This window comes from Pinus tabuliformis, chromosome X, assembly GCF_031772625.1.
Source record: "Pinus tabuliformis cultivar Carrire ecotype Pingquan chromosome X, CPIR1, whole genome shotgun sequence".
Lineage (NCBI taxonomy): Eukaryota > Viridiplantae > Streptophyta > Pinopsida > Pinales > Pinaceae > Pinus > Pinus tabuliformis.
This window is the reverse complement of record NC_142308.1, coordinates 1,088,101,436-1,088,173,524: the sequence shown is the minus strand read 5'-3', so window position 1 is coordinate 1,088,173,524 and position 72,089 is coordinate 1,088,101,436. Positions and strand designations below refer to the sequence as shown.

At 34.2% G+C, this 72,089-nt stretch overlaps 1 pseudogene; it reads left to right on the top strand.

Annotated features, from left to right (window-relative positions):
* The first annotated feature begins 44,560 nt into the window (after window positions 1-44,560).
* LOC149143601 (phospholipase A1-Igamma1, chloroplastic pseudogene) lies at window positions 44,561-45,784 on the top strand (annotated as a pseudogene).
* Window positions 45,785-72,089: the final 26,305 nt, after the last annotated feature.

The window sequence follows — 72,089 nt, the reverse complement described above, 5'->3', positions numbered from 1 at the left end:
GAAAACATTTGAAAGGTAGCTTACCTTTGAACCGTCCAGTTCCCCGTTCAAGATTCTTGACAAAATTTACCTCATCTTCTTCCTCTGACACTTCGAATGCGGCTTCTGGTGGTACCTCTTGTCGCATTTCAAAAGCAGTTAAGATCCCGTGAAGCTGTGACATGGTGATTTTCTGCACATTCTCCTTTTCTTCTATGGCAGATACTTTAGAATCAAATTTAGCAGACAGAGATCTCAAAACCTTTTCAACTAAGACAACTTCCTCAAATTCTTCACCCAGATCCCTCATACAATTCACAATCTCATCCATACGCAGGAAATAATTAGCTATGCTTTCATTACTATGCATCTTAAGAGTTTCATACCGGATTCTGAGAGTTTGAAGCTTTGCTCTTTTTACCTGATCATCTCCTTCGTAGCTTGTGATGATTTTGTCCCATATTTCCTTAGCTGATTTGAAATGCATGATCTTCATAAATTTTGATTATGTCAAACTACTCAATAGGACAGTAACAGCTTTGGCATTGAGCTCATATTGCTTTTTCTCTGCTGGATCTGTAGGAGTTGCTGATGGGAATTTGTATCCTCCTTCTACGATTCCCCAAATTTCTGCTCCAAGTGATTGTAGATATGCAGTGGTTCTTATCTTCCAGTGAGTAAAATTGTTCCCGTCAAAGACTGGTGGCCTGATGTGTGCCTCTCTTTCTGGATTAGCCATTCTGATGGATCTTTTCCTTCAAGCGATCAAGCTTCCTCTGAAGGACCCGCTCTGATACCAATTGTTGGAAATAATACTGAGAGGGGGGGGTGAATCAGTATTATCAGACCAGTAAAACCTTTCCAATTTCATACTCAGAAACATATACGCTACTTCAATTAAGTGAACCCGCGTGTACACGCTACTGTGTCTAATGCAACTAGCGTATATCCAGAGATCTTATGATTCAGTTAGCTTAATCTTCAGTAAATGCATCAGAACATTATTAAGCATATTAACAGTAAACAGGTGCAGTATAACAGAACAGAACATCACACAAGAGCCACACACATGAACACCATGATCTAAGGTGGAAACCCAATGTGGGTGAAAACCACCCGCTGCAATTCGTCTCTTTCTTCTTTAATAAGAAACTTCTTTTACAATGTACTGGTGCAGTCCTTTACCAGTATGCAGGCTACAACTTGCAGAGGGCTACAACCCTCTCTCGTTTTCCAACTACTTCTGGAAGGGAGCTACAACCCCCTCAGCTCTTGTACTAGCCGATCCATTTACTAGTACGTAGGTGCTGACCCTACAACCTTCTTTCCTTCAGGGACCATGTTTCATCAATTTTCAAACTAGATCCAAGAGTACAAAACAAACATTACTGCAATACAATCATCAACTTATACTTGCATCATAATTCATTAAACAACCCAATACTGAATCACTGAAACCCTGTCATCAAGAACACAGAACCCAAACCAGAGCCCAGAACTCTGCAACAACCACCAGAATCAACAGCAACCTGAAATATCAAATATTATTATGCATACGCTACTTCACTGTACCAAAACCGCGTGTATACGCAATTTCTCCAAAGGCAACCCGCGTGCAGATCTAGAGATAATTACTTATGCCTTCGCTGTCAGATCCGACCCTTGCCAAGTGTCCCGAACAGATAAACAGTAATACCAGATCTTCTCACTTCATCAGACACACAATGCTTGCTATCACTTGCCTAATGATCTTCTCCTTATATAGCCTTAGGCCCTTTACAATACCACGGTCCAAAACCATAGTAACACAATACCATTAGCTTCAAAACTAGGGATCAACACGTCCGTCGAGACACCATGGTCCAAAACTATAGGCACAACTTCCAAGGAATAACCGCCACGGACCAAAGATAAGTTTTCCAGATACACGCTCTTTTACTGAAGCCAACCTGCATGTACACGCGACTTGGTATATAGCGAACCTGCGTATACACGACTTGGTATATAGTGAACCTACTTGTATACGCGACTTGGGCTTAATGAACCTACGTGTATGAACTCTCTTGGCCTGCTGTACTAAGATATGTCCTCTGATTAAGTTTCCATCACCTGTACCAACCTCTGAGTGAGTTGCCATCAAGGACAACACTTGTATCATAATGCCAACATCCTTTGGGATGGCAATCTTTCGTTTTTTTCCTTTTCCTGCATAAGAAAATGGCAATCACTAGTAGTTTTGTGTTTCATATAAATCCCTTACATTTTGTCATCATTTTGTATTATCTGCCTAGTTCATGCTGCAAAGAGGTTATGAGTTTTAAAGTAAAGATGACAAAATAAGCGATAAAAACATACCTTTTTTAGTACTCCACACACTCCGCTACTTACCCTTTTTCATGGCCTCATGAAAACATTGTAGTTGACATGTAAGGCGGTGAGAGAGTAGGCCGGAGATGGAATCTCATGTGGTGGTCTACAACCATGATGTCTAGCTAGGTGTTAAAAGAGATGGCCTGTCTGACCCTCAGACATCTCATACAGGGCTTGGTATCCAGGTGCATGGGTGCCAAATAATCAGACTCTGGAATCTATATCCTAACCAAGATGGCCCTGCCCTCAAGATAAGATCACCATAGAGGCTCAAGCGATCAACGACTAACTTAAAGTTCTCATAATTAAATGGTTCCCTGAGTGGGATATTCGGATTAGAGGTCTGATATCGAAATTTAGCAGCTGCAATGGCAAGGTCCTTGATGGTAAAGAAGTATGCTATCCCTTGTTGATTGATTGTTGTATGAATGGGTCCTAATGCTTCAATCATGCCCGGAGTCCTCATGAGGTTCCTATGTTTATTCCACAACTATAATGGATCTCTAGGCTCAGCCCTTACCCATAAGTCTACTTTGTTTTCTTGTCTTTGGAAGCCATTATAGGCCTTAAGCCATTTTATTTGATTAACTCCAAATGAAATAAATGCCTGCAGTTGGATGTCCCCAATGAAAGGGCCAAGGTTCCGCTCTGTCTCCTGATCTAGCACAAGGTTATGCAGATAGAATTCAAACAATAATATTTGGACCTTTATTCCATAGTGCTTACAATAATTTATGAAATCATCAATACTATTAATTTGTATAGGGGCTCCTGCTTTGATAGCCTTAATTTTCAATTGCAAATATCATTCCATTAAAAACAAGGCATAATTCTTATTAGGGGCTCTACATGCTAGGACGTCAATGTACAAAGAGCATAAGGTATCCATCTATCTGATAACTACATCTAACCTATGAGTTACCTTGGCGACTCTTTCTTCTTCCTTTCGCCATCATTCAAAAGCCTGGCCTTCAGATAAATTGACATCCCTTAGATGTTGTTGTAATTCTTCATACTTCTCTCGAGAAACCATTTGTTCTGAAAGTTTTCCTACTGCTTGTTGAGCTTGCATCAAACCCTCTCATAGGGTTACTGTCCTCGGATCACTATCCCACATGGTAGTGGTAAGTGGAAGATTTACTTGAATCTTCTTATTAGATCGCCTTGTGTTTATGGTTCGCATTTCTTCAGAGGGTTGTGCATGTGTCTGAACTTCCTTGTCATAGGCCGATATATCATCTGTTTGCACTTCAACATGGGCAATAGCTGAATGCTATTCCTTTTGGTTTTGAATGGCATTCTAGACTTGAGTCCTCCTAACCTTTTCCTTGAGGGGTCTCGCCCGGGTGGTTGCATGTCTGACCCCTGAGGTTCTTTTTGCTATCTTTCCCATTTTCAAAACCCTGATTTGTCGTCGAAGTCGTGCTATCACATTCAACAGTCTTTGTTATTCTTTTCGCAATCTTTTAATTTCTTCTATTTTCTTAGAAGGAATAGTTGTCTATTTACTCGGGCTTGGACTGTCATCTTGGAAAATTCCCTAGTTTTCTTCTTGGGGTGCCCCTTCGTTTTTCTGACCGGGTTGCTCAGGAGTAAGAGCTCTAGGTGGTTCTGTTATTTCCTGGGTAACTTATTTTTCCACCCCTTCTTCTCCATGAAATTCTTCCAGTGTAGTCTGGCTGGGAACAAATTGTTCCGCTTCCACATCTTCATCACTTTTCTCTCCAGTCATAATTTCATCATGAATGGAATGATTCTCTTCTTCTTCTTCCTCGTTGGAAAACTCTTCCGGTGTATTTTTGTCCTCAACAGAATGCTCCTTTGGTTCTTCTTCAATATGGAGGCCTAGCAGGCTGAGAGGTTGGGCATATTTGCCCATATTGGCCAGAATTTGGGCCAATTCATCCTCTTGCAATGGATTTTGCAATGGGCTCTCTTCACATTTCTTTGTCTCTTCCTTCGCCTGCCCATACTGCTCAGTCTCTTCCTCTGTTTCTCCTTCCTTATTTTCCTCCATCTCTTTCTCATTCTCCTCTCCTTCTAATTGCGGGGGTTGCTCATCCCCTGAATCATCTATCTCCACTGGTTGGCTGGTATTCCCTCGGGAATTTTCTAGCCTCCCTCTGATCCATGCCAATCTAACTGATTTCCTCCATTTCAACAGTCTATTCGATGTACTGGTAGAATGTTTTCGTTTTGGGGCTGGCAGAGTCAGTCCCCCATCTATCGTGGGAATTAATTCTTCCCAACTACTCCGTTGCTAAGCAAGACTGTGGCTAACTATTAGTCGTATCAGCCCATGGTGACTTACTGTCGATTCTATGTGTTGTGATTTTTTCATGCTTCAGGCGACATCATGTAGTAAGGAATTTAAAAATGCAGGTAATTTCACAGAGAATTTATGTTTAATACAGCTCAAATTTTAAGGTGTCGTGGTCTTACCATGTCTTTTTGGCCTTCACAAGTGATGTAGCTCTAGATGATCTTCACCAATTCTGCCCATGACTCTCCTAATGCTGCTGGTAGAACTCCCTTTCCTCTTATGGTTAGGTTCAGGCCTTCATCTTGAAATTTTTTTATGATTTTTCATAGTCTCTCCTTCTTTAGAGTCCACACAGGTCCAGTGGTTGGTAGTCCCGAGACCTCTGCAATTATGTCATCGGTGACTACTATATGTCTCCCTCTTATTGTGGAGTGATATTCTTGCGAGTTCTGCAAGAATTCTATTGCTATAGTCTTATTGGATTCTTGTAGCCGATTGAGATAGACTATCCATCCTGCCCTCGTTAAGATTTCCCATGCAGCATCAAAAACTGTCAATACTTGTGGTTCTCTCTGAATTGATATTCCTCCTATGTTTTAGCACACTGTAACAATGCAGGGACAACAATGGAACATCAGGCTGTTCAAACTGTTAGAAATATAGAGAAAATAATGAAACAGCAAGCTTGTTCAAATCCTGAGTCACTTACTAATAGCTACAAAGCATAATACGGAAATAGCTTAGGAACATAAGGCCATGCAGATTGAAAAACAATATACCGTTAAGCCTTGTTATTCCCAAGTGAAAGTTTTCCAAATAATAGTCTAACATGTATACTAGCAAATTATGAGGTCACTTGCCTCCCCCCTGCAATTTGATAGGCTGTCCTCGGCCGTCAAATGAGAGAGTGACGTCCCAAACTGCCATGGTACAGAGTCATAAAGGAACAGTGTATACTGAAATGCCATGTTTACAAAAGGAATAGATTTCCGAAATCGAGGTGTATAGTAGGATCGCTTAACAAATAAGAGAATGTTGTGATATGTTGCGAGGCTAGGAGGATAGGACAGTTGATGTGCACAAAAAGTCTGATGCAGTCATTATCAACTTTTCCGTCATGATTGGTTGTAATAGATTTTCATGTGCTTAAAGGTTCGGCAAAGTGATATACATAATCTCATTTGACCCATTACAAAGGTATAAGACCAAGAAGGGTGTTGATGATTGCTATTGGTGTATAAGGAATGTGACTTCAATACCGTCAATAGAGCTCTATTGCCCACAGGTGTCCATAACCTTGAAAAAGTTTTTTTTTTCACCCATGGAACCATAATCCTTTGTGTAGGCTTTAGGAAGTGTTGTGCAATGTCAAAATGGAGGTCATTATGCTAGCTTGGTAACCAGTTAAACCATAATGCCATTTACCAAGAAGGAGCGAAAGCTGGGCAGGCCATCTCGTGATGAGACCTCCTGTTCCAAGGACTCTTTATTTTTTGTGATGTGTCTCTTGGATCATATCCCTGGTGTGGTGGCCATAGTGGGAATGCCACTTCACTTTCTTCGTTATGATCATGTTAGGATGGATCTTGATGAGACCCCCTATCCTTCATTTGACAATTGATATCATATAAACATTTTTCTCTTTTTTCTCTTTTACAAAGTACTTTCCTATTTATACACAAAGGGTGGTTCAACACTCCTTAAGATTAGGAATGGTGTAAGAAGTCTTAACATCTCAACAGAAAAATATACCCTTTGTTCTTATTCCTTAATAATGATGAAAGAAGATTATGGGAATTCAAAAAGAACCATCATGATAAAGATAACCAATCATATTAGTATTAGTAGAATAATGACAGCAAAGTGATGAATAATTGTGTCCTTTCCTCTTCCCTCCTATCAATTCAAAGCAATTTCTTGTAAAAATAGTGATTTTATGTAATTTACTAATTTCAGTGTGTTCTAGTTTTGTATGCATTGCATAAGTGTATAGTTGTGCTCCAATAGACTTGAAACATTAGGAACAACAGGTGTCTTTGAATTGGAATGGCAAGGAGAACAAGCATAAGTAAAAGGAATACGAAAATGTTGGCATTTCAAAGGGGAACAACAAAAAAACGCAAGCGTTGTTCCTTTGGAAAAGGAACAATAGAAAAATACAAGTGCGGAAAAGGAACAACAAAAAAATGCAAGTGTCGTTCCTTTGGAAAAGGAACAACAAAAAAATACAAGTGTTGTTCCTTCAGAAAAAAGGAACAACAGAAAAATCGAAGTGTCATTCCTTTGGAAAAGGAACAGCAGAAAATACAAGTGTTGTTCCTTCGGGAAAAAGGAACAACAAAAAAATGCTAGTGCCATTCCTTTGGAAAAGGAACAACAGAAAATACAAGTGTTGTTCCTTCAAGGAAAAGGAACAGCAGAAACCAAAAGTGTTGTTACTTTGGAAAAGGAACAGAAAAATGAAAGTGTTGTTCCTTTAGAAAAGGAACAACAGAAAAAAAAAAGTGCACACAAGTGTTGTTCCTTCAGAAAAGGAACAACAAAAACGACAGTTTCGTTTCTTCGGAAAAAGGAACAACAGAAAAATGCAAGTGCTATTCCTTTGGGAAAAGGAACAGAAAAACGATGGAACTGCTGAGCCTACAAAAAGGAACAGCAAAATGCAGAGTTCCTTGAAAAAGGAACTACAAAGTGGTGAGAATGCTATTTCTTCCTAAAAGGAACAACAAAGTGCATATATAAAAAATAATTTATGCTAACAAAACAAAAGAATTATGTACATAATGTAAGAACAGTTGAATCACTTAATGAACTAGAGGTGAGGAAGACTTCTCTTCGTCCTCCAAAATTTTCATGTCGGATTCTTCGCAGAGTTGCAGGTAGAAGGATTCCTGAGTAAGTGGTTTGTGGTATAGTCGAACTCTGTGGCCGTTTTCCTTGAAGGTATGTCCAGATCCATCAATGGTGATTAGAGTAAGGGTGCCATTATCATGTACCTTCTGGATTTTGTATGGCCCCAGCCAATGAGTCTGAAGCTTTCCAGGAAAATCCTGAAAACTAGAATCATATAGGAGAGCCCAATATCCTTCGCGGAAGACTTTCTTTTTAATGAGGGCATGATGCCATTTAGCTTGCTACTGTTGGATCAATATAGTGTATTGAAGGGCAGAGAGCCTGATTTCATCTAGATCATTTATTTGCTGTAATCTATTAATCTGTGCCTCATTTAGATCTAGACCGACTTCTTGTGTTATTCGTAGTGTTTGTATTTCAAATTCTATTGAAAAGATGGGTTCCTTTCAAAATACTAGTTGGTATGGTGAAAATCCGGTAGTGCTTCTCCATGTTGTTCTTTGAGCCCACAAGGCTTCTGGTAATCTTGCAGCCCAATCACGTCTATGTGATGCAATGGTTTTTGTTAGGATTGCTTCTATTATTTTATTGTTGCTTTCTACTTGACCATTTTCCTCTGGGTGGTATGGAGAAGTAATTTTATGCTGGATATGATATTTTTTTTAGTGTTACAACAATCTTGTTACAAGGAAACTGTGGTCCACCATCTGTAATTATATCTCTTGGAAGCCCATATCAGACAAATATACAGAACAAGAACTGTATGACGGAATCCTCTGTAGCTCTTGGTAATGCCTCTACTTCAAGCCATTTGGTGACACATTCTGTTGCTACCAAAATATATGTTTTTTTGTTCGAGGATGGGTTAATTAGACCAACAAAATCGAGGGCCCATCGCTCGAATGGTTCAATAACTAGCTATGGATTCAAGGGCATTTCGTCGGACTGACCAGGGCATCCTACTCTTTGGCAATTTTCACAAGCTTGAACGAACTTATTTGCATCTTTGAAGATCGTGGGCCAATAATACCCTGTTTGCAGCACCTTATGTCCGGTTCTTCGATCGGAAAAATTTCTGCCACATGTTCGTCGTGACAAGCTTTCAAAATGTTAAAAATTTCATCTTCGCGGATGCGTCTCCTCATGTGCATATCTGCCCCTGTATGGAACAGGTAGCCCCCAATCCAAGAAAATCAAGTACTTCACTGGATAATCTATTTTCGTTCATTGGGGGTCAGATGTTTTGGTAATTTGCATACTGCTAAGTAATTTGCAACATCATCATACCAGGGTGTTTTAACAGTGGCAACAAACAAATGCTCATTTGGAAATTGATATTTGACTATTGCTGTGTCCATTAGATTTGGCACTCGCGAGAGAAAGTTAGTTACAAGATTTTCTTTTCTAGGTCGGTCCTTGATTGTGATATCGAATTCAGGCAATAAAATCGGCCATCTGGTTATTCTAGCATTTGTTATTGGTTTATTTGCTAAGTATTTTATGGCAGAGTGATTTGTATATCAGGTAACAGGATATCCAGTAATGTAATGCCTAAACTTATTGACATCATGTATTACAGCTAAAAATTCCTTTTCGGTAATAGTATATTTCAATTCAGTAGGAGATAAATTCTTGCGAATATAATAAATTGCATATGGTTTTTTATCTTCTTCTTCCCAACCACTGCTCCAATAGCTGTATCTGAAGCATCTGATGAAATTTGAAATGGCAGGTCCCAATTTGGACCTCTAAGGACTGGGGCCGTTGAGAGAAGCTTTTTCAGATCCTGGAAAGCACGGTCACATTTTTCTATCCAAAGAAAGTCAACATTACCTGTCAGTGCATATAGAGGTGCAACAATGTGAGAAAAATGTTCTATAATTATTCTATAATAACGAGAAAATCCGAGAAGACTGTGTACCTCTGTTTGAGTAGCATGAGTGGGAATTAGCAAAATTATTTGAATTTTGGCTGGGTCTACCTGTATTCTAGCTGCTGAAATATAATGGCCTAGAATAAGTCCTTCCGTCATCATCATATAGCATTTTTCATGGCTCAAACAGAGCCTAGTGGCAATGCAACGCTGCAACACTTTTTCCAGTGTGTCCAATGCTGGGTCAAAATCATCCCTGTATGGTGTAAAATCATCCATGTATACTTCAAGCCCTTCATTTATTAAATCTGAAAAAATGCTAAGGATAGCCCTTTGAAATGTGGCAGGGGCATTGCATAAGCCAAAAGGTAGAACTTTGTAGGCAAATGTTCCCCAAGGACAAGTAAAAGTAGTTTTGTCTTGGTCTTCAGGGACAATCTGAATCTGATTATATCCATTGAAGCCATCTAAGAAAGAAAAGAATTTATTTGCTGCCAAAGTGTCTAATACTTGGTCAATGAATGGAAGGGGAAGTGGTCTTTTTGTGTTGCTTTATTTAGCTCTCTATAATCTACACAAATCCTCCACTTTCCATTCTTCTTTGGTACCACAACAAGCAGAAAGACCCATTTACTATTGGAGATAGGGCAGATGAAGTTCACATCTAAAAGTGTTTTAAGTTCAGCCTTCACAATGTCTTTTAGATGAGGATTAAGTCTCGTTTGTGGTTGGCGAACAGGTCTCGCATCTTTTTCTATGTAAATGTGGTGCGTACATAACTGGGGATATATTCCTTTCATGTCAGGATAGTCCCATGCAAATGCTTCTTTATATTTCCTCAGTAGTTGGATGAGATTCTCTTCTTGTTCAGAAGTTAGGTTGGCATTAATGTTTAAAGTCTTTACTAGCTCAATTTCTATAACTTTTCTATTTGAGACAGAGGTAGTAGGTATTGTTTGATCGTGTGCATTTTTAAGATGATCTTCTTCTAATTCATTATCAAATGCTGCTTCTATCATGTGACATTGTATGTGGGATGTGGATTCAACTTGACTAATAAAATTGTTAATGGCATCATCTTCTGTTTGGTCTTTGAAATAAAGGCCCTCTTCTATGGTTAATGGAGATCTAATATTTTCGGTGAGGTATGATCTAGGATGTTTTTCAGCTTTTATTATTGTGACGCTTGGCTGTGCCGGAGGGTATAAAGCTAGATTCTTGATATTAGCCCCCCTAGTTATGGTCATGCTGCCTTATCGGTAGCCAATATAAGCATCGGCAGTTGCAAGCCAAGGTCTACCTAGAATCAATGGATGTCCATCAAGTCAGTTTTTGCGGTTTATTATCAGAAAATCGGCAGGATACTCCCAAGAGTCAACGGACACCATGACATCATGTAGTGTGCCTTCTGGCCTAACCACAGATCGGTCAGCCAGTTCTAACAAAGTGGAGGTCGGTTCTACTGATGTAATGCCCAGTTTTTGGCAAGTGGTAGTTGTTAAGATATTGATTACAACTCCTAGATCAACTAAGCCATTTGAGAAGGTTTGTCCATTGATTTGTACGGTTACTATTGGATTTCCTGGGTCTTCATATTTAACGGGTGTTTCTTTTCCTGATAACAGGTCGAATAGAGTGCCAATTACATGGACTTTTGGGTTATTTGTTATTTCCTCCTTGGTTTCTTTATACATAGCTCTTTGATAGTCTTTGCATATATTGGGATGTCTTGAATGGCTTAGAGGAGTGGGATTTTTATGTACAGATTTTTTAGTTCTCCCAAAATATTAAAATTAGGATATTGTATAGGTCGAGGTATAATTAATCATTCTGGGAATGGGGGAGAAGATGTGGTTGCTTGATCATGAATTTTTGTCTTGTCACATCCTCTTCTTATGGCGGTTGTTCTATAGGTAACTGATTTTCAACTTGAGCGGTTTTAACTCCCTCTCTTTCAATGATGTGCCTAGATCTTAATTGAAGGTCATTACACTCCCTTAGATCGGTTCCTATCTCTGATGTTTCAATTATTTGAATAGATTGGACTGGTGTGTAATTTGGATTGGGGTTGGGTTGGGCTGGGAGTTGCGGTCTTAAGTTAGACTGGGGATTTTGTTGTAATATTGGCAGTGTAGGTTGAGGGAGCAGAATGGTTCCTACTGGCTAATTCATTGGTCTTTGCCAGTTTGTCTGCCAGGCTTGACTCTGTGAAGTAGGAGGGGACCATTGCGCTAGATATACGTTGTTTTGCTAATATGGTGGAGTGTAGGGAAAATTTGGGCAATTGGGTTGGCTTGCTTGATTCAGCCATGGAGATGATGAAGGAAATGGTTGTTGTGACCAATTCAGGAAGGGAGGTTGATTTTTCCACATTCTATTATATTGTTGAGCATGATATTGTGGAGGCTGAAAAGAAGAAGTTGGGTCTGAGAACATACCTGATTGCCGTGGCTACCATTGATGGTGCTAATTGAGTAGATACACCGGCTCTGGCTCTTCTTCTGCTTCCTTGTATACTGCTTTCAATCCAGGAAGTGAGGGATAGCTCTCTGTAGAGTGGTCTTTTGTACAAATGGCACAAACTTGGACTGCATCTAATGGACACTCCTTGTGACTGTGTTTCTTTCTGCATCTGGGACAGAAGATTGCCAAATTTTGTTCTGCCTCTGCTTGCTTTTGTTTAGCCTGCATAATATCAAGTTGTGTTGTCAGTGTCCCTAATATGTCAGTTTTAAAATTTTCTAATAAATTTCCAATTTCTGCACGAGTTACTCCTTCTGCCGAAATTCTGTTATCTCTTGCAAATCGATCATGTTCTGCTGGTTTCAGTCTTGTGCTGCCTCTCGAGCTCCTGATACATAGATTAATAATGTCAGCAAAATTTTCCTGATAAATATCTCCTTTTGCCATAATATTTAGTGTTTCGATCCATTTTTCCTTCATTCCCCTAATTAATGTTGTTTTTAATACATTATTAGGTAAGGGTAATGATGCATAAGGAGATCTTTGAAGATTACACTGAAAACGTTCAACATACTTTTCTAATGTTTCATTTGGTCTAGCTACCATTTGAAATATTTCATCTTTTAACTCTCTAGACCTATAGTAATCCTGATATTTTTTTAGAAAAGACTCTTTCATTTGATCCCAATTATTTATAACACCACCACCCAATCCCATAAACCATCTTAAATAAGCCCCTTTTAATGTAGAGGGAAATAATTTAAGTTTCTGGGGATCGGTGGTATAGTCATATCCTCTACACAGCACATCAAATTCAAATAAGAATGCATCTGGATCTTTTGATGTAAGGCCATGGAATGTAGGGATATGCTGGAGAGGAATTGCTCTCATACGTGCGTTAGTTGCAGTATCCACAATGGGGTATTGCAGTGTAGAGGTTTGGGTGTTTGGCTGGTTCTGGGCCATTTGGTCAAATATATTCCAATAACCTTCTGGGATATCTAGGAGGGTATTCCTAGGTTGTCGAGGGGGAATGGCTCTAACCGGAATGGCCTTAACAACACTTCCTTTATCTGGGATTCTTGAGTTTCTTCAACTTCGTTATAAATGATTTTTGCAGCGCTTCCCTTATTTGGGCTACTTAATGGCTGAATTATCCGAAGAGGAGATATTGGTTGTTTAGTTTCCCTGGTTTCTCCCCTTTCTTCATAGAGGTTGCTAATGTTCCCTTCTTGCAATGATTTTGGGCTAGAATTTTCAATTTATTGAAAATCTTGCTCTTCGGTTTGACTGTGCACCTTAGCAAATGCTACAGATGATGATCCTGTGGCCTAAAGGGAACTAGTAGGCTGTCTAGAAGTAACTTTTCTAGGCCCTACTGAAGGCTGAGATTTTGCTTTCTTAAGGATTTCATCTATAAAGGTTGATCGGCCAAGGGTCACCGACCCCTTAGCTTTGTCAGGCTTGGGTAGAGGTTTCAGATTCTTTTCAGGTTTTTTCTGCTTAGTCATGCACACAAATCAAATGCTAATTTCTACCCAAATAAGACAACAACAAGTCTGCAGGAAAGCGGGTAGGGGAGTAGGGCTATTACATGCTCCGTAAGCATATTCTTACCTTCCATTTTTAAAACCCACTTCTCTCCTAGCATGTTCCTACATCACTCTGGAAAAGAAACAAATGGCTACACTCTTCCCTGACAATGGCACCAAAATGTCAAGTAGTAAAAAAGGGTCTTTCTCACCTCTATTTACCTCACATTAACTTGTCAATCTAGGAACGATTTGTTATCTAAAAGAGTGTACTCAATTTGAGGTGGTCATTTGTCAGAGTAATGCTAGTAGTATAGTGCTCTAAATACAAGAGTAAATAGATGCTTGAAATAAGATCTACTTACAGGAAATAACCTTAAGACTCAAGTCATGCACTTAGAAAACTATAGAAATTTATCAGTCAAGGGTACAGTAATGGTAACTCATCCCTCTGTAAACTGATGTAATTAAAGATAATCAAGGAAAAGATCATCAACCTGGGAACTAGACAACAAATGTCAACGTTCACTACAGTATTAAATTGTTCCACACACCAAAGTAATGATAATACAAATAACAGGAAATGAAACAACAACTAGAAAATGGAACAACTAGGAAATGGAACAGCAACTAGAAAATGGAACAACTAGGAAATGGAACACCAACTAGAAAATGGAACAACAACTAGTTCTTACAGATAAGGTTGAACAACAAACCTCAGTCTAAGGAAATAAATGAAGCAATCGTATCCTACAGAAATCAGATTGCACTCTTTACTTTGAGGAAAAATCGGATAGCAAATAGAAATAGAACGTCAACTAATCGGTAATGAAATATAGAACAACAACTAGAGTTAAATGTAAATGTACAATGAACCAAGATAAATAACACACGCGACACAGTTAATATTAAGAGAAACAGTAATCTCAATTATAAAGAATAACGATTGTAATTCATAATGGAATAGAAACATCAATTGAACAACAATCGCGATTAATTGTAAACCATAGATGAATACAGTAATACCAACTTATGAATGTTACAACACAGTTGCTCTATAATTGAACAGCAATAGCATTCTGTAAGTAACATCAATGTTATATCAATGATTAAAGGAACAACAATTCATTACAAAGTCAAAATGAATAATACAACATTCCTGTCACAGAGAGCAACATTACTCAATTGAACATAAATCAAATATAACAGAACCGTGATGTAAAATAACAAAACACATCAAATTACCGAACATAGCTGATAATGAAAACCACACACGAATTAGAGATAATGGTACAGGAGCAAGTGTTCCACCAAGGTCGGGCCCTTAGCCTCTAGGGACAGACTGCTTGAGATTACTCCAGAATTAGAGATGAAACGACAACCAAATTTATATTAAAACATCAAAGCATAGTTACAGTGGATCACTTCTGAATGAGAGTCGATGATCAAGGGTTCAAATACAAAGGAGAATTACATAAAAACAGCAACAAGTCGTCCCCCGGGCTAGCAGTGCTGCCCTTCTTATAACAACTGAGTGGAGATATCAATGATGCAAAAATAGTTAAGATAGAGATCGCTCAGGATCAAAGGATCGTGAGGGATTCGCTAGACTGTTAATTTCTAGTTATGTATTTGTTCTCTTGCTTCGATTCAATATCTCCTTTTCCCTTTATTGGATGATACACTCCAATTTGAATTGTCTTGTTTGCATGCAGTTTCCTACTAGACAGACAACAATTAACTTTGCCCTGTCTTTTCCTTTGGGATGAAAATCTTTATTTTTTTCCTTTCCCTGCATAAGAAAATGGCAATTATTAGTAGTTTTGTGTTGCATATAAATCCCTTATATTTTGTCATCATTTCTTATTATCTGCCTAGTTCATGATGCAAAGAGGTTATGAGTTTTAAAGCAAAGATGACAAAATAAACGATAAAAACATACCTTTTTTAGTACTCCACACATATAATCTTGAAAATTTTGTCCATCAAAATTATAAATAGCTTGTTGACTTTTATTTTTTGGATTCATAAGTGCTTGGGTATGTAGTTGATTAGGTTTTTGAGGAAATGGTAATGAAAGTTGTTGATTTGAATTTTTAAATTGAGGAAGATGAGTTGGTTGAGGAGGATAATATTATAGTGTAATAGAAGGATATGGTTGTTGGAACTGAGTATATTGAGGATGTTTTCATAATTATTTTGCCAACCTTGATTCAACGATGGATTTTAAGATTATGGGGGTCAAGGCTATGATGGAATTGGTGTTGTCCAATTGTTTTGTGGTTGTGCATATGATTGAGTATTGAAACCTTGATTCATATTTGGTTTTTTATTTTTCCATGGTATTTTAGCAATAAAAAAAAGGAGATTTGGCTTGGCTTGCCCCAGCTTCATCTTGAAAAACAAATTTAAGACTAGGTATTGAAGGGCATTATTTTGTAATATGATTTTCAGCACATATGACACAAAATTCTATACTATCAAGAGGAAATTCTCTTATGGCATGTTTCTTTCTACACTTGGGACAAAAAATAGATAATGCAACATTCTCATCTTTTTTCTTGTTTTGTATCTTAAGGGTATCTAGCTGTTTGCTAAGACTCCCTAATATATCTATTTTGAAATTATCAATCAAATTTCATATTTCAACTCTACTTACTGTTCCAGTTGTAGATTTATTTATTTTGGATATCACAGGATCTCTTGGATTTTTTTCTTGTCCTAGCTTTACCCCTAGAGATATGTTTCCATAAATCATAGATTTCCCTAAATCAAAGTTGTGACACATCTCCCTTGCACAATAAAATCAGAAGACCAATCCATTCATCTTTGATAGATTTAAAAAAGGACCTTTTAGTGTTTCACCATCAAATTATACATCTTAGCTCTTTTGATGTTGTAAGCAAATTTTTCAACTATATGTTCAACGCTCTTGTCCTTTTTTTGCATCATAATAAATACTTCACCTTTGAGGTTATGGGGCATACAGTAATCATTTTATTCTTGTAATAAAACATTTTTCATTTCCTCCCATGTTCTAATTGAATGTGTTCCTAATCCCATAAACCATTTAAGTTCTCAATCTTTAAGATTTGTTGGAAACAATTTCAACTTTTGAGGATCAAGTAAATAATCATAAGTTCTACATAGAACTTCAAACTCAAAAAGAAATGCTTCGAGATCCTCATGTCTTAAACCATGGAAATTAGGGAGAATGGAGGGTGAGATGTTATTCATTGTAGCTATGGTATCTTCATTAAATATGGGAAATCCATAAGGATCTGGTTCTCCCCTACCACCTCTACCACCACCTTGACCTCCACCTCCTCCTTTATTTCCTCCTCTGCCTCTTCCACCTCCAATCCTAAATTCACCACCATCTACATTATGCACTTCTCCTTCTCCTTCCCCTACCATTCTAGATTCTTCAAAGCTAATATAAGGTTCTATAATAGGGCTATATAGCTCTTTCTCTGGTTCTTCTACTAATGGTATGTTAAAATAACGTTATTCTTCTTCTTCTTCACTAGGCACCTCTAGTTCTCATCCTAGAAGTTGTTCTCCTATTGAAGTGAGGAAAGTTACTCCTTCTATGGGGGATATCAGTTCAGAAACTACAACTTCGGTAGAAGAAGTTGGTTAATCTCTAGATTGGATTTCTGAATTATGCACCTCAGGAAGTCTATGTCTATGTGCGAATGATGGGATGTGAGTATGGTTGGATGGTGTGGCACTATGAGGTCTAGGTGGAGTCATTGGTGTTGATGGAATTGAACTTATACCTCTGCTTAGAAATCTACCCGTAGAATCCATTTCTCTATACATAAATGTTTTTCATCATTTTTCATTTTTATCAAATTAAAAACTCCTAAAATAAATATGCAAAACTCAAATCATATATACACTTCCCTAAAAATGGAGCCAAAATGTTTCGTAAATTAATTGTCTTTAATTTACCTCATTAGATATCAACCAGGATTCATGTACTTGTGAAGTGTATGTGCACTATATATGCTAGGATTTCTTCTATAAATTAAGTGATCTAAGAATGAAACTAATTTTAAAAATGAATGAATTATTTTTATACAATTTGGAGAGAATCAACGCACATGTTTTTTCAATCTAGAGTCATATCTAAGTTGAGCTTTTGAAAATAAAAGATCTTATCTATATTGCATAAATCCACACTTAATTCTAAATTTTAAAAGGGAAAGCTTGAAAACTGAACGTGAAAGAAAATGATTTAACTCTACCATTGCGGAATTGAACTCATTCCATGCTAGTTGCCAAAAGAAATATCTAAGCTAAATGACAAATATGAAAAACCTAATAACAAAATTTAGATTCAAAAAGATAAAGTTTCTTCAAAAAGAGAATGGAAATGAAATCTAAAATGTGAAAATTTAAGTCAAGATTGATTACTAATGTGCGCATCAACCTCTAAAATGTACTCTGTTTAGCATATCAAAAGTTAAATGTAAACGAGGAAATGACTCAGAGAAATTGAAATTGAATGCTAAAACAACTAAACAATGATATAAAAAATGCATAGCATAAGTAAACTTTTTTTTCTATTTATTGATTTATGAGTACCCTATAAAAATTATTGTAATGAAAATAAAAGCTACAAGCAAACTTTAAAAGAAACGTTAATGCTAACAATAATACAAAACTAAAGAAAAACCTCACAATTCGTAGCGAACCCTCCCAGAGTGTAGAGTTGATTTAAAAATCAACGATTCTTCACACACATTTAGAAAGTAAAAATACCTTGTATTAAGAGAACAGAGTATCAAATTATCCACAAAAGAATTATAAACATAAAAGCAATAATCTCCACTATTCTTTTCTTTGTCTCACTTACTGCTATTTATACAAATGATAAAAACAACTTTGAAAGAGTTTTAATCTGATTAACTATAAGAAAATTTGACACTTATGAGATTGATAACTAAGAGTCCAATATATTTATGAATTTCTATTAGAAAATAAAGTCATAGAAGATTTCTTGTTTTAACAACTAAGTGTCTCACTCGCTTAATTCTTTGCTCACTGTGTTTAACTGTAACATGCAGTTTGCAAGTTTGACTGAGCCTTTGACTTCAACATCTCTTATTTCACCTAACATGCCAAGAAATATCAGTAGGTGGTTATCCATATGGGACTAAAGTGTCATATTTTGATAGTCTTCTTTCTTATTCTCGAATGTTTCAACCTATCTAACAATGGATTCTGCTACGGTGAAGGATATTAGTTGCAGGATATACATAATTTGGTAATTGCAAGATACTTTTGTCATAGTTTCACTAAAAATAAAGAATTTAAATATGGATTATTAATACCTTGTAGGTATTTATCGGGACCTTAATATGTTGAGGCTTTTGTAGAAGAATAATAGAAAGGTCAAATTTGATGGAAAAAAAGGATGGTCAAAAAGAAGTGTTTCTAGACTTCAACAAAAATATCAATACCACATTGTAAAACAAAACAGAGGCACCTTTAGTTAGTGCACCAACCACCTTTGATTTAACGTCAAATCATGATATTAAGGTTGCCGCATCCATAATCATGTACAAATGTCATTTCATCATTGCTACTCTACATATTTTCTCAATGTTAGTAGAATTTATCGGTGATGATAAGCCAAGTTGCATTAAGGCCGAAATAAAGCATCAATTCTTTTTTGCAACTAAGCATTTACAAATTAAAATTTTAAATTATGATATAGGTAAATTATTTCTAAATTTAAATGTTAGGTTTTGCATAATCCAAAGCGAAACTAATAGCAATCAAACTACAAATATATTGCTAGCATCCTAATTAAGAAGGGACTCAAAAGAAAAAATAAATATTCACAATTTCTAGTTACGCTATGTCAATTTAACAAAATAATATTCATTTTTTTAATTAGTTTTTTTTTTGTCTCTTTCCTCTATAATTTATTAAAACAATTTTTTTATGAGATTTTGGTTTTATTTCTTTAAATTATATTTTTGAATACATAAATCAATTTAACAAAAAAATTCCCAAAGGTATTGAAATTATACAACTTAATTTTTTTAACTAAAATAAATCCTTTCCAAATATCTAACAATTATATTTGAAAAAAAAAAGAATGTTGAATTAAATGTGATATTTTTTACTATAATGTTGAATTTTTCATCATAAATTATTATTATATAATTAAATAAAAAGAAGTATTCACAATTATATATATATATATATATATATATATATATATATATATATATAACATCACTAGATGAGCTGAACTCTTGTCGACTCTACCACACAGAGCCTGATCTTGATGGACCCAATGAGAATTGAATGTGAACCTTATGATAGAGAACTAATGACTTGGCAAGGGGGGCTTCAACTAACTAGGCTACCTATCAAGGCTATTATTATTACAACATATATATTAATTACTTTAATATAAATTCATTTACTTTAAATTTTAGTTATAATTAATAGAATATATCGTTATAATTAATTTTTTAATATTAATATTATAATATGACTAATAAATAGTTTAAGAAATTATTTTATTTCAATATTACTATTATGATTTTGTAAAACTATAAATTTATTATTGAAGTTTTTTTTAGAGAGATAGTAAATGGATTTTTTCATTAATAAAAAAAAGTTATATAACTCGAATTTCAAATGGAGGACTAAAATATAGAAGATATTAGTTAAGACTAACACGTTTCTTAAGAGTTATAGACTAGGGTAATCATAACAACATTGAAAACTCCTTGAGTATTCAAGATTTCAAGGATGAAATGTCTTTGAAATTTGCATGAATTTCCCCAAATTAACTAACTACTCATGATCCTCTTATATCCTTGAGTTGACTAATTATTCATGCTCTTCTTATACCCCTATCCTATTTCTCTTGCAACTAGGATTTTTTACTTCTTTGGCTTGCTCAGAGACCACCTTTAAATCCATCGTTTGAAACCTAAGACCAAACTTTAAGGAACTCTAAACCAACTAACTTCTTTGATAATAAGCTTTATAGAAAGTACTAGACTCATGAACTGACATGTTCGTCATATATTTTCCATACAATTCTTCAACAATGAAATTTGGTAGAGGTTCATCCAGATCTGTGCCTCCTAGGAGGGCTTCCACTTCAGCTTCCTCTGAAGGGAAGCTAATAACTCCTATGGTAATGTATTATGTCAATGCTATTTGAGATAATTTTGCATGGCCTATGTAGGATTATGGGTGTAATATCCTTGGCGTAAGCTATCGTAAAAACTCTCATAAAATGAGTGTTGTTTAATAATTAAATATTATTAATCCTTATATGTATATTACATGAAAAAAATTCTTCTAATTATTAATTACAATAATATTACAAGAATTAATTATTAATTATTTTATTTAGAAGAATTTATATTCTTCTATGTCAATAAATTGTATTTTCCAAGTTGATATATTTTATGAGTTTTAAAACTAATGAGTCATAGTTTTAGAAAATCTATGGATAAGTGATATGTTGTCCATAAGGAAAAATTAAATCTACCTTGAAAAAAATGCATGAGAGATTTATGGATGATTTATGGAGTGATTTTAGAATTTAGGAAAAATATAATTTATGGAGTGATTTATGGAGTGATTTTAGAATATAGGAAAAATCTCATTTATGGAGTGATTTATGAAATGCTTTTAGGATTTAAAAAATCTATTGTATTTTCTTAATTATACTTATTGTAATCCTATGGGCAATGACAACTAATGAAAAAATACATGTAGAATCAAGCCAAGAGAGAGGAAGGAGCGTTTTTGAATAACTATATGTATAAAACTCGTTGAATAAAATTCGGCCGAGTGGGGAACTCAATTCATAATTCCTTGGTCTCTTACCTAGCCACTTTTGACTATGGTAGTATGGTAGACATTATCAATTCGACATAGAATATTGCATCAGGAATCTCGTTGAGCTTAGGGATTCCAAGCATTAAAAGATAAGTAACTGTGCTCTTTGGAAATTATTACATTTTCATATGGTGCATGAAGTAGTAAGAATTAAATTTATTTGCATGAAATATTTCATATGATAAAGAGTCGAGATTTTTTTCTTGGAAAACCTCCGTGAAATTTCATGCATAGAGGAATAAGTGTTTTGTGCATTGAATTCTTAAAAGATTTCACAGCTAAATAATTGTGTCAGTTGCATGAGTTATTGAAAATTAGAGTCCAAACATGGATTTCTATCTCATAAACCGTAGTAGATTTGGAAAACCTAAAAGAGGTTTTTTTAAATGAGCGCGTTCTCAGAAAATGCCTCATTCAGATTTGAAATATTCAATTTAAACTTCTATAAAACAATGCTAAAAGCTAATGAATAAATCAAGGAAGTTATTTAATATTTATATCTCAAAAATTGGGTTGAAAAGCTTCATTTCAATATTCGCAACCACGAGAACTCTGTAAAAATCGAGAGAATTTATTTTTTAATGAACCCGTTACAAACAAAAACCTATTTCTTTTTTCACAAAATCATTTTCATATGTTCGAAATCGATGCCAAAAGTTGATGGCTAAATAGGAAAAACAAATAATATAGAGTATTTCCATTTCATTTTTCAGCACGATTAGAATAGTTGTCTATGTACATATAGAGATAACTATTGTGTTAATGTTCTTGAAAATAAATAAATTAATTTCATGAACAAAAAAATAACTATTAAGTTTGATATTTCTTGAAAAAAGATAAGTTATTAGCATGCACAAAATTAGAACAATCATGTTGATATTTCTTGAAAAGAAATAAGTTATTCACATCCACAAAAATAGAACAATTATGTTGATACTTTTTGAAAAGGAATTAAGTTATTTCGTTTAAAAGATTACGAGGGATGTTTTCATGATGCATATGCATTAAATTTTTAAAGAGAAATATTGGACTCTTAAAGAGAGTATGTGTTTATGTGCATAGGAATAATATCTAGTATATTTCATGTAATGGAAATGAATATATGATTTTACATGTATGCGAAGGTTGAGCCTTGAAGAAAGAGATAAGTAACAGTTTTTGAGAAAAAAGTCACATAAAACCTTTTCATATAATATAATTGGCTGTGATATTTAAGAAGGATTTGTTATTCATGCTATTTCTTGAGGAAATATTACAAATTTGTCTGGTTTAATGAAATGGTAGGAAAATATTTTGTATTTCATGCATAATAGCTAGTGAGTTAGATAACTTTTGGAAAATGAATAATTAGTGTGTTAGATTCCTTAGAAAATAGATATATCTATATTTGTATGCATGGAAGTATTTTTTTTGTTATAAGTTTCCAAAAAGAAGAGAAGAAGAAAACATTTCCTTGTATGCATTATTGAATTAGATTCTTCGAGAGGAAAATCAGTAATCACATGCTTTATTGTGTCAAGATTCCTTTGGAAGATTCTTTAAAGAAACATATACACTTGCATGCATGGAAAAATACAGTTTTGGAATTATATTTCTGAAGAAAAGGAATGTGCAATCACATAATATTGATTGAGTTAGCCTTATCTTGTGAAAAATAATATGCATTTGCACACCTAAAGGGATTACCTGTGGTAATATATTTCATTTTGGAGAACATTATATATAGTGATTGGGCTACATATTTTGGTAAGAGGAAAATGTCTCTTTTCCTGCATGAAAGAATAAATGTTATGTGTTTAATCCCTTGGAAAAGAAATATGTTTATTTTTCCATACGGGATTTAGTTAGTTTCTTTTCCAAAGAAATATATGTTTTACATGAAAGAAGAAAAAGGTATCATGTCATTTTCTGTTGGAGAGGATAAGGAGTGGCATGCAAGAAATTATAACTATTATGTTAACTTTGTTTCGAATAGACCTTGGATTTTGATATATAATAGTCATTGTGAATAACTCTCCCATGGAAAATATGTTTTCAGAAAAGAACATGCATTCACATACATAAGAATAAAATATATTTCCTTAATCCCTTTGGAAAAGAAAACATAATAGTAGGAAAAAAGAAAATTGCTTGTTGGGCTAGTTCTCTTGAAATCTTGTTATGCATTTGCATGCACAAGAACAATATCTAGTATGTTAGATTTCCTTTAAATAGAACATGAAAGTGCATGCAATATTATGTTAACATTTTGTTGGAAAGATGACGTTTGATAGTGATTTTCTTGTTACTAATACATGTGAAATGATGTTAAAGAGGACATTTCTTGACATTCTGTTTATGTTTTATACATGCACACAAATAGATGTTGAAGTGTGATTATTAGTTTATTAATATTTTATATAATCATGATATCAAGTGTGCTAACAGTAGAAATGGCTGGAAATGACAGTGACTTGTGCAAAGGATAGTTCATGTTTAACATTATGGAAGATAAAGAATTGTTTGTCCATACATATTTAGGAATTCCAACTGCAGGAGGATCCACTGATGGAAATAATTAGACCATAAAGACATAAAGATTGAGGATTCATGGGTAAATTATATCATGATGATTGTAATAGCTTATAGCTGGTTATGTTGAATTTTAGATGATTTGTCTTTGTAATATTTTATGACAATGGTCAAGGGATGGACTCCCTTATAACCATTGAGTGAGGGGTGAACACCCTCATGAGTGTTTATTAATAAAATTGAACATTTGCTAGTTTTGACCCTATGAGGTTTCTAGGGTATATCATTGTCTAATGATGTGATTGTTCGGTGTATCATTTTTATGCTATTAATTCTTTTCATGATGTGATGTTTATATTATCAAGTATGTGATTTACTAACTGAGTTAAAACAATCATGGAACCAATGTATATTTATAGCAAGAAATTCGAGTTAATATGCTATAACAATGACAGTTAATGGTTGAATAAGTCACTATGCTTTTACTAAATATTTCACTATGTAATGAAGAGGTGTATTGTAATGATCATTGAGGGAATATAGAAAGTAATTAGAAAGTCACACTTTGGTAAATGTCGAAAAGTTTCCTAACTCCATGCATTGTCCTGTGAGGTTATCGAGGAATGTTACAAGTGGTATCAAAGAAAAAGGTTTCTACACAGACACATTTTGGGAATCATTAAGAAGAAAAGGAGTAAAGGTATGATGCTAGTGGGCATCATCTCAGGTATGATTCTAACTGAACTTGTAGTAGACTACAATTGACATGAGATGCATGTTGCATGATTAATGATCTCATTAAAGAATAGAAAGTGATAATGTTTCTTTAAAAGTTGTTCTAATGAAATTTGAATATTGATACAGATAAAATACAATAAAACCTTTGTTGCACCTATGAACAATCCTGAGAACTCACTAGTTATAGTGAAGATTAATTACCAACCTTTTCATGCATACTATTACAATAATGATTATGGTGCTAAAAAAAAAATGACTAAAGTTACAATGCACTGCTTATAAATAATGAATGCATGTATGGTTTGTGTGATAACTAAAGAATGTAGAAGTTGGGGTTGTCCCTAAAGAGGACAATAGAATGTTTTAAAAAAAACATTGAAAGAACCTCTTTAGATGTTAAAAAGGAACAATGAATCAAGTGGAATTCATATAGTGAACTTAAATTCAATGAAAAACTCATAGTAGCATAATGTAGGGTTTTTTTCTTCATCTAGAGTTGTAGATGAAAGTTTGCATTCCATGTGTTTGACAAAACTGGTAAATGAGATCCAAAGTTTTGTTATTTTAAAGAATTGCATCTCATGGAGTCTTGGATGAAATTCAACTCAACGTTAGGGGGTATTCGTACCATTGACCATGTAACCCCAACCATAATTAAAAATAAGTCCTTTTTAGATTTGAATTCCATAATATGGTAAAATTTTCCAATTTTTCGTTGCCCTATAGGCATTATCGATTGTGTTGTTTTATATAAATTTTACGATTGATGATATTAATATTATTCATGTTAATTTGTAAATTATAGTTTTATTGTATCTTTCATAGTTTAAACATATTTATGGAAATTCATTTCATGTCCGCTAATTGTTTGATAAGATGCCTTTGTGGTTGTAGATTGCATGCTTGCAAACTGTTTTCCCAAAATTGCCCAATGGTTGTAGCTTACATGGCTGTAAGCTAATTGTAAAAAAAATTCTCTAATTCCTGTAGTTTTTCATGTTACTAAAGTGTTTTTAGGAATGTATCAATGAATATGGCTTGTATTTTTACTTGTGTGTGAAATATTGGTATTATTGTGAGACAATAAAGAATGAGGTTATGTAATAAAATACATGTTGATAATCATCGAAGACATGATTAGGAATGTGATATCATGTTTGGAGAGGTCATTAAAGATCAGGGATTAATTATAGAGTTAAATTTTTATAAGATTTATAATGAATTGTAAGGAGTGAAGCAGGGCCATATGTTTTGAGTAAGAGTTTAATTCCGAAATGTTGTAGATTGTTTGATAATAAAGTCGAAGTTTGTCATACCATCTAGAAATGTTATTACTAGACATAAAGTTTCTTAAAGGGTTATGGATTAAAGTAAGGGTGCCAAGTAATTACAAAAAAATCACATTTTGTGTCTTAGTGTTTAATGTGACTCTTATTTCTCTATAAAATTAATGGTTGGTAAAGAAAGACCTTACATAAAGTATAATGTTATGGTGTGCAAGATATGTTAATTTTTTTTCTAAGTTGCATGATTTTTATTTTGTGGAATTTGGAATGTATACCACTGGTATGACATGTTATGATTTTTTGTGAATGTAATTTTAAAAATTGTGGACCCATGTTGAGGGTTAAGTATGGAAAGTTACGTAAATTACAATGGATTACACATTGACTATTTTTAGACATTGAATTATTATTAGATTGAATGGTTATGGAAGCCATGATTGGACTAATGTGATGATGTAATATTTTATTTTACTACCGAATTAATAAATACATTGTTTGGGATATTCAGGAAAGTGCACTAGACCTTTAGAAGGCTTCTTGCCAACTTATGAAAAGTTCTTGGTGGTTAAGTCTCCCTGATGGATATTCCATAAAAGTATCCAACGCGAGAGAAAAGTATAGAGATAAATACTAAGTGGGGTGGAATGAAGCACAATGAAAGAGAAATGTGTGCTTTAAAGAAAAATATTTCTTTTTCAAAAAATATAAAACAAAAGGGCCTAGGCCAAAGGCTGGAAGACCTTAAAGCACAACGTTGCTAAAAATTTGCTCGGAAGAAATCTATAATATAAACCACCAAGAAATCAATGAGGTTGTTGATTCTAGTGGAAAGTAGATATTAGCTTACAAAAAACTATTGGACATAGTTCATGGTTGGATGGAACATAGTTCATGGTTGGATGGAACATGCACAGTTCTTAAATAATTCCCAGCCATTAACTACAGTTAGATGAAATTATATCTATATTCTACTATTGATTTTGAAATTGTCTAAAGGTGTTGGATGTTTTATGTAAGTTGCATATCTCTAATATGTTATATGTATTATAGTTCTTCATGCATGACGTATTAATTTATTTATATGACAATTTCAATGAAATAAGTAGTCTTCATAGGTTTGTATGAAAAATGAACATGTCAAAAAGGAATTAACTATATGCATTGACAAAGGAAATAAATTGAAATATATATATGTCGCTGAAAATATTAATATTACATAAAACAATGAACTATTGAGCTCTAAATTATTCACAGACCAGAGCAAATTGGTTAGAGATAAATGCCATAAGTTTTAATTTGGTCGAAGTTATTGTGGGAGAGAAAGACAGTAATTTCCAAACAACACTAGTGGGAAAGAAAGACTGGTGTAACCCCTAAATAAAAGATAGCATGCACTTGATACAATATTTTATCATTTTGATGATTAGAGAGCTCGAACTCTCTTAGTACTTGTGGAAGTATTATGATTACCGATAAGAATTATTGATTCTACCTATTAAACATAAACATCCTTCATTCTAAAGGGATATGATTCCATTTTTTTTATTGATATTGTTATATTATGATTAAAGGTTAATGTTCCAACAAGATAGGAAAATTAAGGACAATGCTCTCTTTAAGGCGGGGAGTATGTAATATCCCTAGCGTAAGCTAGCATAAAAACTATCATAAAATGAGTGTTGTTGAATAATTAAATATTATTAATTCTTATATTAAATGAAGAATATTATTCTAATTCTTAATTACAAGAATATTAAAAGAATTAATTCTTAATTCTCTATTTTAGAAGAATTTATATTCTTCTAAGTTGGTATATTTTATAATATTTAGAACTAATTGCTCATAGTTTTAGAGAAAATATGGATAAGTGATATGTTGTCCATAAGCAGAAACAAAATCTACTTTGAAAAAAAGCATGAGATATTTATGGATGATTTACGGAGTCATTTTAGAATTTAGGAAAAATCTGATTTGTGGAGTAATTTATGGATGATTTATGGAGTGATTTTAGAATATAGAAAAAAAAAATTATGAAGTGATATATGGGTGATTTATGAAATGACTTTAGGATTTAGAAAAGCTATTTCAATTTCTTAATTCTACTTATTGTAAGCCTAAGGGAAATGAGAACAAATGACGAAATGCATGTAGAATTAAGCCAAGAGAGAGGCATGAGCGTCTTTGAATATTTATATGAACAAAATTGGTTGAATGAAATTAGATGTAGTGGGGAACTCAATGCATAATTGCTTTATCTGTTAATTGGCCACTGTTAGATATAGTAGTATGGCATACATTATCGATTCATCATAGAATGCCGCATTAGGAGTTTTGTTGTGATGAGGGATTCTAAGCATTAAAAGATAAGTAACTATGGTCTTTGAAAATTATTGCATTTGTATATGGTGCATGAAGTAGTAGGCATACAATTTATTTGCATGAAAGATTTCATATGATAAAGAGTCGAGATTATTTTCTTGAAAAACCTCCATGGAATTTCGTGTATAGAGGAATGTGTTTTGTTGATTGAATTCCTCAAATATTTCATGGCTAAATAATTGTGTGAATTGCACTATTTATTAAACAATAGAGCCCAAATATGTATTTGTATCTCCTAAAACATAATATATGTGTAAAAAATGAAAGAGGTTTCTTTAAATGAGCCTGTTTTCGCCAAAAGCCTCTTTCATATTTAAAACAAATCGTTTTAATTTCTTGGAAATAACACTCAAAGAATCGATAAAACAAGATATCATTTAATATTTAAATATGGAAAAATAGGCATCAAAGATTCATTCGAATATTCCAAACCATGACACCTATACAAAAGCTGAGAGAGGTTTTTTTAATGTACCCATTCTGAACAAAAAAAAAAGAATTCTTCAAAAAATCATTTTCAGGTGTTCGAAAACCATGCCAAAAGTTGATGACTAAAATAGGAAAAACAAATTAAAATAGAGTGTTGCCATTTGATTTGTTAGTGCAATAAGAATAGTTGTTTACGTACATATAGAGATAGCTATTGTGTTTATATTCTTGAAAATAAATTAATTAATTTCATGTACAAACAAATAACTATTAAATTTAATATTTCTTTGAAAGAGAAGTTATTCACATGCACAAAAATAGAATAATTATGTTGATATTTCTTGAAAATTAATTAAGTTATTCCATTTAAAATATTACCAAGCATGTTTTCATGATGCATATCCATTAAATTGTCAAGAGAAACATTGGACTCATAAAGAAAATATGTGACTATGTTTATATGAATAATATCTATTATTTTTAATCTATTGGAAATGAATATGTGATTTTACATGTATGGGAATCTTGAGTTGCATAAAAAGAGATAAATAACTTTTTTGAGAAAAATTTCGCATAAATCTTTTGCATACAATATAATTGGTTGTGTTACTTAAGAAGGATTTGTTATTCATGCTATTTCTTGAGTAATGCATTACAAATTTGTCTAATGTCTGAAATGGTATGAAAATATTTTGTATTGCATGAATAATAGCTAGTGAGTTAGCTAACTTTTGGAAAAAGAATAATTATTGTGTTACATTAGTTAGAAAATAAATATATCTATATTTGTATGGAAGGAAGTATTTATTGTGTTAGAACTTTTCAAAAAGAAGAGAAGAGAAAAACATGTCCTTGTATGCATTAATGAATTATATTCTTGGAGAGGAAAACTAGTAATCACATGCTTTGTTGTGTTAAAATTCCTTTCGAAAATTCTTTAGAGAAACAAATACACTTGCATGCATGGAAAACTATTGTTTTGGTATTAGATTTTCAGAGAAAAGGGAGGTGCAATCACATAATATTGATTGTGTTAGACTTCGTTTGCGAAAAATAATATGCATTTGCACATCGAAAGGGATTAGCTATGGTATTAGATTTCTTTTAGGAGAATATTATCTATAATTATTGGGATAGATCTTCTGGTAACAGGGAAATGTCTCTTTGCATGTATGAAATAATAATTTTTTTGCATTTGATCCCTTGGAAAAATAATGTGTTTACTTTTCCATGCCAGATTTAGTTAGTTTTCTTAGGAAAGAAATATATGTTTTGCATGTGAGAGGAAGAAGCTATCATCTAATTTTATATTGGAGAGGATAAGTAGTTGCATGCAAGAAATTATACCTATTATGCTAACTTTGTTTGGAATAGAGTTTGCATTTTTATATATAATAACCATTGTGAATAACTCTCTTATGGAAAAGAAGCTTTTGGAAAAGAACATGCATTTACATATACAAGTATAAAATCCATTGTTTTAATCCCTTTGGAAAATAAAACATAATAGCACGAACAATGAAAATTACTTGTTGGGATAGTTCTCTTGAAAGCTTGTTATCCCTTTGCATGCACAAGAGCAATATCTAGTATGTTAGGTTTCCTTTAGACAAAATATGAAAGTGCATGCAATATTATGCTAGTGTTTTGTTGGAAAAATGACACTTGATAGTTACTTTCTTATTACTAATACATGTGCAATGATGTTAAATAAGGCATTTCCTAACATTTTTTTTACGTTTTATCATGCACACAAATAGATGTTGAACTATCGCTAATAAAGATTGATTATTGGTTTATTAATAGTTTATCTAATCATGACATCATGTGTGATGACAGTAGAAATGGCAGGAAAGGATGGTGATATGTGCAAAGGTGTAATATCCCCTAATATGTAATCTTGATTTAATTACTTTTGTTGTTAAGAATAGTGGTAAAGCCATGCATGTACATTCGATGAACTATTGTAAATAAGTATTTATGTTATTAATAAAAAAAATATAGTTTTAATGTCCTTGGAGAAGACACTCGAGAATGAGAATTTCTTGAAAAAATTGGAAAAAAAGAATCTCATTGATAAATGTGATTGGATAAAATCTTCATGATAATGATTCTAGACAATTTCTAGATAAGACTAAGGGGAGGGAGATAAAAAAAACCCTTAGGAGTTCTTAGTTGAAGAAATATGCTAATTGTCTTGCAATTAAAGAATCACAGGACAAAAGGGCAAGCTTTAAATGGAAAATCCTAGGAAAGTGGTCAATAAATCCCATAAAAGTAGGACACCGCTAAAAGGGAAAAGGTAACATGAAGAAGGGTATGAAATACCCATAGAGGAATTAATGTGGTTGTTGATTCTCTCACAAAATAATTCTTGGCTCCAGGGGAGATGGAGGACAGTTCACGGTTGGGTGGTCAGTGTCATGCTTTAGTGCATATTTTATATTGAGCACGACATCAATTTTGTGGTTAGATCTATTTAAATTAATGCACAATTATGTTATTTTACTGGTATTTATGTAGCCAAAATAGTTGATGAATTTATAATAGAAGAATTCTTAGTATTTGTTGAGAATGGTTAATGGATCGGCTAGAGGTTACAAGTTAGGAAATGGAAGTAAGGAGAGACTAGGTTGTTGCTCTGATTGGAAACAGAAAAAAATCAATGGAAGTGTATAAACTATATGGGATAGCATAGATCTTGCTCTTCTTATGTAAATTATTGGGTGTGGACTGGTAGTTAAATCTACATGGTTAAATTAGGTAGTGACTTGACAGAAATGGTACAGTACTAAAGGGTAAAATAAGTCAGTGAACAAAAAAAAAATATATCACAGCGATGATGTGTAACTTGATAGAAAACAATGCATGTAGGAAGATACGAGTGCTAGAACTTCATATAAATTAGCGCATGAAACTAAAATATTAACACTATAGTTTATTATATATAACCATGCATGCAACAAAATTTAAGCATATGCATTAGGCGTAAATTGAGGATTATCTTGACGAAAATTAACACCATGCATCTATATAGATAAAATAATCCAGACTATGAGTACCAGCAAAGAATTAGGAAATAAAGAAACTAGGGGAAAGTCGACATTTTGGAATTAAAGATAAAAAATATACTTACTAATGAAATACCAATATTACTAACATTTTCGTTCCAGATTCATCAATAAGAAGATAGAAATCGAAATTGAAGCTACAACACATACAATAGACGTTTAAGCAAACATTGAGTGACTAAGCTAGAAGTACGAATAAGAAAACCATATGCCCTTCGATTTGGGCTACCACGCACGTGAACTTGAATTCATAATCACAATAGTCTTACTCATTCTTAACTCACTAGTGTTAACATATATATAAACAATAAACTCGTCACAATGGCTTGTGCCATCATATGTTTTAAACAAAATAATTCGAAACTAATTTTATATTCAGTAACCATTATAAATGATAGAATTCAGAAACTATTTATATATGGAGTAAATGAGGATAAAATAAGATATATAGGCCTATCAATGTGTCCCATGAGACACTCTTATCCAATGAAGAACCATAGATTAATTGAAGTAGTCATACTTAAGCATAGGAATCATTGAATTTATAATGTTTAGCACAATATCTATACCATTATGCCATCATCCTCGAATTCACACGAGACATAACAAACCTAGTAGTCTTTAACCAAAATATTTACATTTACCATAACAGCACATCGAATTATTCATATGCCCAATAGTTCAATTAACATCCTCACAATAATAGCATGATTAATACTACGGAAACCTAGTTATCATGCCCACGGTAACCAAAATAGAATGTTAAAGGTAAATTGTAGCGAAAACCTTGTGTCGACACAAGAAAATTGTTGTACCTAGAAAGAGAAATGTTCCACGAAACACATTGTAGAATTAACTCCATAGAGAGGCCAGGAGTGGAAACAAGATGAACCATAATAGTCACTTGTACAACCATGAACAATGGGCCATGAATGCATGAGGGTGCATATTACAGGCAGCAAAGGCCTTTAATAAATAAATAGAATAATAGAAAATGTAAGGCATCAGGAGAAGGTACACCTACAAAGGAAAAATAAGAAAAAGCTTACCAATGAAACTCTAGTAAACACAGGAGGTTTGAAGGTATCAACCAAATTACACTGCAACATATGGGTGGCTTTAATTCCGAACAAGTTAACTTGTTGTAGAATTTGTCATGGGGTAACGACTTGAGAAGGAAGTCAATATTGTGAGCATAAGTAGTAGGATGGCCACCCTTTGTGTTCAAATTCCACCAACAAATGGTGCAATCAACCCATTTATGTGACCAAAGGAATAAATACACAAGGGATGCTTTATAACCCTTTCACTAGGAAAGAAAACTCTAGAAGGGAGTGAAGATGTTTTTTGTTGCATAAACACCCACTGTGGTATTGAATGATTGTGGCTTGTCCCCTAGCTACAACATAAGAGAAATGGCCCCATTGTGAGGGACATGAATGGAGAAAACCCATTTCTCTTAGGAAGGGACAAGCATGGGTGCAGGAGTACGAGAGTAACCCTCCGCCTATAGAAGTAATGAAAGAACCACAAACCTAGCAAAGCACTAAGAGATGTTATGAGACAAACCTTAACCTCAATATAAACCCCAAAGTTTCTCCTAAGCTAAGACATGAATTCCAATAGTAAGTACCTCCATATGTAATGTTCAGATGATCAAATTACGTACCTGGTAGCACTAGGGTGCACAACTGGATCACAAGCAAGAAACTCACCATCCAGGAGCTCACATTCTTGACCTCGACAGTTCTCGTGTCCTTGAAAAATGAGGCCAACACCATTTCAATTACATGGGAGCGAATTCCAAAGCCTTGAATTAAAAAGAAGTTAAAACCTAAGATGTTAAACTCACCCTGCCTTGATTATATACAATTTCATGGCAGAATTCTTGACTTTGGAGTTGAAGGCAACTCCTGGAGGAAAGGGAGAAAATCCCACCTATGGCCAGAGAGGAACCTGTGGCAAGCCAAGGTAAGGGTTAGCACGTTAGGTATTCGACCCAAAATATTTGAATAAGGGATCAAATTGCAAGCAAACTAGTGAAAATTATGTATACCTCATAAAAACCAAAGGCAATAGAGTAGCAAGGCCTTTGTGCCAGTGTGAGAGTTGAGGTGCTTAGAAGGAGCTGAAGGATGATTTGTGCCCCAGGAGGAGTAGCGAGTAACGAATGAACCAAAAGAGTTGAATGATAAAAGTGATAGGGACTATAAGTGGGTTAGGGTTAGACAAGTAAATATGAACCATTGGTGTCCCATCCCTCATCCTCATTGTCCACAGGCCACCATCACTATACACACTTCCATGGTCACATGATTCAGTTATTATTATATCCAGTTGGAGTGGACTGTGAAGGCATCTAGAGGTTTTGATAGAGTTAGCACCATGCCTACGTGCCACATTGATTAAGGTGCCTGCATGGGTCAGTGTCAAGGTAGTATATATATATATATATATGTGTGTGTGTGTGTATATACATATACATATATATATATATATATATATATATATATATATATATGTATATATATATATGTATATCTATATATATATATATATATATACACATATATATATACATACATATATATATATATATACATTATATATATATATATATATATATATATATATATATATATAAACAAATCATAGGAGGAGTCTCTAAGTAATACCCTTAACTTATGATATAAAAATGTTATTAAGCTTGATGAGGTGTTAACTCAACCTTGGTAGTGTCGGCCATTTATTCATCAAAAGACCTTGAACCAAGGAGTATATTTTAGAGGAGAGGAACAAAAAAATTTATAGAACTTGGAGTAAAGTAAGGCCATGGTAAACTTATTTGTCTTGATAAATTACATAATCCAAAAGAGAAATAGGTACATTAGAAAAAAAAATTGAGATTGAGGGTATGTTATAGATGGTATCAGAGCCCAACAACACCTCTCGGACCAGGGACTATTAGTGGAATAAAAAACAAAAAAGTGAAAAAAACAAACAATATGATTTGAAAAAAGAAACAACAAAATTTCATAGAATAGTTAAAGTTGGATTATGTGTAATTGCAAGGTACAAGAGTGATCAGTTTCAATGAAATCATGGTGGAGGAGATTCTAACCAACAATGGAAATGCAGATTTGTATGTTGAACTAGGAAAGGTGATCATGCCAGAAAATGTGCAATTCCTGGAGGTCATTAGGAATTTGTAATAGGAACTTGCATAGTTAAGGAATGAAATTGAATGGTTGCTAAAATCCAGCGAGGAGAAAGAGAGAATGATTAGAGGGCTAACTGAAAATTCATGCCATAGGACGGTGGAACATGAAATTGGGAAACATGGGGAAAATGGCATGGAGTCAGAACCATAGGAAAATGGGGGGGATTCAAATAAGAACTACCTTAGAAGTTAGAAGAAGAAGAAGAAAACTAAATTGCAGGGAGAATTTCATAAGATAAAACCCCCTACATTTGATGGGGAAAAAGAAGAAGACACTCAAGCATGGTTAGTAAACATGACCAAATACATTCAAGTTTACAAGTATGAGAGGAACTTGAAAGTCAGATTGGCCATTTATTAGCTACGAGGTAAGATTTCTTTCTAGTGGGAAGAAGCTAAAGGGGTGCATTTACTCGAGGAAAGGACTGTGTCATGGGAGGAGTTTGAGAAATGGTTTAAAAATCAATACTTGAGTGAACAATATTATGATGACCGTGCTAAGGAATTCCATGAACTGAGGTTGAGATAGCTCATGATGGATGAATTCGTGGTAAAATTTACAAATTCTTGTGATATTTGCCCTATACTAAAGAAGAAAAATCTAAGGTACACCATTTAATGAGGTGTCTACCTACATTGTACAAAGAGTAGGTTGAGTTTGACAGTCTGAAAGTGATGGAAGAAGTGGTCAGGAAGGCAATACTGTGATACCAAAAACTCATAAATAAGGGGGAGAATTATAAATTCTGACCAACTAAGGACATAAGTAAATCTGCCATAGGCACAAAGAGGCAAAAACCAGATTTTTTTTTTTTTTTTTGGGAAGAATCATCAACGGAAAAAGTTTAGCAAGGGGAATACAAAGCAACCAGTATAGTCACAAGCTTGATAAAAAAAACTATGAATCTGGATGGCAAGAAGAATAGTGGAGGAAAGGAAAGGGAACCTTTGAAATGCTTGGGATGTGGTGATCCTCATCTGGTCAGAGATTTTCCCCAAAACCCCATAGTTGTGCACAATATTCAAGTTGTGCAAGAATCTACCATCATGAATGGCATTGCTCGAAATATCCCCAAGATAAGTGTGGCCTTAGAAGACAGACAAGTAGAACATCAATCAACTATGATTGAAATCAAATGTATTCGCTCCAACCAACCTATTTATGTTTTAATTAATCCTGGGCCTAGTTTAAGCTATATTGGACCTCAGATAGTGGAAAATTATGCACTAAAAATAGAGAAATATAAAACTATGTGGATGGTACAGTTAGCAACTGGTACCAAGAGAAGAGTAAGCATCCAAGTAAGGCAGTTCCCCTTATACGTAAATGGCTATTTGACCACCGTAAATTTAACTGTTATTCCTCTATGATCATCTGAAATACTAATAGGTATGGATTGGCTTAACAAATAGGGAGAAATAATAAATTGCTTAGTGAAAATAGTGAGTTGTGTTAATCCGAAAGGAAAATTACAGATCATTCAAGTGGTTCCCAAGCCCATATCAGTATGGAAAATTTCATCCATGCAAATAAAATGGAGTGCACGAAAAGGTTGTCAATTATTTCTGAATCATGTGGAACAGCGGAGCTGGTATAGGCAAGAGTCATCCTTTGATACACTACCCATTATTAAGGATTTCCAACATGTTCTTCTAGAGGAGATACCGGCTTACCGTCACACCAAGACATAGAATTTACCATTGATTTGGTACTCAGGGTAACCCCAGTGTCTAGAGAACCTCATCCATGTGGATATTAGTGGCCACCCGCCAAGACCACTTGGACCCCCACCATTGTTTCTTTCAGCTTTTCAGTTTCCTTAATTGAGTCCACCTAAGTTGTTGCAACTGAAAATGAAGATACAAGATTTGTTAGATAAAGGTTAAATCAGGCCTAATGTGTCACCTTGGGGGGCAGTGATATTGTTTGTTAAGAATAAAGATGGCATGTTTAGAATGTGCATTGACTACAGACACTTGAACAAGGTAACTATCAAAAACAAATACCCATTTCCCCAAATTGATGACTTATTTGATCAATTAAGAGGGGCAACCATATTCTCAAAGATTGATTTGAGAACATGGTATCACCAATCGAGAATTAAGAAGGAGGATGTTCATAAAATATATTTTAGGACTAGATATGGACACTACGAGTTTGTAGTGTTACCATTCAGTCCCACTAGCGATCCAACAACTTTTATGTGCCTAATGAACAACATACTTAGAAGGCTTCTAGATAAATTTGTATTTGTATTTATTGAAGATATGTTCATATACTCCAAGGATGGGGATGAGCATAAGGACCACTTGAATTTGGTGCTGCAGACATTAAAGGAAAACCACTTGTATTGCAAATATAGCAAGTGTGAGTTTTACAAACACAAATTTTAGTATTTGGGTCACGTTATTTCTAAGGAAGGACCAGCAGTGGATCCAGAGAAGATAAAAACCATGGTTAACTAGCCTACACCAAGGGATGTAGTTGTTGTCTGGTATTTTATGGGATTGGTAGGGTATTATCATCGATTTATTGAAGGGTTCTCCAAAATACCACATCCCATTACATCTTTGTAGAAAAAAGGGGTAAAATATGAATGGACTGCAGAGTGTCAAAAAAGTTTTGATAAGTTTATACAATTACCTACAGCCACTCCCATCCCAAGTTTAGCATATTGAAGTAAGAAGTTCATAGTTTATAGTGATGATAGTATGGAAGGGATGGGGAGTGTGTTGCTATAGGATAACTCTGCAATAGCTTATGAGTCTAGGAAATTAAAGATCCATGAAATAAATTATGTACTATATGATCTAGAGCTAGTTGTTGTCATTCATGCCTTCAAAATGTGGAGGCATTACTTGTTGGCAAAAATGTTTATCCTAACAACAGACCACATCAGTCTGAAATACCTTTTTAGTCAACAAGACTTAAATGCTAGACAAGCTAGATGGATGGCCTTTCTTAGCAAGTTTGAGTTTGACATAAAACACATTAAGGGGAAGAGGAAAAGATAGTGGACGCCTTGAGCAGGCATGCCTACAATCTCATGGATGTGGTCGTTAATAATATTAACACTGATTCTCTAGAGCAGATCCAAAGATCCATAACTAGTTACCCAAAACATATTGAAATCCAACAAATATTACAGCAAACGATGTTCCTGATTATGCTGAAAATGTTAAAAAATTATTGATTTATAAGAAAAAAAATTATATTGTCGATGTTCAGGATTTGAAACAACTGATATTTGATGAATACAATAAAAAACCTTATGTTGGGCACCTAGGTTACTAGAAAATGGTTTCAACATTAAGAAAAAAAAAACTTGTCGGCAATGAAGAAAGAAGTTGTTGAATATTTAACAAAGTGTTTAGAATGTCAACAAGTAAAGGTTGAGCATCAACACCTGGCTGGGCTGCTAAATCCCCTACCTATTCCCAAATTAAAAAAGGAAAGCATTTCCATAGACTTTATTATAGAGCTAACTAGAATAAAAATACCATATGATTCCATCATGGTGGTGGTGGATACGTTGCGCAGAGCATCTCATTTTTTACCTATGCAATCCATGTTTGGTACCGCACAAATTGCTCAAATTTTCATGAAAGAAAATTTTCGGCTTCATAGAATCCCTAAGATAATAATATTTGACATGGATTCCAAGTTTACCTCCAACATTTGGAAGTAGCTATTTGGCAGCATGAGCACTAAATTAAAATTCAATACAACATACGATCCCCAAACGAATGGACAAATATAAATAACCAACCAGATTATAGAAGACATGCTAAGAATATACGTTATGGATCGACTAGCAAAATGGGAGGAATTCCTACATTTGGCTAAATTTACTTACAATGACAACTATCAAGAATCCATTAAAATGAGCCCTTTTGAAGCCTTGTATGGCAAAAACTTACATACACCTCTTAGTTGGAGTCAACCAGAGGATGGATTGATTCTTAGGCCAGATGCATTGCAATAACAAAACAAATTGTGTGAAAGATTCAATAGAATATTAAGGCAACACAAGACCGACAAAAGAGCTATGTAGACAAAAAGTGGTCACACAAAGAGTTTAAATTCGAGGACCATGTCTACGTAAGCCTAAAACCCCAAAAAATTACATTAAGAATGGGCACTTCTCCAAAACTAGCCCCCCGGTTTTGTGGTCCATTTGAGATTCTGGATAGAGCAGGACCTGTAGCTTACCAACTAGCGCTACCCATTCACATTAAAGTTCATAATGTTTTTCATGTTTCCTTACATAAGAAGTATGTACCTAATGATCCTCATAGTATTGACTGGAAAATGTTATAGGTGGAACCCGAAGGAGATTTCATGGCATAACCACTCTGCATTCTCGATCTAATAGAGATCTGGCTCCAGAATCTAGTTTTCACTCAGGTTAAAGTGTAGTCCAAGTACTATACTTCTGAGGAGGCTACTTGGGAGAGAGAAGATGAAATTAAGAAACATTTTCCAACACTTTTTCAGCAGAAGGTATCTATGAATAAAACATTGAGGATGGTGTGAATCTAAGGGGGGAGGATGTAATATCCCCTAATATGTAAGTTGATTTAATTACTTGTGTTTTTAAGAATGTCAGTAAAGCCTGCAGGTACATTGGATGAATAGTTGTAAATAAGTATTTGTGTTATTAATAAATAAATAAAATATATTTTTAATGTGCTTGGAGAAGACACTCAAGAATGAGAATTTCCTGTCAAATTTGGAAAAGACGAATCTCATTGACAAATGTGATAGGATAAAATCTTCATAATAATGATTCTAGAAAATTTCTAGATAATACTAAGGGGTGGGAGATAAAAAACCCTTAGCAATGCTTAGTCGAATAAATATGCTAATTTCATTATAACTAAATCACTGTGGGAGAAAAAGGCGGGCTTAAAGGCAAAAGACTAGGCAAGTTGGCAATAAAGCCCATAAAAGAGGGAAGTTTCTGAAAGGGAAACATTATCATGAAGAAGTGTATAAACTACTCATAGAGGGAATCAATATGGATGTTGATTCTCTAGCAAAAGCATTCTTATCTCGGGGGAAGAGGAGGACATTTCGTGACTGGGTGGTCAGTGTCTTGCTCCAGTGTAGATTTTATATTGATCACGGCTTCAATTTTCTGGTTAGACCTATCGAAATTAATGCACAATTATGTTATTTTACTGGTATTTATGGAGCTGGAATAGTCTATGAATTTATAACAGAATAATACTTAGTGTTTATTGATAAGGGTTAATGGATCAGCTAGAGGTTATAGGTTACGAAACTGTGGTAAGAAGAGAATACGTTGTTGCTTTGATTGAAAAAAGAATAAAATCATTTGAACTATATAAACTATATAGGATAACATAGATCTTTCTCTACTTATGTAAATTATGGTTGTGAAATGGTAGTTAAATTTGCATGATTAAATTAGGTAGTGACTTGATATAAATGGCGTAGTACTGAGGGTAAAATAAGTCAGTGAAACAAATATATATAGATATCAGAGTGGTGATCTGTAACTTGACATAAAACATGTACGAAGATATGAGTGTTGGAACTTGATATAAACTAGCATATGAAATTGAAATATTAACACTATAGTTTATTGTATATAACCATGCATGGAACAAAATTTAATCATATGCATTAGGCATAATTTGGGGATTTTCATGACAAACAATAACACCATGCATCTATGTATATAAAACAATTGATATTGTGAATACCCACAAAGAATTAGGAAATAAAGAAACCAGGGGAAACTTGATATTCTGGAATTAAATATCAATAGACCTATCTTAGTAAGTTCCTATAATTATTGATGCAATACTAAGATTACTAGCATTTACGTTCCAGATTCCTTAATAAGAAGATAACAATCGAAATTGAAGCTACAACGCATAGAGTAGGCCTTTAAGCAAACATTGAGTGACTAAGCTAGAAGTACGAATAAGCAAACCATATGGCCTTCAATCTGGACTACCACACAAGTGAACTTGAATTCATAATCGTGCAACATTCTTACTCAGGCTTATCTAATTTGTGTTCACATACATATAAACAGTAAACTTGTCGCAAAGGCTTGTGCCAACATTGTTTTAAACAACAAAATTGGAAACTAGTTATATTTTAAGCAACCATTCTAAGTGATAGAAATGGAAAACAATTTATATATGGAGTAAATGAGAATAAAATAAGATATACAATTTATCAATGTGTCCCATGAGCCACGCTTATTAGAATAAAGCACCATAGATTAATTGAAGAAGTTGGATTTAAGCATAGGCATCATAAAATTTACAAATTTTAGCACAACGTCTATACCATTACATCATCATCCCTGAATTCGTAAGGAACATAACAAATCCAATAGTCTTCAACCAAAATATTTAGATTCCATAACAGCACATCGAATTCCACATATGTCCAATAGTTCAATTAACATTTTCAGGATAATATCATGACTAATACTATAGAGACCTCGTTATCATGTCCAAGGTAACCAAAACCAAATGATAAAGATAAATTGTAGCGACAAACCTATGTTATTACAAGAAAACTGTTGAACCCAGAAAGAGAAATGCTCTAGGAAACACAATATAGAATTAACTCTCTCTATAGAGAGGCGAAGTGTGGAAATGATCCAAACCATAATCATTACTTATGCAAGCATGAACAATGGGACATTAATGCATGAGGGTGCATATTACAGGCAGCAGAGGTCTTTAGTAAATAAACACAATAATGACAAATGTAAGGCATAAGGAACTTGTACACCTACAAAGCAAAAATAAGGAAAATCTTACAATCAGACTTCCAGTAAACGCGGGAATTCAGAAGGTATAAAGCAAATTACGCTGATACATATGGGTGGCTTGAATTACAAATAAGGAAATTTTATGTAGAATTTTTCATGGCGTGATGTCCTGATGAGGAATTCAATCCTGTTAATGTAAGCTATAGTATGGCCACCCTTTGCGTTAAAATTCCACCAACAAATCATGCAATCCACCCATTTGTGTGACCAGACGAATAAACGTAGAAGGTATGGGTTATAACGTTTTGACTAGGAAAGAAAACCTTGGAAGGGAATGAAGAGGTCTACCATTATGTAAACACCCACTGCGGTATTGACTAATTGTGTCTTGCTCCCTAGATACAACATAAGATAAATAACCCCACTGTGAGGGACATGAATGGAGGAAATCCATTTTTCTCACGAAGGGACAAGCAAGGGTTCAGGGGTATGAGAGTAACCCTCTATCTCTAATCAATGAAAGAACCACAAACCCGACCAAGTACAGGGAGATGTAGGAGTAAAACCTTATCCTCGAGATAAATCCCAAAGTTGATGCTAAGCTAAGCCAAAAATTCCAATAGTAACTACCTCAATATGTAGTGCTCGGGTGATCATATTACATACCTGGTAGCATCAGGGTACATGTTTGAATCACAAGAAGGAAGCCCCCCAACCAATAGCTCACATGGTTGATCTCGGCGGTTTTGGTGTCCCTGGAAAAAGAAGCCAATGCCAGTTCGCTTGTAAGGGAGCGAATTTTGAAACCATGAATTAAAAAGAAATTAAAACATAAGCTTCTAAACTCACTCTTTCATGGAAGAATTCTTGACCTGGGATTTGAAGGTAGCTCTTGGAGGAAAGGGAGAAAATATCACTAGCGGCCAGAGAGGAACCTATTACAAGCCAAGGAAAGGGTTAGCACGTTAGTTATTTCGCCAAGCAATTTTGAATAAGGGATTAACTTGGAAGAAAACCAGTGGTAATTATTTATTCCTAGTAAAAGGCCAAGAGAGAGAATGAGAGAGGGAGGGGGAGAGAGATAGATTTGGATGGACACAGAGAGGGAGGGAAGGATAAACATATAGAGAGAGAAAGTTGGAGAGAGCGAGGGAGTGACAAGGGAGAGATGGAGAGAGTGAGGGAAAGAGGAGAGCAGAAGGGAAGAGAGAGAAGTAGAAAGAGATGGGGGAAGAGAGAGAGAGAGGGATATATATATATATATATATATATATATAGCTATGGAGAAAGAGTATGTATGTTTGCGGGTTGAGATAAAGAGATAAAGGAGAGACAAAAGGAGATATAGATGGAGGTGGGAGAGAGTGAAAAAGAGAGGGATAGAGAGAGGGATGGAGAGAGAGAGAGATAGATAGATATGTAGAGTGAGTGTGTGTGTTTTGAGGGGTGAGATAGATAGAAAGAAGGAGTGATGGAGTGAAATATAGATATAGATGGTGGGGAGAGGGGGGCGGAGAAGAAGAATGTGAGAGAGAGCCATAGAGAGAGAGAGAGAGAGAGAGAGAGATTGGGAAGAGAGAGGGGGAGATACAATGTTATTCACTGAAATAGATGCATTGGTTTCAGTGTAGACATTGATTCCTAATCATATTTGATTGATTGCATTAGATGCATTGATTTTAATGTAGATGTTGATTTCTAATTCTATTTAAATGCATGCATTATAGGCATCGATTTCAGTGTAGATGTTAATTTCTAACTCTATTTGAATGCTTGCACTAGATGCAATGATTTTAGTGTTGATGTTTATTTATGATTTGATGTAACTAAATGCATGATGTATATTTATTTCATAAGAATTATATTAACAGTGTGCATTGATTTTAGTGTAAGCACAAAACAGACGATTTCAGCATAAGCACAAAACAAATATTGATAATGTTCATTGATTTCATGTTACAATAATTCAACCATAATTAAAATACTAAGTATAATTCTCATCTTAAATAAAATATTCACTTAGTTGAATTTTTTTCTTCTTGAAACTATAAACTATTTATAATTGACTAGATTCTTATTATTCCCATTTTCCATCATTGAACATTGTTAGTCATTTTGCATTCAAAAAAAGTAACAAAAAACAACTACCACTGAAACTTACTTGGGTTTAACACTCCATAACTCACAATGATTGGATTTGGAGAAATACTTGGGTTTAACACTCCATAACTCACAATGATTGGATTTGGAGAAAGCTACTATTAATATTGGAGAGCAAGAAAGAGAAGGTATGATATTTACTACAATAGTTTCAGTTAAATATTTGAATGGACTTTGATTTCAACAGCCATTTTCATATGATTCATATGAAAAGATGGCAAAACTAACACGTGTGTCCATATCTCCGGCAAGCAGCACAGTAAGTGTCGGCGAGGGATACGAGACAAAAAAACGTGATGAGTCAGGGCGGTCAGGCACATGGTAAAATACATAAATATATCGAGTCCTCGGAAACAAATGGCGTAGTCTCTAGGTTCTACGGTTTGGAGGGTATTCTGACCATCAGGGAACGTCGACAGGTGGGAAGAAATTTTGAATGACACATATTCGCGATTGAACCATTTAGGGTGAAAAGTTCAAGCAAAACGTTTTCGGTCAATGTTCAGCACTAGGGTCAGAGTTTTCATCCTGATGCGACCATTTCAAATTTAACATAGTCAAATTCATGCAGTCTACCCTGCTTGCTGTTGCCCACTTTGATCTGCCTTATATAATGGTATTAGGTGCATCGCAATAAGCATATTGAGATTTGGGTTGCAGATAATTGAAAATCTCGCTTACAACTATTGTTAAAATCGTTAACCTGCCCGTTCTCTTGAAACCCTAGAAAATCAGAAATGATGTTTGGAATCCTACATCACCTGTGTTCAGTACTACGAAGGATGAAGATTCTCCCTTCATCCTCGACAACTTCCCAGGAAGATTTGACGAATCCCTCCAGATACGAAAATATAGCACATGCGGATATGTGGAAAGATATTCAAGGAGAGAACTACTGGAAGGGGTTACTAGATCCCATGAATCCTGTTTTGCAAAAGGAGATACTAAGATATGGTGATTTTGCAGAGTTATGCTATGATGCATTTGATATCAAACTTTCCACCAATGATTTAGGTGGGTGTAAGTACAGCCTTGATAAATTGTTTGAGAGTTGTGAAAGGGCTCGTCACTCATGTAGTGCCGGGTATGAAGTGACCAAGTATTTGTATGCAGAAACTGATGCACTGGGGAGGCCGACAGAGCAATCTGTTTGGATTGGCTTTATTGCAGTTTCCACAGATACTGAAGAGATACGAAGGCTAGGTCGCCGGGATATTGTAGTAGCGTGGAGAGGAACTGAAACACGCCAAGAATGGCTGCAGGATGCCAGAGATATTTTAGTTCGTTCTCGACTATCTTTTAGTCGTTTCAAGCACAAGGTTGTCAAAGACGGATTTCCAACTACTGCTCCTTTGAGGAAAAAAGGCCTGGGACACCGATTATCCAGTACAGCTAGAGTAAGCGATAAGGGTGTCCGAGTAGAGAAAGGATTTTTAAGCTGCTATATCTCTAGAGGAGAGGATTCAAGATGTGCCAGAGATACTGTTATTTCTGAAATCCTACGCCTGGTGGATAAATTCAAGGATGAAAGTTTGAGCGTAACTTTGACCGGACACAGCTTGGGAGCTGCCCTGGCAACGTTAAGTTCATATGACATAAAAAAATTTCTCGACTCAAAATTTTCGGCACTGACTATACCTGTGACTGCCTTTGCATTCGCAAGTCCGCGCGTAGGGAATAGAGCATTTGCCCTGCGAATGGAGGAGCTAGGAGTGAAAGTGTTGCGGTTGGTGAATAAGAGGGATGTTGTTCCCAAAGTTCCTGGATTTGTTTTCAACGAGAATTCATGGCGATGGTTAACAAAATTGTTGGATTGTCTTCCCTGGACTTATTTTCACGCGGGTGTACCAATTATTTTGGACAACCATGACATCCGCAATTTTGATCCTGCTTACGCCCACAGTTTAACGGTTTATCTTCATCTGATTGAAGGCTATGTCGGAGAGGGTAGACCTTTCAAATCGTCAGGGCGGAGACGGCCTGCTCCAGTTGTTGCGCTCTATTAATTGGAAACCATGGCCTTCCCCTTAATTATTAGTGGCAGCACCAGTACGAACTCTACCATGAAGATCAGAAAGAAAATGCAAGATGACTGACTGAACTCTGAATCACAACTTTTGCTGCTCTTTTGTTTTAATTTTCTGTGATTTATTATCACCATGACCTCCTTGTGAGCAAATCAGGGGATGGGGACGAAAAAATTTGGTACCCGATAAAACTCGTTAGTTTACTCTGTAAAAATTAAACGCCTCGTCTATGTTTCTGATAGCTTTTGGAAGAGACCCAATGCTTATCTAACGGACTTGTTAAGAATACTACGTTTAATACTACTCCAGATGGATGTTGGATGTCTTCAAATTGGCAGTATACCCTGAACGTTCAAAGCAATTTTGCCCAGTTTGGGTTCTTTAATCTTTATCTTGACTTCGGGGATATTTTCTTGGACGATATTTAGAGCAATGAACAGAACGTTAACATCAAAGAGTTTGAAGTAAATGACCTTCCGCGCGTGCGTAAAAGTCCTCACAAAAGGAGATATTTTGAACCGGGGAAAAGTAATCAAAATTTTAAAAGAAATTAAAACATAATTATAAATTAATTAATTATGAAACTGGTAGAATTGGTATCATTCAAGCAGATATAAATAAAGAAATTATAAAATATTTATTTTATTGGATTCAAAAATCGATTTTATAGTTTAGTATGATGTATAAAAATGTCTTTCTATTATTAAATTTCAAAAATCTAAAAATTATATTCTGCTGTCTGTATATTAAATCTATATTTAAAATAGATTTATACCGATTTACTAAAATTATTTTATTATACATTTCAGCTAACCTAAATATATATACATCTACAAATATACTTTATAAAAAATTAAGTCAACTTTATAATAGCCTTGTGAATATATTATGAATCATAACCTATATTTAAAATCCCTATTGAAAAATAAATAAACATATTTATAAGTATAATTACAATAATTCTAATGATTTAGTCTCATGTTCGCATGCGTTTTATATATTTGTTTAATATTAAAGCTATAAATATTAAAATATCTAATAAGGAAAAACTGTTATATAATTAATAGTTTAAAATTTTATTAAATTGTTTAATGTTTAATATAAAATAATTAACAAACTGTATAATAGATGATGAGTATGGTTTTCACAGTTTTCGGAGATTAAATTTGATTTATCAAATTTTATTAATGGGATGAAACTTGTGTTTGTTTTAATGTCGTTTTTTTTAATGGAATAATGACTACGAATTAGTACGGGATAAAATTAAATTTTAATATTTAAAAAATAAAATATATTATACAGATAACTTTTTTTTATATTATATTAATATATAGAAATTATTTGAATATAAAGAAAAATATACTCTACATATTACATAAAGCAGTTCTATTTTAACCTTTAGTAAAAACTATGTTCTAAAATCAATTTCAAAGTCTCCATAGTGCGACGGTGGTGGCAACATTAAAGCTTGGGACTCAATAGACTTGAGTTATGTAGTGGTTAGAAAGTAGTAGCTAAAAGTTATCAAATATATCAAATATCTGACTAAGGATGTATAATGAATAGTAGTTTGGGTTAGATAAATAAAGTAAAACTTTGAATTATGATTTTGATAAGCATGCTTTACATCAGAGAAATGCAAGTGTGGTACATTATTTGAAAATGTTGTTTTCTTCAAAATGCATTAGCTCCCTCAAGTATAATTCTGGTATAAAATGTTTGTTTTATATATATAAAATATAATATACTCTCTATAAACATTTATGTTATTTTTCATTCTCTAGTACTTTTTCTACATTATCTTTCATGATTAAAACAATAAGAAATTGTTCTGATAACCCTTTACCTTATTTTTCTTCATATAATACTTCTACATTATCCTCCCATTCAAAAAATAAAAAAATATTCTTAAAGGGGTGATTATGAATTAAGAAAAATGACAACTAATTTCAAATTTTATAGATAGAGAATAAAAAATAAAGCAACCACCCATTCAATCAATTTTGGAAATAATTTCTATTTCTCTCTTACAATAATACTAAATTATTCTTAGTTTATGGAAACTTCTCATCTTTTTCCATGGTTTATTTGTAAAACTTTTCAAAACATTATTTCAAAGTGAGTTAGAGAAATATAAAATTAAGTATAGTTTTTAAACATGATATAGTAATCTTGAGATAAACACATTTTGCTTAAATAACTATTATATAATTTCATAATAATGTGAAGTATTATTTATACCATTTTATAATAAGCATTTTATATAATTATTAATTTTTAAAATATAAAATAAATTCTAATTATAGATAATCATGTAAAGTTTTATATATAAATATATAATTGGTAAAGTGTTAATTTTTAGTAAATTTAAATAAATATTTAAATATAATTATTAATTAAGTAGAATTATAAAAATTATAATGACAATATAAAACATGTTATACACTTTAATCTTTGTTTAAAAAAATATAAATATGCACATCCACCTTATAATCCAAACCCCCTCATGTTGAGAAAATCTTGCTTATTTGACAATACCCCTCAATAAAGTGCTTCACATTTTTTTTAAAAGTGTAAAGAGTGAATAATAACAACTTTTACTTTATAATTCAAACCCTTATGTTGAAACATCCTATCCTTCCTGATTTTGAAATACCCCTCAATGGAGAGTCGGGAATTAAAGGCCAAAGGCACTTTGCAAACTTGTCACAGTCGGAAACTTTTGACAAGAACACTAGATTTTAGATTATTTCTAATGAATGCTTTTTTTAATTGTTATGCGATAATGATACATTTATATTTATTTTGTTGAGTTTAAGGAAAAAAGAGAAGATAATTGTTGCAGTTAATTTTTATTTTAAAATTATGTTTTTTTAAATATTTTATAAAAAAAATTATTAAATATATATTTTAATTTATTTATGTTTTGATGTTTACTTTACTTGGTTGAGTTTTTATTTGTAAAGTACTTTTTTATTAGGAGATCAAGTCTCATAAATTATCTTTCATATTTTTGGGTGCTCTACTAGCAAGATATGATTTTTGATCTACCTAAATTTTCCGCATATATATATATATATATATATATATATATATATATATATATATATATATATATATATATATATAGTCAACCAACTTAGATATGCTTATATCAACTATAAGCTAAAAATAATAAATATAAATTAAAAAATTTAATTTAAATTTTGAAATAAATAAACTAATAATCTTTAAAAAACATTAAAAAACAATATATCTTTGGTGGTGATACTAGCTTCCCATTGTTATAAAAAACTAAAATCCCACATTCTCCGAACTAAAAGTACACACTTGTAAAGAAACCTGCATGAACTAGAAACCCTCATTCTCTCATCTAAAAGCGTTCACCCATAAAGAACCTTACCTTATGAAAATGAGCGTTTCAAGAAAATCCATTTAAAACTAGCAAACATATTAATCTTTCCTTTTGCTGAAGCAAGCTCCGATCCTTCTAATTCATTAATTCAAAAGAAAAATTACATATTGTACATAAAACCCGATCCTTTACAAAAATTCGAGAAAAAGGAATCCCTACCAATGACCAAGTCCCCCCAAGCTACTATGGTGATCACCAAACTTTTGAGAAATAAACATCAAAAGGCTGCAAGAGCCCCCACCCACTAGGGAAGTTCTGGATAAAACCCACTTCCCAGAGCCAACATACGACCAAAGACACTCCCAACCGCACAAAAAATAACACGTCATGAAAGAGGGAAAAAACACGCCAAACCGGATGACAGGATAGAGCCCACCTGGCCCCACAAAAACAACACATTCGATCCCAACCGTTGATCCTGGCTGCTCGATCCAACGGCCAGAAATCATATCACATGACCTAACACGACTGAGAGATAGTGTGCGATCGAAGGCGGTTTCAAAGTCAACCAACTTTCCACATGTTACAATCTCTATGGGATCACTCCCGAAACTGCAAACCATAAACCACTTATGAATTGCGTGATCTTCAGAAAACCAACCATGCCATGGTTTTCAAGCCCGAAAGTAGAAAGGGGGAAAATTCCAGCTGCCGGAAAAACTAACCACGCATTTTGTTTACTCCTACTACGGAACCGGAATCCAATGCTATGCGTGTCTGGGAAAAGACCCAGCAACTTGTCTGCCGATGAATTGAGAACCTTGTTCAACTGACTCCGGGATAAAATGAGACATATTCTAGCTTGCCTTTCTACCAAGTACATACTAATAGGTGGTATAAGTACTTGCCGAAAAAATCAATTCATGCTTGTCAACCTGGCCTGATATCTAAACACTTCTCTATCTTCTGTGGCTTGTTCTTCGCAGAGAACCTTTAACCGGTTTTGAGGTATCTCTTGCCACTTTTCCGCCATTCTACCATTAGCAATGTTCACCCCTTGGTTGGCCAGAAGGTCCGCTAGTTTATTGGCAGAGCATCGAACATGGTTGAAACTAACCGTTCAAAGCACCTGGAGGTGAACGTGGATTCTTTGGTAGACCTAGATTACTTTCCAGTGAGTAGAGACTTTCTCCGGCCGAGTACCGCAGTTGATTCTTTTCACAGAGTTGATGGTAATTTCTGAGTCCGCTTCTACAATAACATTTGAGCCATGGTTCTGGATTAGAAACTCTAGACATTGTTCCAGAGCCATTAATTCTGCCATATTATTTGTGGCTCTTCCCAAATGGCAATGGAAGATAAAGATAATACTGACCTTTTCATCTCTTAAAACTCCTCCAAAACCCGTTGTACCCGGGTTGCCTTTTGAAGCCCAATCAATGTTGTATTTTAGATAGCCTTTTGGTGGTGGTTTCCATAAATCCTTCTCTATGTCCATAGTTATATCCTTCATGATCAGTCCTTGGGGAATAATCCCTTTTATTGTCTTAAAATTCTCAGTTCAGTCTCAGAGGGGGGATTTTTAGGGGGATTACGTACTGTGATACTAACTGTCTCCCTAAGCTGTTTTAGGATCAGATCAAATAGCCTATGAGGAATAACCTTTTCATTTTTAAAAATTATTTTATTTCTTTCTTTCAAAACATTCCAAATAATGAAGCTTTGCGTGAAGGCCCAGGCCAAATTAAGGAACTCTTTTTCTGAATAGTTTCCTCTCCACCTATTTAGGGTAGTTGTGATACTACTTCTATCCCTATCTGACTATTGGAAAATGGTAGAGAAAGAATCCCACAACCTGGTGGTGTAAGAGTAGCTGTTAAGAATGTGCTCCATGGTCTCCCCCTGCTCTTCACAGAGCTGGCATTTGGAAGGCCCCATAACCCCCCTTTTCTAATGTTGTCCAAAGTTAAAATTTTCTTATGATGAACTAACCACCTGAAAAGCTTGATCTTCATTCAACTTTGGTGCTTCCAGAGGTGTTGCCAGGTATTTTCTGGAACATTGGAATCAAGCTCAAGGAGAATACCTTTAGCTTCCTTAAGCTTAAAGGTGCCTTTATTGTTATTGCCCCGTCTCAATTGTTCATGTCCCTCTGTTACTAAAATCATTCTTTGTTTAAGCAAGCTCCCAAGAGCCTCTTCTTTAATTTTAATGGGGCTATCATCTCTGCAGTTAATTTTTCTCCAGCTTCTCTACTTTTTGGAGTTTTGAGCAGGATCACATAAATCCTTAACCTTTTTTAACCCTTGGGAATCTGTTTCCTGCTTGAGGCTAAGAAAATCCTCTGTTAACAGTGTTGGTTCTTGTTTCCATTTGTCCTCCCAAAAGAGTGCAAGATCTACTACTCTGATTTCCCAAAATCTGTTTTTTTGAACTAGGCTTCTATTTTCCCAAGCTATGTTCGAGATGTGAGATCCTTTTAAATTTCTAGACATTCTTATGAGATCATTAGTGTGCCAAGAGCTGGCATATTTCTCTTTCCAGATCCTTGCCCACTGGGCTGTTGGTTCCTGAACCCATTGCCACCAAAGTTTGGCTCCTAGCACTTTACTAAGACTCTCTTGATCATCCAAGCCTAGACCACCATGAATCTTGGGTTTATAGATTTTATCCCAAGAGACCAGGGCCCACTTCTTCTTTGTTTCTTCCTTACCCCAGAGGATATCTCTTTTTATATTCCAGAATTTCTCTAAAACCCCTTTGGGAGCTGGGAGGGCTGATAACATAAAAACCAGGATAGATTGCAAAACTGCCTTGTTAGAACCATCTTGCCTGCCAGGTTCAAGACTCTGGAGGTCCAATTTTTTACTCTGTCCTACAACTTATTAAGCATCGTTTCCTAGATACTCTTGTGCATTGGTCTGGCTATGAGAGGGATTCCCAAATACTTTATGGGGAGGGAATCCCTTTGGAAGCCAAGAATTCTAGAAATATTTCTCTGAATAGCAATGTGAGTGTTTAAGAAGCATATTTTTGACTTAAAGAGATTGACTTCAATACCTGTGGCCATGGAAAATTCCTTCAGGATTTGAGTTTAGGTTGAAGCTTCTTTGACTGTGGGGATTCCTTGTAGCATGGTGTCATCTACAAATTGTTGGTGATTTAGAGCTTGACCATTCTCAGATAGTTGAAGACCTTTGATTTTGCCCGTTTCCTTGGCATGCTTAATGGATCTGCCAAGTCCTTCCATCATGAGAATAAAAAGAAAGGGAGAGAGCGGGTTTCCCTACCTGAGGCCTCGAGAAGGAATGAAAATCTCTGAGGGAGAACCATTCACCAAAATTGAAAAGCTAGATGAAGTCACTAGAGCCATTACCCATCTGACGCAGTTGTGATCGAAACCAAAAGTAGTGAGAACCTTCTTGATGTAAATCCAATTCACCTTGTCATATGCTTTGGCAATATCCAATTGCATGATCATCCCCGCCTACTTTTTACCAGTAAGCGTGTGAACCATCTCATGGGCTTGAATAATGTTGTTTAAAATTTGTTTTCCCTCCACATAACCTGCCTATTCCTCTGACACTAAGTAAGGAAGGAGAGGTTTTAGTCTATTAGCAACAACCTTGGATATTATCTTGTATACTACATTACATAAAGCTATGGGTCTATACTTATCTGCAATTTGAGCTGAATCCTATTTGGGGATCAGGGAGATGAAGGAGGTTTTGAGGGCTTTCAGGATGGTTTTGCTACACCTGGAATCCTCCACCACACTCAGAATATCTTGTTTAACAATATACCAACAAGCTTTAAAAAAATCCACATTGAAACCATTCGGGCCTGGTGCTTTGCAATTCTGCATGTTTTTGAGAACCTCGCTTACTTCCTCTTCAGTAACAGGTCTATTGAGGTTTAAATTGTCCTCTCTAGACACCAACTTAGAGATATGCCTTATAATATCCTTGACGGATTGTTCCCTGTTTGGATTGTTTTCCCGAGTGATGTTCCGGAAATGATTAACAAGCACAGCTTCAATATTCTTATGAGTGTTCTGGAGCTCCCCATTCTCATTCTTTATCATAGAGATTTTGTTGTATGCTCTATTAGCTATGGTGGATCTGTGGAAAAATCTTGTATTCCGTTCTCCTACCTTGAGCCATTGAAATCTAGACTTTTGCCTCCAAAATATTTCCTCTTGTTTGCATATATTTTCCCATTCTTGATGATGTTTGTGAGCCTGATCAATTTTGACTTTGTCAAAGCCATCTTGGATCAATGCCTAGTTGAGTTCCTGAATTTTGATTTCCAATGATTTTTTGTTTACAAAAATGTTTCCAAAATTCTTCTTGTTCCATTCTTTGAGTTTGAACTTGACATGCTTTAGTCTTTTATGAAGGAGGTACATTTGTGTTCCTTGTAATTGGAAGTCTTCGGACCACCATTTTTCAATGTTACTGATGAAATCTGGGTGGGAGATCAAGATATTCTCGAATCTGAAGGGCCTATTTCTAGGAGAAACCATACCCTTGATTTCCAATTAAATCGGCCAATGTTCAGACCCTCCAAAGGGAAGAAATCTTGCTGCTATTTCTTTATCTATGATCATCAGCTCCTCTGAAATCGTGAACCTATCTAATTTAGAGGCTACCTATGCCTCACCTCCTCTTTTGTTGTTCCATGTAAAAAGACCATTGCTCAATTCTGAATCAACCAATTTCATATCATCTGTGAATAATTGGAACACTAAAGAGTCTTTGGTTAGCACTCTTGTTCCTCCTTTTTTTTCCAAAAAAAACTTGATCATATTGAAATCACCTCCCATCATCTAAGGAATCCCAGCCTGTCTGTTCCTGAGATCCATTAGGGATTCTAGCAATTTGAGTTTGTCATCTATTTTTTGAGGACCATAAACATTTGTGACCACGAAGGTTTCCGAAACCCCCACTAGTTGCATGACCACTGATAAGTAATTTCTGGATGCTCCAGCATCTATTATGTTTATTTTCTGGGGATTCCAAAGAGTTAGAATGGCCCCCGCTGTGCTTTCAGCTTTAACCTCTAGAAACTCAAATCTATTGAGCCATTTGCTATGAATTTGTTTTATTTTCTGAATGGAACATTTGGTTTCCTGGATGAAGATCATATTCGACATTTCTTGTTTCATTCTATGACTTAGCATTATTTGTTTTCTTTTACTACCTAGACCTCTAATATTCCAGGATGTGAAATTCATAATTCAAGATTTGTAAAGGAGTAACTAGCTAGGTCTTTCATCTTACCTAAGTCTATCATTAACTTTCCACACTCTATCAATAGGTCCTTGTACTTTTTCCTACCCCTTTTCTTTCCTGCATTTCTGGTAACTAATCCTGGAGTTGATTTAATTGTTTTCACACCTCTGTACTCCTGCTTGCCAATGGTTTTTCCTTTATCTAACACCCTTTCTTGAGTTTTCCATAAAAACAATTGTTGAATTCTGTTGCAATATTCTTGGGGTAGTGAATCTATCCCTCCCGTGGTTCCCTGCATCAAGAACCCTTCCAGATCTAGGTGTTCCTTATCTAGAATTTCTTGAAGTTCATGGTCCTCCAGATCTGTTTCACTCTGGGTCATTTCCTGATCCATCTCTACTTCTGTTTCACTCATCATAGTTTCTTTCTTATTACCAATCTCTTGTGTTGGGTTACAGTTTTCTTCCTTTTCCTTTTCATTAGGGCCGTCCTCCACAGATTGGTCTTCATTTGCCATTTCTTCGTTCTCTTCCAGTGCTTGATACCTATTTTGACTGGCAAACATATTAATCTTTCTATATGAAATCAAACTATGATATTTTAAAAGTACATAGAAAAACTTGCAACAAGTTAAACCATACAAATTAGGGATAAAAGCATATATATATATATATATATATATATATATATATATATATATAGAGAGAGAGAGAGAGAGAGAGAGAGAGAGAGAGAGAGAGAGAGAGATCGTCTTGGGAAAGGGTGCTATATTAATTTATTGATATGCTTCATCTAAATGGAATTTGTTTCTACAAAAATGCATAATGTTTCAAAATATATTAAAAAATTTGAATCATAAATAATACCATCAAAAACCATTTGAATGTGAATTAGAGATTTAAAAAAATAAATAAATATATAGGTAGATAATAGGCATTGTTTCATGTGAAAAAGCATTTTCTAAACAAAAGAGTGAGATTAACCAATAAAACTATTCATGCATTAATGTTTGTATTGTTAATAGGCACTCATATATAAGAAGGTAAACCCAATTGATGCATTAATGTGTCTGTATGGCTAATACATCCTAAGATAAAAGATAGGATATGAGAGAGGAAGTGCCAATGTATTTATGAATTTTAGAAAAATACAAAATAATGAAGATTTTCTTATCTGTGAAAGCTATGAGATTATATTTTTTTAAAGATTTTATGAATATATTAAAATGATTTTTTTTTTTTTTTTTTTTTACAGTTATCAATTTCGATTATGTTTATCTATGTTTATTTTGTTATGTGAAGCAAATATTTATTTTATGCTTGTGAATTTGAAATATATGTGTTATTAGTTGGATGGATGGAATAAGAGAATAGGAAAGTATTTCTTCTTCCAACCAAAGCAATAAAGAGGATTAAAGATATTATTGGCAAGGATTTTGATATGTACTAATAATTTTATATATATTAATTATATTTTTTTGTTTGGTGTTTATAACATATTTATTATGATTTTAATTTTTATATTAAACTCTATTTTTTAACATAGATAACTTTTACTTAAAGTTGCATATTTTTTTACAAGTTCATAAAATTTTTATTGTAAATTTGAATACATACTTTAAAATCGTGAGATTTTAATCAAAATTCCAATCCTAACTATCTTTATACATTGATGTGAGAATACAAAATTAACATTTGCACTTTCATTGTGTATATTGATTTTCTATACAATATTAATCTATGTGTTACTTTTCATCCATGAGAACTCTCCCTTAATAGTTTAAAATGTGAACGTTACCGCATCAAGTTGAGAAACATAAATCTAACACTCACGAATAATATATATATATATATATATATATATATATATATATATATATATATATATATAGTTAAATACTAATTATAAAAATACATTTTTATATATTTAATTGACTTATTCCATTATATTAAATTTGTTTCTAAACTTTGTATAATTTTTGTTAAAATTTTATATTTTTATATTCATTTCCAATTTCGAAAATACTTAAAAATAAATAAATTCATAAACAATATTACGTGATAATATTTCCATTTAAGTACACATTTTCTTAAGCTAAATCATTGGCATTGATAACCATCGTAATTTGTTAAAGTAATGAAATAGATTTGTTAAAATACAATAATATGTTTAATTTTAAAATAAATTTTCAAATCTTTAAATATGACATTATTATTTTTTCGACCAATATAAATTTAAATACTAAACCATTATAAAATACTTTGATTAATAGAAAGTTATCACTTAATGAGAAATTAATAAAAGTCATCCCTTAATAATAAATTAATTATTTATCAAAACTTTCATGTTAAATGATATAATTCCATACAAAAAAACATTGTTTAATATAATTTAGGCTTAAACACTAAATTCAAATACAATCGTACTAGTGTTAGTGAGAGGAAAACACTTTATTAAATATACCTATTAAGCATGCCCACGTGTAAACAATACTTAACCATTTAGCATGCCCACAAGTCACTAATACCTAATCAACAAGAGTGACTAAATAATATTATCCGATTTGATGGGTTCATGGAAAGATAGTTTTATTATGTGTTACGGCTAATTACACCGTAAGGCATTCCCCTTTGAAATCAACTCTCCTCTAAACCTACATGTACATTCATGAGCCCTTGATTTAACTGTTAGACGATTCAAATAATTTCAACCATGCGATTGATTCTAAAATTAGTTATTAAATTAGTTACAATTCTAATTCTCGAACCTAGCTACACAGCACAACAAGTCAACCACCATTCACACATTACTTCTTCCTGGGAACTACGTCACAGGTCAACCGCCCTTGCTCAAAATCGGCACTACGTCGAGGTTGACATCCATTGCTCACACTGCTTCCTGCTCGGCACTACTTCCAGGTTCTACCTCCCCTACCTGGTCACCCAAACCCTCATTTTCGTTTTCTGCGACCACAAAATGTTGCTCTGCAACTTCTCTAGGCCTTTGTGGTTTCTCTTTCCAGGTGCTACCGCCCCTATCTGGTCACCCAAATCCCCATCCTCGTCCTCTGTGCTGCTGCCCCTAGCTGGTCACCCAAATCCCCATTCTTATCCTCTGTGATGCCAACCACCGAAATCCCCATTCTTATCCTCTGCCACCACGAACTTTTTCTCTGCAACTTCTCCAGGGTTGTGTGGTTTCTCTTCACATTTTTATAGGATCTCAGATTGGAGATTATTCGAAATGGGGGTTTACCTTTGAGAAACGAGGCACCCGGAGTCGATAAAGGTGTCGGTGGCGGTATAGGCTGAGCCTCAACAATTGCATCCAAACATTCTGTACGATGGGGAAATTGTAGCAGGGGATAGAGGGCATTAGTCCAAACACGTTTTCCATGATTCATCCCACCGTCTTCACCACTCAGTTGAACATGCTGTTGTGGTTTCCCTATCTAATTTAGTGAAGTAGATGCCCCTTTATTCAAAAGCTCTCAATCCACTTGTTTTGACGCCCTGTTCTGGACTATTGTTGATGGCTCAGGACAAATTAAAGCGAAGTAGTTATTAATATATTATGGTTATTACTCTATTATGTTTTATAGGATCTCAGACTAGAGATTATTCGAAATGGGGGTTTACCTTTGAGAAGCCAGGCGCCCGAAGTCGATAAAGGTGTTGGTGGCGGTACAGGCTGAGCCTCCACAATTGCATCCAAACATTGTGCAGGGTGGGGAAACTATAGCAAGCGATAGAGGGCATTAGTCCAAACATGTTTTCCATGATTCATCCCACCATGTTCACCATGCAGTTGAACATGCTGATGTGGTTTCCCTAATTAATTTAGTGAAGCAGAAGCCCCTTTATTCAAAAGCTCTCACTCCACTTGTTTTGACCCCCTGTTCTGGTCTATTGTTGATGGCTCAGGACAAATTAAAGTGAAGTAGTTATTAATCTATTATGGTTATTACTCTATTATGTCTTGTGGTAGTGGTCTGTCAAGATACTCTTGAAGATATATAAACGTCTCACTTACATTTTTTTTTATTATAGAAATCCTCGCTGGAACTTTGGGATGTGGAGCCATGCTACTTCTTTATTCAGTCAAAGGTTTGCATGTTCATTCTTCGGGATTCAAAAGCATTTAGGCTTTTCACATATTGATGTTCACAGGTATTACGAAATTTCAAGCAGGTTTCTATAACTTGTTGTATAGTTATTGCGATTGATGGTTTCATGTAGAAAAAATCCTTGAAGCGGTTTACTGTCATTTCTTGTGGTTTCAGGCTTCTTTACTTTCTTTCTTTGGATCAAAAATTAAGAGGGAAAGATTGCTTTTGAAGAGCCTGTCCAATCCAATAAGTCCCAGTTCTTCAACCAATCTCTCCTTTTCTCCAAGTATAATGTTGATTTGTCTCTTTGACATGCCTTCTGATGACAGAAAATTAGTGGTAAGAATCTACCCAAGTATGAAGAGAAAGCAAGAAAAAAAGGGGGGCCAAAAGGATCTGGAATGTATGGATAAGATCAATATCTCTTTAATTAGTTTTTGGGTTGTAGTTTCAAGTTACCCTTATTAGTCTTTGGTAAGATACATTTTCACTCATTGTGTGTATCAGATCAATTGGTGGGCATGTTACTAAGACAATAGTTGAAGTTGTCATAACTGAGCATGCCATTGCACCTCTTATTGCAAATTCAGGGAAGGGTGTTGCTCAAATTTCCTTGTTAGGATTATTGACAGGAGAGAATGTTTAATGGTGGCAGACATTGTGAGTTATAAACAAGTTACGTATCCCAGCCCCTGATGCAAAGGATCATTATTTTCCCACTGACTATGCATAGTGTGTTTGGAAACAATTCACAACCTACTTTGTGGAAACAATTTTGAGCATATTGTGAAGTCCTGGTTGCAATTTAGTGAACTTTTGTTTTTTAACTGCATGGCTATTTGGCACTATTTAATGGCAAATGCGGACAAAAATTTACAGCTAATTTGTTATAATCGGGATTATGTCTTATTGATTTCCTTTACAATCTATCACTTTTAAATTTTAAACATGGTTCTCTAGTTTTAGCTCTCATTCACTTTTAAATTTTAAACATGGTTCTCTAGTTTTAGGTCGCAGATTATGTGATAAAAATTTGTTCATCATTTTCATTATACCTATATTTTTTCAATTTGTAAGTATTTAATACTGGAAAGAAAATGAATTTGCAACAAAAACGATCAAGAATAGCAGTTTTGTGAAAATTATTTATTATTTTTATTAGATTATTTTACAGAAAGTATGGCCAACAATTAGCTTACAGAAAGTATTCCCAACAATTATCTTATTGTTGCACAGTTCAAAGAAATTTGACATCATTAGGGAAATTTTGTTTTTTACTGTCAACAACATTGATACATATATCTCCAATTTCTTCAGCCCTTTGTAATGACACACACATGTAGTAATAGGTCACATTTTTGGAGTTGATTGGGTTTATCTTTTATGTTTTTGGTTATGTTTCTTTGTTGGAATTTTGGACTCAACTGAGTGGACTTTTTGTCCCTTATTTCGCTCTCTTTTAATAGACTTCTCTGGACCCTTTCTGAGGCTACATGCACAGGTCCTAGAGGTCATATTTGGCCTGCTTCCTTGCAAGGGTTTGTCCTTAAAAGAATACAATCTAAGGTTTGAATTCATCCTTCTTCACAAAGATTTCTATGGAAAGTTCAGGCATCCATTTAACATTCTATTTCGGTCCTTTTTGAAGTCAATTCGAATTTCTGGGTTGAGGTACAATGGGCTTATCTTCAAGCGAGTTCTTGCTTCCCTCTAAGGAATATTATTGGCTATCTTTTGCAGATACTTATCACCTACATTTTGGCCTTGAGGAAGTTTCTTATTAACACAAATTCAAGGTTATTTCTGTGTGGTTAACCTGCACTATTAAGAGGGTAATTGAATGATGTTTGGAGGAGAATATGTGGATTGTTTTTGAATTCAACATTCTCTCTGCACGCGTGTGTCTGAAGCTCATCCTACTGTCAGCTCATTGACATTACCAGAGCTTCGTCTCCAATTTTCTTCAGGGTAACACATATCCAACGCAAACAACATGATACCATGTAAGTTTTTTAACTATGTGTAGTCCTTTCAACACCATCATTGCTTTGGCATGTTTCTTTGTTTCTCTTCTTGTGCTCCATGCAAAATTCTCTCCCCTCCAGTCACCTGGGTCAAAAATTAATAGGGAAAGATTGCTTTTGAGGAGCCTGTCTAATCCAATAAGTCCCGGTTCTTCAACCAATATCTCCTTTTCTCCAAGCATAATGTTGATTTGTCTCTCTGACATGCCTTGTAATGACAAAATATCAATGGTAGCAATCTACCTGAGTATGAAGAGAAAGCAAGAAAACAAGGGGGCCCAAAAGGATCTGGAATGTATGGATAAGATCAATATCTCTTTAATTAGTTTTCGGGTTGTAGTTTCAAGTTGTCCATATTAGTGTCTGGTAAGATTGACTGAGGATGCCATTGCACCTCTTATTGCAAATTCAGGGAAGGGTGTTGCTCAAAATTCCCTGTTAGGATTATTGACAAGAGAGAATGTTCAATGGTGGCAGACATTGTGAGTTCTAAATAAGTTACGTATCCCAGCCCCTGATGCAAAGGAACATTATTTTCTCACTGACTATGCATAGTGTGCTTGGAAACAATTCACAACCTACTTTGTGGAAACAATCTTGAGCATATTGTGAAGTCCTGGTTACAATTTAGTGAACTTTTGTTTTTTAACTTCATGGCTATTTGGCACTCTATAATGGCAAATACGGACAAAAATTCAGCTAATTTGTTATAATCAGGATTATGTTTTATTTATTTCCTTTACAGTCTATCACTTTTAAATTTTAAACATGGTTCTCTGGTTTTAGCTCTCAATCACTTTTAAATTTTAAACATGGTTCTCCGGTTTTAGGTTGCAGATTATCTGATAAAAATGTGCTCATCATTTTCATTATACCTATATTTTTTTCAATTTGTAAGTATTTAATACTCGCAAGAAAATGAATTTGCAACAAAAATGATCAAGAATAGCGGTTTTGTGAAAATTATTTATTATTTTTACTATATTATTTAACAGAAAGTATGGCCAACAATTAGCTTACAGAAATTATTCCCAACAATTATCTTACTGTTGCATAGTTCAATCAAATTTGACATCATTAAGGAAACTCAAATTTTTACTGTCATCAACATTGATACATACATCTCTAATTTCTGCAACCTTTAGTAATCATGCACACATGTAGTAATAGATCACATTTTTGGCGTTGATTGGGTTGATCTTTTATGTTTTTGGTTATGATTTTTTGTTGGAATTTTGGAATCAGCTGAGTGGACTATTTTTCCCTTGTTTCGCTCTATTTTAATTGACTTCTCTGGACCCTTTCTGAGGCTACATGCACAGGTCCTAGAGGTCATATTTGGCTTGCTTCCTTGCAAGGGTTTGGCCTTCAAAAGATACAATCTAAGGTCTGAATTCATCCTTCTTCACAAAGATTTATATGGAAAGTTCAGGCATCCATTTAACATTCTATTTCGGTCATTTTTGAAGTCAGTTCGAATTTTTGCTTGAGGTACAATTGGCTTATCTTGAAGCGATTTCTTGCCTCCCTTTAAGGAATATTATTGGTCATCTTTTGCAAATACTTAATCACCTACATTTCGGCCTTGAGGAAGTTTCTTATTCACACAAATTCAAGGTTATTTATGTGTGGTTAACCTGCACTATTTTGAGGGTAATTGAATGATGTTTGGAGCAGAATGTGTGGATTGATTTTGAATTCAACATTCTGTCTGCACGCATGTGTCTCAAGCTCATCCTACTGTCAGCTCATTGACATTGCCAGAGCTTCGTCTCCAATGTTCTTCAAGGTAACACATATCTAATGCAAACAACATGATCTCATGTAAGTTTTTTCACTATGTGTATTCCTTTCAACACCATCACTGTTTTGGCATGTTTCTTTGTTTCTCTTCCTATGCTCCATGCAAAATCTGCTCCCCTCCAGTCGCCTGGGTCAAAAATTAAGAGGGAAAGATTGCTTTTGAAGAGTCTCCCCAATCTAATAAGTCCCGGTTCTTCAACCAATATCTCCTTTTCTCCAAGTATAATTTTGATTTGTCTCTCTGACATGCCTTCTGATGACAAAAGATCAGTGGTAGGAATCTACTCGAGTATGAAGAGAAAGCAAGAAAACAAGGGGGGCCAAAAGGATCTGGAATGTATGGATAAGATCAATATCTCTTTAATTAGCTTTCGGGTTGTAGTTTCAAGTTATCCTTATTAGTGTTTGGTAAGATTGACTCATTTTCACTCATTGTGTGTATTAGATCAATTGGTGGGCTTCTTACTAAAACAACAGCTGAAGTTGTCATAACTAAGCATGCCATTGAAGGTGTCATAGTTTTAGAGAGAATATGGATATGTGATATGTTTTCCATAAGCAAAAACAAAATCTACTTTGAAAAAAAAACATGAGATATTTATGGATGATTTACGGAGTCGGTTTAGAATTTAGGAAAAATCTAATTTGTGGAGTAATTTATGGATGTTTTATGGAGTGATTTTAGAATATAGAAAAAAAATAATTTATGAAGTGATATATGGGTGAATTATGAAATGATTTTAGGATTTAGAAAAGCTATTTCAATTTCTTAATTCTACTTATTGTAAGCCTAAGGGAAATGAGAACTAATGACAAAATACATGTAGAATCAAGCCAAGAGAGAGGCATGAGTGTGTTTGAATATTTATATGAACAAAATTGTTTGAATGAAATTAGATGAAGTGGGGAACTCAATGCATAATTTCTTTATCTGTTAATTGGCCACTGTTGGCTATAATAGTATGGCATACATTATCGATTCATCATAGAATACTGCATTAGGAGTCTCGTTGTGATGAGGGATTCCAAGCATTAAAAGATAAGTAACTGTGGTCTTTGAAAATTATTGCATTTGCATATGGTGCATGAAGTAGTAGGCATAAAATTTATTTGCATGAAAGATTTCATATGATAAAGAGTCGAGATTATTTTCTTGAAAAACCTCCATTGAATTTCGTGTATAGAGGAATGTGTTTTGTTGATTGAATTCTTAAAATATTTCATGGCTAAATAATTGTGTGAATTGCATTATTTATTAAACAATAGAGCCCAAATATGTATTTGTATCTCCTAAAACATAATATATGTGTAAAAAATGAAAGAGGTTTCTTTAAATGAGCCCATCTTGGCCAAAAGCCTCTTTCATATTTAAAACAAATTGTTTTAATTTCTAGGAAATAGCACTCAAAGAGAATGGGTAAAACAAGAAATTATTTAATATTTAAATATCAAAAAATAGGCATCAAAGATTCATTCAAATATTGCAAACCATGACACTTGTACAAAAGCTAAGAGAGGTTTTTTTGTAATGTACCCATTCTGAAGAAAAATAAAAAAAAAATTCTTTCAAAAGACCATTTTCAGGTGTTCAAAAACCATGCCCAAAGTTGATGACTAAAATAGAAAAAACAAATTAAAATAGAGTGTTGCCATTTGATTTGTTAGCACGATAAGAATAGTTGTTTACGTACATATAGAGATAACTATTGTGTTTATATTCTTGAAAATAAATAAATTAATTTCATGTACAAACAAATAACTATTAAGTTTGATATTTCTTTAAAAGAGATAAGTTATTCACATGCACAAAAACAAAATAATTGTGTTGATATTTCTTGAAAATTAATTAAGTTATTCCATTTAAAATATTACCAAGTATGTTTTCATGATGCATATCCCTTAAATTTTAAGAGAAACATTGGACTCGTAAAGAAAATATGTGATTATGTTTATATGAATAATATCTATTACTTTTAATCTATTGGAAATGAATATGTGATTTTACATGTATGGGAAGCTTGAGTTACATAGAAAGAGATAAATAACTTTCTTGAGAAAATTTTCACATAGATATTTTGCATACAATATAATTGGTTGTGTTATTTAAGAAGGATTTGTTATTCATGCTATTTCTTGAGGAATGCATTACAAATTTGTCTAATGTGTGAAATGGTAGGAAAATATTTTGTATTGCATGCATAATAGCTAGTGAGTTAGCTAACTTTTGGAAAAAGAATAATTATTGTGTTACATTAGTTAGAAAATAAATATATCTATATTTGTATGGAAGGAAGTATTTATTGTGTTAGAACTTTTCAAAAAGAAGAGAAGAGAAAAACACATCCTTGTATGCATTAATGAATCAGATTCTTGGAGGGGAAAACTGGTAATCACATGCTTTGTTGTCTCAAGATTACTTTGGAAGATTCTTTAGAGAAACATATATACTTGCATGCATGGAAAATTATTCTTTTGGTATTAGATTTTCAGAGAAAAGGGAGGTGTAATCACATAATATAGATTGTGTTAGACTTCGTTTGCGAAAAATAATATGCATTTGCACATCTAAAGGGAGTAGCTATGGTATTAGATTTCTTTTAGGAGAATATTATCTATAGTTATTGGGCTCCCTTGGAAAAATAATGTGTTTATTTTTCCATGCCATATTTAGTTAGTTTTCTTAGGAAGGAAATATATGTTTTACATGGGAGAAGAAGAAGCTATAATCTAATTTTATATTGGAGAGGATAAGTAGTTGCATGCAAGAAACTATACCTATTATGTTAACTTTGTTTGGAATAGAGTTTGCATTTTTATATATAATAACCATTGTGAATAACTCTCTTATGGAAAAGAAGCTTTTGGAAAAGAACATGCATTTACATATACAAGTATAAAATCTATTGTGCTAATCCCTTTGGAAAGGAAAACATAATAGTACGAACAATGAAAATTACTTGTTGGGATAGTTCTCTTGAAAGCTTGTTATCCATTTGCATGCACAAGAACAATATCTAGTATGTTGAATTTCCTTTAGAAAAAATATGAAAGTGCATGCAATATTATGTTAGTGTTTTGTTGGAAAAATGACACTTGATAGTTACTTTCTTATTACTGATCCATGTGCAATGATGTTAAATAAGGCATTTCCTAACATTCTTTTTACGTTTTATCCATGCACACAAATAGATGTTGAACTATCACTAATAAAGATTGATTATTGGTTTATTAATAGTTTATCTATTCATGATATCAAGTGTGATGATGGTAGAGATGGCAGGAAAGGATGGTGACATGTGCAAAGGTGTAATATCCCCTAATATGTAATGTTGATTTAATTACTTTTGTTGTTAAGAATAGTGGTAAAGCCATGCAGGTACATTGGATGAACTATCGTAAATAAGTATTTATGTTACTAATAAAAAAAAAATATAGTTTTAATGTCCTTGGAGAAGACACTCGACAATGAAAATTTCTTGAAAATTTTGGAAAAAATGAATATCATTGATAAATGTGATTGGATAAAATCTTCATGATAATGATTCTAGACAATTTCTAGATAAGACTAAGGGGAGGGAGATTAAAAAAAACCCTTAGGAGTTCTTAGTTGAAGAAATATGCTAATTGTCTTGCAATTAAAGCATTGCGAGAGAAAAAGACAAGCTTTAAATGGAAAAGCCTAGGAAAGTGGGAAATAAAGCCCATAAAAGCAGGACATTGCTAAAAGGGAAAAAATAACATGAAGAAGGGTATGAAATACCCATAGAGGGAATTAATGTGGTTGTTGATTCTCTCACAAATTCTTGGCTCCGAGGGAGATGGAGGACAGTACACATTGAGTGGTCAATGTCATGCTTTAGTGCATATTTTATATTGAGCACAAGTTTAGTTTTGCGTTTAGATCTATTTAAATTAATGCACAATTATGTTATTTTACTAGTATTTATGTAGCCGAAATAGTTGATGAATTTATAATAGAAGAATACTTAGTGTTTGCTGAGAATGGTTAATGGATTGGATAGAGGTTACAAGTTAGGAAACGGAAGTAAGGTGAGACTAAGTTGTTGCTTTGATTGGAAACAGAACAAAATCAATGGAAGTATATAAACTATATGGGATAGCATAGATCTTGCTCTTCTTATGTAAATTATTCGGTGTGGACTGTTAGATAAATCTACATTGGCTAAATTAAGTAGTGACTTGATAGAAATGGTACAATACTGAAGGGTAAAATAAGTCAGTGAACAAAAAATATATATATATATATATATATATATATATATATATATATATATATATATATAAATATATATATATATATATCAGAGTGATGATGTGTAACTTGATAGAAAACAATGCATGTAGGGAGATAGAGTGCTAGAACTTCATATAAATTAGCTCATGAAATTAAAATATTAACACTATATTTTATTATATATAACCATGCATGCAACAAAATTTAAGCATATGCATTAGGCGTAAATTAAGGATTATCATGGCAAAAATTAACACCATGCATCTATATAGATAAAAGAATCCGGACTAAGAGAACTAGCAAAGAATTAGGAAATAAAGAAACTAGGGGAAAGTTGACATTTGGGAATTAAAGATTAAAAAACTATCTTAGTAAGTTCATATACTTACTGATGAAATGCCGATATTACTAGCATTTTCATTCCAGATTCCTCAATCAGAAGATAGAGATCGAAATTGAAGCTAAAACACATACAATAGACGTTTAAGAAAACATTGAGTGACTAAACTAGAAGTACGAATAAGAAAACCATATGCCCTTCGATTTGGGCTACCACACACGTGAACTTGAATTCATAATCACAACATTCTTACTCATGCTTATCTCACTACTGTTAACATACATATAAACAATAAACTCATCACAATGGCTTGTGCCATCATATGTTTTAAACAAAAGAACTCGAAACTAATTATATATTAAGTAACCATTCTAAATGATAGAAATCATAAACTATTTATATATGGAGTAAATGAGGATAAAATAAGATATATAGGCCTATCAATGTGTCTCATGAGCCACTCTTATCCAATGAGGAACCATAGATTAATTGAAGCAGTCATATTTAAGCATAGGAATCATTGAATTTATAACATTTAGCACAACATCTATACCATTACGCCATCATCCTTAAATTCATAGGAGACATAGAAAACCTAGTAGTCTTCAACCAAAATATTTACGTTTACCATAATAGCACATCGAATTATGCATATGGGCAATAGTTCAATTAACATCTTCGCGATAATATCATGACTAATACTGCGGAAACCTAGTTATCATGTCCACGATAACCAAAATACAATGTTAAAGATAAATTGTAGTGAAAACCCTATGTCGACACAAGAAAATTGTTTTACCTAGAAAGAGAAATGTTCCAGGAAACACGTTGTAGAATTAACTCCATAGAGAGGCCAGGAGTAGAAACAATATGAACCATAATAGTCACTTGTACAACCATGAAAAATGGGCCATCAATGCATGAGGGTGCATATTATAGGTAGCAAAGCCTTTAATAAATAAACATAATAATAGAAAATGTAAGGCATCAAGAGAAGGTACACCTACAAAGGAAAAATAAGGAAAAGCTTACCACTGAAACTCTAGTAAATGCAGGAGGTTAGAAGGTATAAACCAAATTAAACTGCTACATATGGGTGGCTTTAATTACAAATAAGTTAAGTTGTTGTAGAATTTGTCATGGGGTAACGACTTAAGGGGGAAGCCAATATTGTGAGCATAAGTAGTAGGATGGCCACCCTTTGTGTTCAAATTCCACCAAAAAATGGTTCAATCAACCCATTTGTGTGACCAAAGGAATAAATACACAAGGGATGCTTTATAAACCTTTCACTAGGAAAGAAAACCCTAGAAGGGAGTGAAGAGGTTTTTCATTGCGTAAACACCCACTGTGGTATTGAATGATTACGGCCTGTCCCCTAGCTACAACATAAGAGAAATAACCCCACTGTGAGGGACACGAATGCAGAAAACCCATTTCGCTTAGGAAGGGACAAACATGGGTGCAAGGGTACGAGAGTAACCCTCTGCCTATAGAAGCAATGAAAGAACCACAAACATAACAAAGAACTGGGAGATGTATGAGCAAACATCAATATAAACCCCAAAGATGCTCCTAATATAAGACATTAATTCCAATAGTAAGTACCTCCATATGTAATGTTTAGATGATCAAATTACATACCTGGTAGCACTAGGGTGCACAACTGGATCACAAGCAAGAAACTAACCATACAGGAGCTCACATTCTTGACCTCGATGGTTCTGGTGTCCTTGCAAAAAGATGCCAATTCCATTTCACTTACATGGGAGAAAATTCCAAAACCCTAAATTAAGAAGAAATTAAAAACTAAGTTGCTAAACTCACCATGCCTTGATTATATACGATTTCATGGCAGAATTCTTGACTTTGGAGTTGAAGGCAACTCCTGGAGGAAAGGGAGAAAATCCCACCTATGGCTAAAGAGGAACCTGTGGCAAGCCAAGGTAATGGTTATCACGTTAGGTATTCAGCCAAAAATATTTGAATGAGGGATCAAACTGCAAGCAAAACAATGAAAATTATGTATACCTCATAAAAGCCCAAGGTAATAGAGTAGCAAGGCCTTTGTGCTAGCACGAGATTTGAGGTGCTTAGAAGGAGCCGAAGGATGCTTTGTGTCCCAGGAGGAGTAGCGAACAACGAATGAACCAAAAGAGTTGAATGGTAAAAGTGATAGGGACTATAAGTTGGTTAGGTTTAGACAAGTAAATCTGAACCATTGGTGTCCCATCCCTTGTCCTCACTATCCACAGGCCACCATCACTGTACACACTTCCATGGTCACATGATTTAGTTATTATGATAGCCAGGTGGAGGGGAGTGTGAAGGCGTCTAGAGGTTTTGATAGAGTTAGCACCATGCCTACGTGCCACATTGATTAAGGTGCATGCATGGGTCAGTGTCAAGGTAATATATATATATATATATATATATATATATATACAAATCATAGGAGGAGTCTCTAAGTAATACCCTTAACTTATGACATAGAAATGTTATTAAGCTTCATGAGGTGTTAAATCAACCTTGGTAGTGTCGACCATTTATTCATCAAAAGACCTTGAACCAAGGAGTATATTCTAGAGGAGAGGAACAACAAATAATTATAGAACTTGGAGTAAATTAAGGCCATGGTAAACTTATTTGTCCTGATAAATTACATAATCCAAAAGAGAAATAGGTACATTAGAAAAAAATGAGATTGAGGGTGTGTTATAGATGGTATCAGAGCCTAGAAACACCACTCAGACCAGGGACTGTTAGAGGAATAGAAAAACAAAAAAGTAAAAAAATAAAATAAAAAAATTCATAGAATAGTTAAAGTTGGATTATGTGTAATTGCAAGGTACAAGAGTGATCAATTTCAACGAAATCATGGTTGAGGAGATTCTGACCAACAATGGAAATGCAGATCTGTATGTTGAACTAGGAGAGGTGGTCACCCTGGAAAATGTGCAATTCCTGGAGGTCATTAGGAATTTGCAATAGGAATTGGCATAGTTAAGGATTAACATTGAATGGTTTCTAAAATCCAGCGAGGAAAATAGGAGAATGATTAGAGGGCTAACTAAAAATACATGCCATAGGACGGTGGAACCTGTTAGCACTCAGGATGTTCCCAAAAGTTGTAAGAAAGGGAATACGACCGAGGTAACCACAGACCAATATTTTAGATATAGATTCTAGCCAATCTGCATCCAGAAAGGGCTCTCTCTTTATGATTTAGCTTTGTTTTGAAACGTGTTAGGCTAGTTATGAAGTTCAAGGGTTTTGTTTTGGGTTTGGATGGTGAGATTCAATAGAACAGTGAGGCAAACTGAATAGTTCAGTCCATTGGGCATGATGGAGTCAAAGAAGGATGGCTTTCTGGATTTGGTTTCTTAATAGAGGATGACATCACAGAGCAAGGTAGTCAAACATGGAACAAATTAAGGCTGAAATAAGATGGAATAGACTCAAATGGGTGAAGGGCAGTTAAGAATCCTTCAGCATATTGAAAGAGGGAAAATGGATGATTACTGTTATGGAGCAGTTAAGAATTCCTTAGCAAATAGTCAATATGAGAGAATCAGGAAACCAGAGCAATTAAGAATTCATTGCTATAAAAATTCTGAAGAGAACATAGAGTATAACAAAGACTGAAAACAGAGTGTAGTTTAAGCAAATTCTGAATTAATCCTTTTCTGTACCATTCAGATTATGAAACACAGATGATATAGAAAAAAAGGAAACTGTAAAACATGAGATATACGGGACTTATTGATCCAGAGTTTGATTCAAGAATTCTGTGACAAGTCCTTTGCAATTCGTCATCTAATGAGCTCGACAACAGTTGATTCCAACAGCTCTCTATTCCAAAAAACTCAATATTACAACAAAATCTAAGAATGCCCACCAACCCCAAGTACTTCGTTTGGGGGGGTATTTATACAAAATATCTGATGGAGATAATATCTAGTGATGACTAATCCCTTTTTTACAAAATATAGAGACAAAAAGTCTCGAAAACAGGGAAAAGATAAATTGTTGCTGTGCTGGCTACTTCATCTTTGTCGGATGTGCTGGAGGTAGGTTCTGCGAGTCGGTTTACAGCTATCTTCCACTCATACTCTGTGTTGGTTGCTCCGTCTTTGTCGGACATTCTTTGACCCTGATCAGATACACTTCAACCCGCTTCACCCTCATTTATCTTTGTTTATCTTATCATGGAAAAATAGCTCGAAATCTATGTTTTACCCAAGAGAAATTAACAAAATTTCTAATATATGTTGCCACCATTTCTGCTCTGGAAATTTATGACTCTGAAGTTTTCTAAGAGTTTCATCAGTCTCTGTATATCTGAAGAAAATATGCTGAATGGTGAATAGATGCATTACCTCGTGCTTGATGTAGAATAAATTCTTTAATTTGTCATAGAGAACTCAGCCAGATGGAAGGGTTTTCACTCCCGATGCACTTGATGATGCGCTAGCTTGATTTCTAACATACTTATTTAATTTATCAACATAATCAATGTGCTTCATTAACTTATCATTGATGACCAAAGGGCTTGGTAGCCCTTTACTCAGCAAAACTGTGAACTTCTCCATAAAGGCATTAACTTCTACTTGCATATCTTGGCACCTTCTCTCTAAGTTCTGAATTAAAGATCTCTTGGTTAGAACCCTATTGATTTCCAAAATGGTGTATGTCCTGTCTAGAATGCCAAGTTGCTCCAGTTGTTCTGCATTGTGGATGTTCAAAAAATGTATAAGCCGATTAGCTTCATCTGGCATTTTTCCTAATTGTACTCTTGTCTACTGAATTACCTCATGGGCTTTGTTTATTAAGCCGATCTTCTCATAGATCACTTGGATAGATGGCCATATTTCATTTATAGACTGGGTGATATTTTCCCAAAGGATTTTTATGATCTCTGCTAAGGGCTTATCAAAGGTGAGCTCCTGTTCTAATGTTTTGACTTCACTTTCTAAGGCTTTAATCTCCTTGGTTTTTTCCACAACATTGATTTTGGAAATATCATAATTTATCTTTGCCTTAGCCAATTGGTCTTTTACCAGTTTCAACTCTGACACTTGTAGCTTTAGTTCTTCCATGGCCTTTATCAATTCTTCTGTGTTCACATTAGTACTGTTGCCTTGTGCTGCTCCTACTGATGATGT